This window comes from Gobio gobio (assembly GCF_949357685.1).
Source record: "Gobio gobio genome assembly, chromosome: 1".
Taxonomy (NCBI): Eukaryota; Metazoa; Chordata; class Actinopteri; order Cypriniformes; family Gobionidae; genus Gobio; species Gobio gobio.
The window spans coordinates 4131258-4203346 of NC_137097.1; the positions used below are offsets into that span (position 1 = coordinate 4131258).

The following is a 72089-nucleotide window of genomic DNA, read 5'->3' on the forward strand; positions in this document are numbered from 1 at the left end:
GTTGAGTGGGCAGGTTGGTCTAGAGGTCGGGTAGGTTGATTTTGGGAACAGGGAGACGTTTATTGAGATTATGTTAGATTGCTTTGTGTTTTTTTTGGCATGTTCTCATGCGTGTTGGGTGTTTGAGAGTTTACTTCTGGGACGTCTATCATTACTGAAGTCAGTTCCTCATCAGTCGCAGATGTCTGGTGTACTTTGTTTGGTGTGTGTAGATCTATTATCTGATTATCTGATTACTGTTTGTGAATGTGGGTGTGAGCGGACTGTTTGAAATGAAGTCCTCCTCAATGTCCTGACTGTCCATAGTGCTTATGTCGTTTTCTTTGTTGATAAAGTTTGTCAGAAGTGAATTTGTTATAGATAGAGATACTTCTTCATTTTCTTGTTCAATTGTAACAAATCCACTACATTTTGTTACATAGGTGGTACCTTTACGCAGGATTTTGCAAGTAGTGCAACGATGGAAACTGTCATTTTTGGGCAAGGCATGTTGGGGGGTATGACCCTTGGGGCATTGTTTGTTCATTGTGATTGATGCAGCGGTGATGTCTGCTGTTATTGTGTGTAGTGTGAGTTTCAGGGGGATCAGTAGTGGTAGGCATTGCAATTTTTTTGTGAATTTGTGTTATGGTTGTTGAACGTGTTGTGGTGAATGTGATCTTGTCATTGAAGTTTCTGGTGGATAAATTGGTAAAGTTGTAAGACTTGTCAACATCAACAAGGTTTATTTGTGCATCCCATAAGGACAGTGTGATAGTGCCAGTCGTGTCCGCGTTGCGTGTTGTAACGTTGGGCCTATGCATTTCCAAACTTGAGGATGTTTACGTCTCATATCGTCCGCCTGCTGAAATCTTCCCATCCAAATGTGCATTCTGAATAACAAATACATTTAACCTGCCGCAGTCCAGTCCTACCTGTTGAATTTACATTTTGAAATTAATTTGACTGATAATCACCCTTACGAAAGTTAACCATGGTTTTATTATAGTAAGAATGTATTCTTTTTTTTTTCGTGGATTGACTACCATTTGTATTAGTTTTACTACAAATACCATGTTTTTTTTGTTTTTTTTTTGTAATGAAACCATGGTTAAATATGAAACTACTAAAAATAAATATAAAACCGCCAGTAGATGGCAGCAATGAACTCTTCTATTGAGATTACTGGAAAAAGTTCTACCTATTCTTTCAAAAACACAAATATATATTTAATAATACCCACACAACTTCTCCTTTTAGACAAGGGCAAGTGTTCTGCTGTGGTGCTGTTTGGAACTATATTTTCATTGACTATTGTGTGAAACACCAGTCATTAACATATTGTTTAATTACAGGCATTCTGGTTTTCTAATGATTGTTTTTTATAAGCTAAAAACTGCTCATTACAGAAATATTAAACAAATATTTACAAATTTGTGTTTTACTTGGTATTTTTCCTCAACTTTTTGTCTCAATTGGCAGTTAATTTTCATTATATATTTTTTTTACAACACCGGCAAAGATCGTTTGCACTCATCTTCATCTTCTACTTCCTCCAGTGTGTGTGCTGTTGAGTTCTGTCGACAACTAATGTTATGCGTCGCTCCGTTGCTCTGATTGGTTGTAGGTTTATCCAATTGAGGTCTTTCCTGGTTCGGTTGAAACGCGTCCCATAATCACAGCCCAACAGAGCAGATCAGACTCATATTCTGACTAGAATTGAGTATGACGACATCAGGCTAAAATTGTTGCGGATTAGAATGCCATTGGATAGTTAATATATTCCCACCCCTGCGCCAAGACATGCGTAATGAAAAGACTAGATGTTATGGGACATGTTATTAATATGGGGGATTAATGTTTTTGATTAAAGATTGCAAGTGCACATAAATAAAAAAAATGAAAAAGAGAGAAATAGGCCTAATGAGGAGCATGGATAAATCATTCGCAATAAACACTGAAATATTATGTAGAAAATAAGATTTAAAAATTTGGATTTCATAGTGACGAAATACTCACAAATAGATTAAAATATTTTTAGAAAAAAAAAAAAAAATGTTTTTGTTAAAAATTTGTGCATGTATTGCCAAACATTTACTTTTCAATTTTATAAAAAATTTGACTTTTGAAACAATTACATTACAAATAAATGCAAATTCTTACACCCACATTTTCTCTACTAAATATTATTTTAATTAATATGTTGTGTTGTAAAGCGTGGGGACACTTTTCCTAGTGAGAGGGTTCAACACCTGCACTTTTTATGCAGTTTTCTCGCAGTTTTGCACAAACGCCTTGCAGCAGTCGCTCCTCTGCTTCTCTGGCCGCTCTGTGTCTGCGCTCGCTGCGGCTGCCTCTCCATTTCAAAAATGTATTTTTCTTGGTAAATGCAAAGTTTTTAATTTCAAAAGCATTTCTAAATTAAGTTCATATTTCCAACAAACAAAATTCTGAGTCAAAATAATAAAGTGGTGCTCAAGTAAGCTATAGGCGCTTTCCTTGCCATTAATGCTTAATAACACTCCTGTGTCTCCGAAGCGGTGGCCGGGACATAAACCTTCCAACATCCGTGGCATAATTTTTGGAATGACTTATGGAATATTTCTGAACTACTGCACAATGTTTCAAACGAATGTAAAAGACTTCGTTTTGGCGAGTGATTGGTTAAATGTCTCATGAGTGTTGCAGCTCGGCAGGTTCTCATGTGAGATGTTATGCACTGAATTTGGCTTCTCAGCGAGTGCTAAAGTTGTTTTTCTTCTGCATTAGCCAAAGTTTTAAAGATTTTTTTGTGGCTCTAACCAAAGTAAACTTTTTTTGCTTTAAATAAATTTTTTGTTAAAATGTTCTAAAGAAACGAAAAAATTGTCACACTTAGTTGTAAATTGAGAACTGTTTAGTCTTAATGGTTGTTCTTTGCAATTGTATGGCTTACTATGTTTCATTAGAGCTTGTTAATCTTGAATATAACTTTGTTAATAAAATAAAAGTATTGAAAGAAATCTTCATAATCATTTTTAATATGGCAATACTGTCAAACAGATATTCTAACTAAAAAAAAAAAAACACATATTAGATCCAATTTTGGTTAAAATGTAAAGTTCATGTACTTGCACAGCAGGATAATTAGTTACCAAAAATGTATGTTAAGAATCATTTTGGGAATCGAATCGTTAAGTGCCTTAAGATTCCCACCCCTAGTACATAGGCCTATAAAAATCACGCAATCTGCGTTTTAAATTTCAGCTTATTTAACTATTCGCAAGATGAATTACTGGTAACTCATAGGGTTACTGAAAAAACTGAATAGCTAGGGTTTGCACTAGGCTTGCTATGATAGTCGGTGTTCAGACTGAACATCACAACTGTCACGAACTCCCTTCATCCACATGCAGCGGTACTGATCTTGACAAAGGTACTACAAGTGTCCTATTGTCTGACGACCCAGCGAAATGGCCAAGGATTTTTAAGGATCATGAGCAGGTGGAGTTGATGGCACAATTCGATCCCATTCTAAATGAACACATCAGGAGGATTCAAAACAAAGAGGCAAAGGTCCATTACCTTAGCAGTACCAAACAGAATGAGATCATTACATTAATTGGAGACAAAATACTGGAGGAGATAGTTAACAGGGTGACCAAAGCGAAATACTATTCTGTACTATACTATTCTAACTTGAGAGATTTAGATTTCAGATTGTCAACTTAAAGATTTCAGATTACTGTGGCCAATCCTAAAACAATGGAAGTAATATGATGTTCGATTACATCTACAAGGAGCAACTCCTAGATTTGTGTGGAAACTTGAGCATTGCTCTTGGTCTGCTTCTAACACTTCCCGTCACCGTTGCCTCTGGTGAGAGAAGTTTTTCAGCTTTAAAGTTGATTAAAACATACCTGAGGTCAACAATGAACCAAGAGAGGCTCTCAGCACTGGCATTCATTTCCATTGTACGAAGGTCTATGGATATGGAGGACATTGTGGCAGCATTTGCTGTAGCTAAGGCTCGTAAGCACCGTTTCTAAGGTCACAATCCACTGTAAAGATGTCTCTTGAAAATTGTACTGTATTGTATCTTGATGAAGATTGACATTTTATAAATTAAAAATAAGAACTTTAATGTTGTAAGCAATAAACGATTTATGTTCTGTTATATATGTTTTGACGACTTTTTGTATGTTGAATAATTATATCCCTAGGTAACGAAGATATTAACACATTTCATTGCTGGGAAGACCAGCACGAGTCAAGCTGTAGCAAGGGTCACCGCAAACACACGGCCAAAAGCAAAAGCAAGAAGCAAAGCCCCACCGTTGATCCTGAGATTTTAAGACCAATGGACAACAGGATGTTGTTTGGACCATTTGGGCCCAGGGCTTAGTTTTATGACTCGCTAATGAGATTAGGAAAGGGGCCACAGAGTCACTGGGAGGTGAGGCCTCTATGAATCAACGCTTGTTCATGTATTTTCCTACAGGACATACTAATTCTATTTTCGAGTACTACTTAGTATGGATAATATGCGAATTGGGACGCAGCGGCAGTTTCGACAGGCACCACCTTATGAAACACTTGAAGCTTTGTTTAGCCGTAGTCACGTGACATGGGTGTTTCGAATCACAGTTCGGAGCAGCGTTTCGAAACATTTGCGCTTCGGGATCTCGACAAAGTGCTGAAACGTCAGTTTCGCGTCAGCCATCCCTAGTTGGTCTGTGTTTTTGTTTGTTTGTTTAAGATTATTTGTCAGTGAGTTGATTTTGATTCATTTCACCAGTTGCCTAAACGGTGACACGTGAGTGCTGTGATATCAATAAATAGTTAAATTGCCTTTTTAAGTTACCTAGCTGGGGACTATTTTCAGGTGCTGCGTAATATCATCGCACCGCTACACTCATGGTACGGCTCAAAGTTCCTTGATTATTACGCAGGAATGAGAGTCAATAGCCATCCGTCGGTCTTAGTACATGATGTAACTACAGAAGAGTCAAGTTTTAAATTGGAAAAATATAGAAACACTTTGATCATTTTTGAGCAAGATGCTAACGGTCTAATCAGATTCAATGAATTATGCTAAGCTATGCTAAAAGTGCTACCGCAGATACAGAGATCGGCTGAATGGATTCGAAAATGGTCAAACTCAACTGTTTAACTCTAGGGGAGACGGAAAATGAGCCTATTTTCAAAAAAAGTGGAGGTAGATATTCTACTAGAATAAGGCGGGTAATATAGCCCTTTTCATACAACGAGACACAATAATTTGCCACCGTTAATTTTTAAACATTTAGGAAGCAATAACTAATAATTAATTATATTAATTATATAATAATTATATTTATAACACTTGTCTAGGCTGCGATTCTACCAGAAATGCGAGTCTATAAGGCCTTGTTAATTACATTCTTTGTTATCTTTTGTAAATTCCTAAATTTAATCAATAATGTAGTATAGCACAGCTGCTCTCAAATAAAATGAAATTAGTATCGTTTTTATCTCGGTATGATTTGTGTATTTTTGGCATAGTCTTTAAATATGTACATTTATGAATATTATATTTTATGAAGGGGTGTTTTTATTTTTAAATGTGGACGATTTAAAAGACCGCGCTCATAAAGACTTATCCATAGCAACAAGGTCAGGCCTGTCCTAAACCTATATTAAGATTTCTTAGTAAAACTTGCCGTTTAGAGTTTTGGGATTAGGTTTTAAGCTAAAACTCCTCGCTAGAAAGGATGACCCTATAGAGGATAAGATAAAATACTTTGTGAATAGCCTACTCGCTCTAGTTTACAGTAGCCTATTATTAGCCACACAATTTTACACAAAGTTAGTTAAAAGTAATCATTTTTAACAGTTATTTTTAGCGTTAAGTAGTGCCTCTTTTCTAACCTTGAATAATTATTTTTTTTAATTACGCACTTGCATAACTACATATTTATTTTAAAAAGACTTAGGTGGTAATCAGTATGCAGTGAATATAGCCTACTCTCGATTGATCTGAACTTTAGTCCGGAATATTCCTTTAAATTCATCTCTATAAAGTTGCGATCACTTCCCAGTTCCCGCGCGGTTTAAAATCTGGCAGGCAGACCTCAAGAAGCTCAAGAATGTCAGCTGAAGATTCAAGGTATTTGACTTTTAATTCATATATCAGTAATAGTCTATTGTGTTATAATCAATTAAACTGTTAATTTCTTGCTAGATAATACTTTTTGTAATTTTGTTAACATTATCATTCATGAACAACATAATTTTGGCTGTACCTGTAAGTTAACTACTTGTACCTATTATTTTAGTTTGGTTTAACAAAATCTTATTTTTTGCAACGAGCAGCTAGGTTCCTAGAAATGGCCAAAAATTTGCTGCAAAACCCTCCCTATACATCTGCCATCTACTGCACAACCACTGGCTTCCAGCCCAGAAACAACCAGATGTTTAACATCGTCCCCATCTCCCACGTCCAGCTCTTCAAGATCAAACCTTTGCACACCCTCATTCTTCAGCCCCTCTTCTGTGCACACAGCATCAGCTCTCCAGTCAGCATCTCTATTACAAACTGGCACACCTGTAAACTTGCGCACTGGGCGAGCCCTTAGCAGACTCTTCCAGCCATATGGAAACATAAGGCCCTCAAGGGCTCGTCACAGGCTAGGCCCACCTGCATGGGAGCACAAGTCCATCATGCAATGCTGTACCCACACCAGAGGAAAACAGTATTTTAAAATTAAGTGTGCTAGGGGGGAAAAAAGTGAGATTTCAGGATATGAACGGATACTTTGCAGATTTTCCCAAAACAATTGGAGAGGTGTTCCCTGCAAGAAAGAGAGCAGGTCCATTTAAAACAATGCGTACAGCCAGGGGTCACCAATTGGTTGACATACCAATGCCACCAGAAGAGTACAGTATCCCATATCTTAGACTGGAGAGTTGCCAAAATCATTTTACAAGTATGATTTAGCAATAAAGATAGGTGGATGTTGTATTGGTTGGCTTGTTGGCTGTAGAACGGTGACTTATAGCGGTAATTTAGACTATGATTTTAGTGTGACCCCCCCCCCCCCCCCCTTTTATTTGATTAATATTATTTTATTTTTGCGTCAGTTGGAATTTATACCGGGTATAGTGCCAATAAGCATGTAAAACATATTCTAGTGTCTTATTTATACGTAATAAGCAAGGATATATGTTGTGTAGAGCATTTATAGTTGTTTAAAATGCAAAGTCCCATGTACTGTTTTATTAGGAAAGCAATTGTGTGTGCCATTGCCGGAGACAATCTTGGCTCACATGCTATTGGTGGTTTTGTAGAAAATTTCAGCACCAGTTCCTTCTTTTGCAGATTCTGTGAGATCGATCGACCAACATTTGTGGCAGACCCACTGGCCAAGCAGGACTGTGCAGTCTTATATAGGTAATGTCCAAGCTGATGATTTGCACCTGAAAAAAGGGGTCAAATTTGACCCACTTTTCAATGACTTGTCACATTACCATGTCTGCCAGCCTGGCTTGCCTCCATGCATTGGGCATGATCTGTTTGAAGGTGTTGTGTCCTATGATTTGGCTCTATGCATTAAACATCTGGTCAGGGTTGAGAAACTGTTTACATATGTGGAACTAAATAGAAGGGTAAATCAATGGAGATACCTAGGTAATGATGCACATGATAAGCCATGTGACGTAAATGCTGGGAGTGATAAACTTGGAGGGCATGCGGTTCAGAACTGGTGTCTCCTGAGATTACTACCAGTGTTTATATGAGATACAATAAGGGATCCAGCTGTGGCAACTTGTTTTTCAGCTCTGACTGATTTAGGCACCTGCCATTTCTTCAGGACAGATCGCCTACTTGAAGGTAATGATTGAGGACTACATGTATTTTCGAAAGAAACTATTTCCTAACCATCCTGAGGCCAAAACACCATTATGTTACTCATTATCCAGAACTAACAGTCCAGTTAGGGCCACTCATTTGTCTCTGGACCCTCAGATTTGAAAGCAAACACACATATTGCACAATTTCAAGAACATTTGCTCTAGTCTCGCTGAAAGGCATCCGCTACTTCAAGCTTATTTAAGTGCTGGTAGTCTATTTTACCCAATTAGAACTAAAGGGCCTAAAGTGTGCCAAGAAAACATCCCCCACACCATTACACCACCACCACCAGCCTGCACAGTGGTAACATGGCATGATGGATCCATGTTCTCATTCTGTTTATGCCAAATTCTGACTCTACCATCTGAATGTCTCAACAGAAATCCAGACTCATCAGACCAGGCAACATTTTTCCAGTCTTCAACTGTCCAATTTTGGTGAGCTTGTGCAAATTGTCGCCTCTTTTTCCTATTTGTAGTGGAGATGAGTGGTACCCGGTGGGGTCTTCTGCTGTTGTAGCCCATCCGCCTCAAGGTTGTGTGTGTTGTGGCTTCACAAATGATTTGCTGCAGACCTCGGTTGTAACGAGTGGTTATTTCAGTCAAAGTTGCTCTTCTATCAGCTTGAATCAGTCGGCCCATTCTCCTCTGACCTCTAGCATCAACAAGGCATTTTCGCCCACAGGACTGCCGCATACTGGATGTTTTTCCCTTTTCACACCATTCTTTGTAAACCCTAGAAATGGTTGTGCGTGAAAATCCCAGTAACTGAGCAGATTGTGAAATACTCAGACCGGCCCGTCTGGCACCAACAACCATGCCACGCTCAAAATTGTTTAAATCACCTTTCTTTCCCATTCTGACATTCAGTTTTGGAGTTCAGGAGATTGTCTTGACCAGGACCACACCCCTAAATGCATTGAAGCAACTGCCATGTGATTGGTTGATTAGATAATTGCATTAATGAGAAATTGAACAGGTGTTCCTAATAATCCTTTAGGTGAGTGTATAACTCTTCAACTCTCATTGAGAAACCTGCAAAAAGGCTGTGTTGTGTCAGCCAGGAAAAACTTTTGGACTACTATCCCTAGCCCATGTACAGTAGGGCTGAACGATATGGACAAAATTTCATATCTCGATTTTCATGCCAGATATCTCTATCGATACAATACGATATGACTACGTGTTCGGTGAAAACCAGAATCTGAATTAAAATGTGTTTGATTTAAGCCTACATTTCAAAAATTTGTGTCAGAAAATGTATTGTTTTTAAGCCTTTCGCACGTACGATCACAGGTGTAATCAGTCTAGGCTGGTCTCTGGAGCGGATGATCAAGTGCATCACATGATCAAATGTTGAATTTAGCCAGAGACAGGCGCGCTCAGAGCTGTCATATATCACAACTTTTCAGTGTTTTCAACCACATACTGTTTATTTTAGGTTTCAAACATATAAATTCACATAAGTACTAAAAAAACAATACATTTAGAGTTTGTAAAATACACACTGATGTCTATGGAAGAGGTAATAATAATCCTTTCCATTATAATTCGACACGTTTTATTCATATCAGATACACATTGTAAGTAACTTCAATGTTTACTTTATTCTATTCCCAGTTCACCAGCCACTTACTTTTAAGTATTTCGGGAGAAGTGGATGAATTCACGTGTTGTAAACATAGAGGTTGTAAATCCAACAGATCCGATTCTCTGAACTGCGTCTGCGGCACAAACTAATGCTGCCTTCACGTGCTATCGGAAATGTGATGATTCCGACTTCTGAAATCGTGATTACGAGCGCATTGCATTCAAGTTTCAAAATGTGAGGGCGTTCATGTGCAATGTTTACCTAGGAAACTCGTATTTACGATAATTCCGAGAGCACGTGAAGGCAGCATTACACGGCGGCGCCCATCGCGCATACAGCTCAACTAACGCCATCGTTATAAAGGTGTTTAAACAACAATATACTTCCACTTGCATGTGTTTGACAATCGGAATATCAGATATTTCATGCCATAGCCAACACATTTGTGAATATTCTGAATAAAAAAGGAATAAATGACAAAAGCAGATCATCATTCATTCAGCGCTGTTGCTGCTGCGGTGTGTCACGTGACAAGCAATGACGTGTCACCATGGAAACGCCGCCCCCCCTCTCACAATATAGTTCCCAAGTCCCTGTAGTGTGTGTGCGCTGGCTTTAGCGGGGCATTCAAGGGCACTCGAAATACTGGTGTTTGTTGTGACGGCCAGAGTTGTATGCAGGACGAGCGCGGAGAGGGGAAATCTATATTGTCTATATCGTTGCTTTTTTCGATAGTAATATCTTGAAAGTTCATATCTAGATATAGATACGATAATGATATATCGTTCAGCCCTAATGTACAGGTTGTGTGGCCTGTCAGTGCTTGGTCTTCACCACTCTTTTCCTTCTCTAGAATGATGTCTACAACTTTGGGGGAGGAAGTACAAAATGTCATTTCCAAAGCGCTGCCTGGTGTTCTTGAAGAAAAGAAGGAACAGTTGCTGCAGAGACTTCTTAGCTGGGGTGTGGAGAGCACAGATGATCTTAAGTATGTTAAGGGAGCTCCTGGAGTGGACCTGTCTGATTTACTCCCGCCCATCCAGATTTGCAAACTGCTAGACAGCTTTAAGAGAGGTTATTTTTACGTTTTTTTACGTCTAGCGTCTCCTGTTCCCCGTGATCCTGTTGATATGTTTTCAAGTATGGTATGTTTTAGAGTTGTTGTTTTCTTGATATTATGTTTTCCCCCTCGTGTATTCTTGATTACAGTAAAATTCTGTAAATTAAATGACAGGACCGCTACTGTAAAAATTACCCTACTGCCCGTGTTTTACTGTAATATTTACAGGTCATTTTTAACACTGTAAGTAAATCTAAAGATTACTACTTAAAAGGAACTGATCAAGTAAACTGCATTTTTGTGAGGTAATTTGTATTGTACAGTAAAACGAGTGCATCTGTCCTTTGAAGACCTGCTTGCTTTTGTGACTGCAGCAGATGCGGTGCGGTGCCACCCCTTGGGTTCCCACAGCAGCCTGAAATCCAGTTCTACCACCAAGAGACTGCATCTAAACATTTTCCCTATGCCTCCACCTGTTCAACAGTGCTGTACCTACCAAGAGGTACTTCTTCTGAGGATGACCTTCTGAGATCCTAATAGAGGCAGTTCATGGATCGGCTGGTTTTGGGAAAATATAACATGAACCTGTGTTAAATTCTACATGCAATGCATTGCCAAATTTCTCTGTTCAGTCTCAGTTGCCACAATGAGAAAAAGTTAACATTTATGAATTATGTGTATAAAAAATAAAGTAATTCAACATTTCTCTGGTTATCCTCAGTCTCAATGAGACAAGTTTAACATTTATGAAGTTTCTCAATATATTCTGATTAATCTTGGCATTAATTGCTCTTTGGTCAGCCACACCATCAGCACCAGATCACTCTCCACCCATTCGTTCCCAATCACCAGAGTTCTGATAGCAGCACATACAAGTTTTATCACTGAGATGGCATGCAAACGTCCACATGAGAAACAATTACCGTACGGATAGGGATTAAATGTGGATATTATGTAAACAAGAGATTCAGCTTCACTGATTAATAACGAAACTGTGTGAGATCTCGGTCATTGAATGAGCTACAGCTTTTAGTGATTATAAAGGGAGCGCTCTTTGCACGCTGTCTAGGCGATATAAAAAAATAAGTACTAGGCCTAAAATATATTCAGAATTTCCCTTCTTGACAAGTGGCCACATAGGCTACACGCTTCAATACACAGACCCATCCGCATGCGGGATTCACTCTCGAAATGACTGACGGGGATAAATATTAATGTATCGAAATCAAGCTCATATAAATGTCAGGAAAACACGATTCCTGGCTATCCATGGATCTTTGGCCCCAAAACTTTACGTTTGATAAGAGTCCTGTCCTGAGCACATTTACATGACAATATTCAGTGACAATCATAATGCCACCTGCGGGCAACAGGAAGTGTGGCACATCAAAATTACTCTGTGGCCATATTTCTCTGTTTAAGCCTCTGGGGTTCTTCATTTATGGGTCACACTCAGGACCTTCAGGTCAAAAATGAGTAAAATCAATGAAATATATTTTTGTTCAATAATATTTTTTCTTTTCTTTTTTGGTGTTTTGAGATAATTTTATGATTTATAATTCATATTTATGCAATAATTATGACCCATTTTTCCCCAATGAATATAATAAAAAATGTATATATATATATTATTATTTTTTTATTAAAGCTGTATTTCATTTTAGAGTCAAGCCTAGGCCTCATGAAAGCAATTTTTTAAATGAGATCGGTGCCATCCGGTGGACACATTGAGCATTTTTATTACACAATAGCACATTTTTACCACTATAGTGGATCTTGCGTTTTATAAAATTTTTTAAAAAATCGTAGCTTCATCGGAATGGTCTGAAACTTGGTGACTTTATTGGTACTTGGTATATGAACACCCCAAAAATTGGGGTCAAATTGACCCCCAAAGGAAATTAATGGGAAATTAGTTTTATGCATACAATCTAAAAATCAGCCAGGATGCAGATAAAAAGGACTCAACAGTGAAGGGGTGAATCTCTAAAACATCAAGTGTGCAAAACAGACAAAAAAAATCTGTGTGTGAAAGTTTTTTTGTCTGGGTTAGGTTTTTTTGCCAATTTCCCATTCATTTCATTTTTGACCCGAAGGTCCTGAGTGTGACTATTTTTTTTACGACCACTTAGACTTTTCAAATCCTATCCCCAATTACCAAGTACCAATAAAGTCACCAAGTTTCGGACCATTCCGATAAAGCTACGATTTTTAAACATTTTTCTTTTAAAAAATTTGGGTCAGAAATGACAGAAGAGCCCCAAGAGGGTTAAATGCATATTGCCCACTGTTCACTGTTTTCCTAAGACAACCAGATGGGCCTTTCAACACGGATTGCAGCTTTCATTTTTTTTATATAATTCATTGATAGTAGACGTTTGTGTTTACTTTTGTTTAATTCCTTTTAGTAAATCAGCAGTTGTTCCTGTTGCTTGTCTTCATTAAGAGACCAAACACAGAGGGAATGTTGAGGAATTTGGCACAAAGATCTCGGATCATCACCAAACAATCTGTGACCAAGGTGTCCCATGATTTCCTTTAGTTGGTGTTGGTTACTACTCACATTTTTCATCAATTCATTCGTTTGTTTGTAGAAACAGCATGCTCCATTTGTAGTTTGTTTCATGTTTATTAAAGAAGCATTTTACATAAAAAAATTGTCACATTATTTGTAAATTATGCTCAATGTCAGGATTAATTCAATAACAATTAAGAATAGTCAAGTGATACAGTAAAATAAATCATTGTATTATTAATGTTTTTTTTTTTTTCATATATTTTGAAGTTCATACATTTACCCACACATCACTAAAACACACCAGAAATGAATGCTTAAGCTAATCCATAAAAACTAAACCATAAACAAACTGTTATAGAAAACATTGGGTCTTAAACATTGGTTGCACAGTACACAAGAATCACTGTGTAAGTTTTTCCAGAAATTATTATGCAGCCTGCGAATCTGCACACAGAAGATAAGAGAAAGTAGTAAGCACTGTGTATTCTAATTTACTTCATACATTGTATTTGATTTAATTTTCAGTGCTATTAGCCAACCATAAAAATTAGTTCATGTTTTACAGTACCCATAAATTCAGCCCCAATCTGGCACATGCAGCATGGGATGATGGTTAGAATTAAACAATAATTGAATTTGTTGAGACCAGCTTTTGGAAACACTAATCACATTTATGATGACCTCAATTGAAACAGAGTTAAATCCCTGTTCATTTTCAATAAAAACTTTGACGTCTGACAGAAATAAAGTCAATCTGGTTAGTAATAAGTGAAGCTGGTGATCAGATCTTGTGAGATTAAATGTATTTTATCTTCAGTTGATTTCATGTAAGGTTGTGGCTGTAAGTCAGTTGTAGTTCTTGTGTTTTTTTTTTTTTTTCTCATGTTCTCTTCTTTCCTTCAGTGATTCAACTTGTTAACCCTTAATCGTCCCTTGGGGTCCAGCTCAGAGTCCTGCAACGGGTCGGGTACCCGCAAAAAAGTGGCTAAAACGTGTGGATTGTGACATTCCTAAAATTCACAGGCGGGGATGCGGGCGGATAATTAACTCCTCGCGGGCGGGTAGTAGCGCGGTTGAAAAATATGTGCAATATTTGTCTAAATTACCATTACACATACGCAACAAAGACATGACATTTGACCCATCACGTCACCACCACTGCGACAGTGCGACTTTTGTTGATGCTTCTCGTAGTTGAAGCGAGCGTTGCAGGAGTATGGATGAAGTAAAAGTAAAGTTGGCGAGTGGAGTATATAAAATTGTTGACAACGAGTCTTTAAAGGCAAAATCGGATGTGTGGAGAAAGTGTGGTTTAATAAGAGATCAGGAAAATAACATCATAAGCGGCTTGCAAACTTCGAGGAGAAACGCGAACATCAGCGAGCAGGCTGCAGCATGTCGGCGGCCCCAGCTGCGAAGAGAGTTTGTTTGGTTTCAACAGTTTTTGCTTGTCAGACGTAGAGGACTCCAGCGAAGACGCTGTGCTGCCCGAGGACGAGGTCTCTGCATACATCGAGTTCAAGCCACCCAAGGGGGATCCTTTCTTTGTTTTGTTGTGGTGGAAGGAGCATGCGAAAACATTTCCCAACCTGGCAATGATAGCGCGGAATGTTCTTTTCATCCCAGCATCGAGCGCTGCGAGTGAGAGAGACTTTTCCACAGCTGGATTTGTAATCCAAGAACGGAGAACGCAACTTCAACCTGGGACTGTGGACGATATCCTTTTCCTGCACAGTAACCTTAAGGGAAAGTAAATGCACAGGCATAGGCTAGCCTATAATATATTGTTTGTGAGCGACAGGCTCCGGTTCTTTTTTTTTTTCTTCCTTTAACAGGTCTATTTTCGTAGGCTATAGTTATCAGGTTCCATAGCCTATTTAGGTTCGTAGGCTACTTGAATGGCGCAAAACAAAGCGCACTTTAGACTGTTTCATCAGCCCATTCATGACGCTGTTGTGAGAGGTGCAAGATAAAAAATAAAGCACTTTAATTGGAATGGTTTTAGCGTGTGTGATTTTATCGCGGGCACGGATCGGGTAACGGGACAAATATTAACGGGTCTGGGCGGGTGCGGATTTCATTTTGATATTATCACGGGTGACGGGTCGGATCCGGTGCTGAACTTTGCGGGTACGGGCGGGGGCGGGTATCCAAAAATGGACCCGTGCAGGACTCTGGTCCAGCTTACCCCACTGGACTTTTCCTCCATTTTTTAAAAGTGTTCCCTTCATCTCAGGACCATGAGACTCGGTGACTTTTCCTAAATAATCTATCTAAACATGCACAAAAAATCTGGGCTTGATTTGGTTGTTCTAAAGGTGTGTAAAAAAAAAATTACCGTTTAAGTCCCTCGGGGTCAGATTGACCCCACATTGAGAATGAATTTTTTTCACTTTTTTTGTCAAAATTTGTATCCAGTATAAATCTGAAAATTTCCACATTTATATCAAGGTCTGGTCCTAGAGCATAAACACAAAGTGGAACGAACTTTCTGTCTCACACACACACACACACACACACACACACACACACACACACACACACACACACACACACACACGTGTGTGACTGCAACAGAGAGCATTTTTATAGAATCTGACAAATAAAATCAACAAAACTGGCATAGATCTGAAAAAAATCCATACATAAATGAAGGACAAATACTTGAGCACAAATGCAACATGGAACAATCATGAGAAAGAGAGGGAAAAGGGCAAATAAAAGAAAGATGAAAGGCAGCTTAACTTTTGCATAACTTCCCTATGGATCTCTAGTGGATAATGCGGTCATTGCACTCTCTTTCTCTTTAACTATAATTCCTAAAGTTTTTCCACAAACCTGCAGATGGCGGTATTCTATCCCTAACACACAGAGCAATGTCCAAAAACTATTTATATTTATTTAAGATCATCATTCAAGTGATTTTTTCATAAAAAAATATTTTTAATGAGCCAATTTATGACATAGTTAAGTATTTGTGCAGTAAATAGGTTAAAAAACTACCAAATACCCACAAAAACACAGCATAAATGTATAGTTGAGAAGTAAATTAAAAAAATTATATATAGTTTTCCATGTAAAAAAATTATATTTCCTTATGCAATCGCTCTGTAAAAGTTTGGGGTCTATCTGAGCACAAGGGACTCAAACGTAAACCCTACTTGAGGGACGATTAAGGGTTAACAGGTTTAACTGTCACCCCCTTTTTTGAGTTCACGCTTAAAAAGGTGATGTCCAAATTAAAATGGGTGTAATTCTGGAACGCTTTTTAATAAATGCTTGATTCTGGTCTTGTTTTCAAGAAAACCCTTGGAGGTTTATGGTACAAGTGTCTGCAGTTGAAAAAATAATAATAAATGAAAATATACTAACAGTCCAATTTATAGCAATTTAAGTTTATTATAATAAAAAAATGACTATAGTAAAATATTTTTTTATTTAAAAAATAAAAAAAACATAATCCAAAAGAGGTTTTACCCTAAAATTGTTAGGAAATTAAAGCAAAAGTTCCAAATTTGGAATTGATATCACAAACCTTGTCTTTTAGCTGCTGTAACAACAAAGGTCACTAGGTGTCATTTTTTCCTCCATTGGGGATTCATATGCTCCATTGGTGACACTTGTTTACTACTTGATCTCAACACCACAACACACAAAATTAGTTTTTTTAAAAATTCAAAACATTCTCAGAATATATATATATTTTTAAATACTTAAACGGTATATAAATTGTTTAATAATAATTTGAGGTCCAGGGGCCCGTTCTTCGTACGTCGCTAACCCAGTTAGCTGGATTTGATTGTTGACGATTTGACATGATCTTGGATTGTTTGGTTCTTCGAAGCTCATCCTGGACTTGCTGTCATAGTAACAGGTCCGTAAGCTTAAACCTGCTCGAGCGGCTTATTTCATGTAAACAGGATTAGATTAGCATCTTGAGGGGATACTTAAAATCTGTCCCAGCCACTGCTACTTTATTACAAGAGTTCATTACTGAACCAGGGGCAATAATAATAATTTTAAATAATAATAATATAAAAATTTTATATTGTTTATGTATATGAGAATGTATATAATATTATAATGTTGTATATAATAATAAAGACACAGCCACTTGATTGAGCGATTTTATTTGTGACGGAATAATTACTTTATAATTTTATTGGAGGTTTACACACATGTTGTACAGTTAATCTGAGCCGTGCATTAATTTAAGTGATCACAGATATTATGGGATGGCTTGATGCAGCGCAAGAGATTCAGAGAATTTGATCTTGACCCTTAAGAAACTTTAATACTGTCACGTTACAAATCAGCTCCAAATTAATTAAAAATTAAATTACAACATTGAAATAAAAATGTAAAGAGTGTACAAATACTGTATAAAATCGTGAATATAAATAATTGGTAATCATGTTAAAAAAACATTTATCGTTTATCTATAATAACTTTTATGTTGGTTTGGTGGTTTGGCTGTTTCCTTATAAAGGTCCAGAAATTCGTGGGGTTTTTATTGTATAATTTGTCAAGTTTTTTGCCAGGTGGCTTTTTTAATTATATGATGTCATTACGTTGCTGTCTTGACGCCAGCCAATCGCTGCATTGCTGATCGTGGTTTCGAGTATCGATGCATCTGCCCTCTTCAGGGAACACAAGAACGCTCAGTGATCTTAGATCATTTAATCCAGATATTTTAATCCAATCCGCAAATTCGTTTGAAGAACCAAATTAGCCTGAGATCAGTTATCACGATTAAAAGATCTGGGATCTGTCAAATCATCTTAGATGTAATAAGCAACGTGCGAAGAACGGGCCCCAGATGTTCAAGCTGGTCTGAATCTTATCTCTGGTGGTGAAAAATCAGGCTCTTCTTGGGTGTACCATCGATCATCAGTGCTAGCGGAAAAGCCACTAGAGCCAGATGAAGATCTTTCTTCCTGTCTTCCTCTGCCATGACCTTTGTCTCTCCCTCTCCCGCTTCTTCTCCCTCTTCCTCGGTTTCTTTTTTGTGTACAGTCACAATAAAAACAAAATGTTTTGCTTTTTGCAAAATAAAGAAAACAAACATGATGCGCGATCTGCAGCCTCTCTCTCAAAGACGTTCTTTCAGATCAAAGCGGTTCGTTCTGTGCTTTAGAATGTAACCAATTATCACGTGATGTCAAGTTCAATATAATTATAGTAGGCTACAAATGACTCCCATAGTTTACAGCATTAGTTGAGAGATGTGTGTACCTCATATATATATATATATATATATATATATATATATATATATATATATATATATATATATATATATATATATATATATATCCAAAATAATCAATATTGAATCAAGCCATTCCAAGCTTTTTTTGTGACAATTTATTTATTTAACCCTTGGGCACTGTTCGATTTCTGGTTCCACCCCTTATGGTCTGGGTCAAATTGACCCTAATTGGATTCAATACAATTCCCCAAAAATCACACTATGAAAAAACGCATACAATCAGGTACAAACAATTCACTTTTAATATCAATACTTTTCACACATTACAAAGAATAAATATCTGAATTTACGATTTATAAAAATACTTTTAAAGCTGTAGTCTACGATGTTGAAAATCAGTCGAGAAAGCCTGAATTTTTTAAAAACTCATCCCGCCCCTCCACACGCCCACCCCTCCCCTCTGTGCTCCCACCGGGAAACGACCTGAACAACGTCACTCAGTCAAGCAGGAGTAAACATCGGAACAGAGATGTACCATGTGCGATGTGCCATGTGCTTAGTCGCTTCAATCTAATGACCTCGCTAATGACACATCGTATGTAAAGTTGACTTTCGACACTTGAACTTACAGGGAGTGCAGAATTATTAGGCACGTTGATTTTCTGATCATATTTTTTTTTCCAGGCACATTTGACCAATTCCAAACCACAGTAATCCTAATAACTACTATTGATTTAGTATTTAATAATGTATAAGTGATATATAATTGTTCATGAAGGCTGGAAATGAAAATCACCTTATATTCAGGTGTGCAGAATTATTAGGCATGTTTTCTTTTACAGATAAATTGAGCCAAAAAAGAGATTTAACTCTTGTGATTGAAAAGTCAAAAATTATTAAATGCCCATGAGAAGGATGCAATACTAATGCAATACTAGACATTGCAGTTAAGGCATGACCATTGGACAGTGAAATGCTCGTTGGGTCAGCAGGATCTGACAAAAACAGGTGGTGAAGAAAAGACACCTGTTAACTGCAAAAGAATTAAGAATTAAGGTGAAGAATTAAGGGTGAAACCATCAGGAACCCTTTAGTCTCCAGCGCCACCATTTTCCAAAGCTGCAACCTACCTGGAGTCTCCAGAAGTGCAAGGTGTCAGGATCTCAGAGACTCTTGAAGGACCAGCACCACATCCTCTAGTACCACTGTTTGAAGAATTCATCTTCCAGAATCTGGCAGTACGTTTTGGGAGTTCATTTTAGTCCATCCTGAAGTCCGTTTTGCAGAGATGGACTAAAAATGAACTCCCAAAACGTACTGCCAGATTCTGGAAGATGAATTCTTCAAACAGTGGTACTAGAGGATGTGGTGCTGGTCCTTCAAGAGTCACTCTCAACCTATCTGTCCATAAAGCCTATAAAAAAACCTTCTTCATGTATTTTACAACACTTCAGCTTGTGATTATTATCTAGTGGGGGTAATTTTTTAGGATTCTTTACCAAACTGAAGCATGGTAACTCGGCCATATAAACAACTCCTTCTTTCACTTTGCTGTTTCTGTTCTACAAGTGGCTCTTATAAAGTCCAGCATAAAGGTTCTCTATAAAACTATCTATCTATCTATCTATCTATCTATCTATCTATCTATCTATCTATCTATCTATCTATCTATCTATCTATCTATCTATCTATCTATCTATCTGTGTGTCTATCTATCTATCTATCTATCTATCTATCTATCTATCTATCTATCTATCTATCTATCTATCTATCTATCTATCTATCTATCTGTGTGTCTATCTATCTATCTATCTATCTATCTATCTGTGTGTCTGTCTGTCTGTCTGTCTGTCTATCTATCTGTCTGTCTGTCTATCCATCCATCCATCCATCCATCCATCCATCCATCTATCTATCCGTGTGTCTGCCTGTCTGTCTATCTATCTATCTATCTATCTATCTATCTATCTATCTATCTATCTATCTATCTATCTATCTATCTATCTATCTATCTATCTATCTATCTATCTATCTATCTATCTATCTATCTATCTATCTATATGTTTTAACTGCTTACAAATTCAACATATAGAGCCTACAAATATGAAAGAGACAACATTTAGACATTTATTTTAAGATTTTTACATTCCACCTTAAAGGTCCCATGGCATCAAATTATAATTTTATGAGGTTTTTCAACATTAATATGAGTTCCCCTAGCCTGAATATTGTCCCCAAGTGGATAGAAATGTTGATCGGTGTAAAACCGAGTTCTGGCTGTCTCTCTCTGCCTTTGAGAAAATGACAGGCCAGACGAGCCAATCCTGAAGTCTCCTGGTTTGACATCCAAGCAGGAACGGTTTCCTCCCTTTCCTCCACCCAGAGAATCTGGCACGCCCATGCAAACGCTCGAGAGATCATTGCTTGTGAACGAGTGAATGCTGGCAGTTTCTCAGTGTTTGGATGTACAAATGAAAACAGAAGTCTTTTTTCAGTTCCTTCTGATCTGTGATCAGTGATTTCTGATGTGTAGCTAATTATTTATTATTCCTGCACACGCAGCGGCTTCTCTCTCTCCAGACAGAACGGTGTTTTCTATCTTGTGAGTCAGTGTTTTTGTACGTCCTCGTCGCGTCTATCGGTTCTACAATGTGCATATAGTCATCAGTTTCTGCTCAACATCGGCAGAGTCAGATCTTTAGAGATAAACTTCACACACGCCGAAGCTCGGGCTGCACTGACTCGGCCTTCAACATCCCCGACCCCCAGTACTGCATCTGGCCCACAGCGGAGGCACCAAACGCGGCGTGAGATTAAGCAGAAGGGGGGTAAGCGTGAGCATATCCGGGCTAGCCAGCCTAGCCCCACAATAAACTAGATTACATTCGATTACTGCTGTCGTGTCTTTGTTTGCGCTGTGTACTCAACGCATCACGCTGACGCTTTTATTTTATTTTAAAAATAATGCTATTATCAACACTTACTTTTAACTCGTTCATTTCGACAGCTGTAATGGTACTTTGCATGTGTTACAAAGTTGGTAATAATGATGAAGACGGACTCGGCGTGACTGGAACTCGTGTTTATTCAGAACTCTCAAATACAAACACAATAAACTCGCGCTGACAGACAGCACAGCTCTCATAACTCAGTAGTTACTATAAATAACTTTGTTAGCAATCGCTCCGTCTGAATCGTTCTAAACGGTTCGCGTCTCCAGTCAGCGCTGATCCATAATTTACTAAAGTTACTAACTTTCTGACATGAGTGACAGTCCCTCCGACTAGAAATAGACTAATAACCTGAAGTATATGCTGTAACTTCAACAGTTCAGACATGCTGAGAACGGATGTGAAGTGAACTCAGGTCCATCCGTCTCTCTGGCAGCAGCTCGTGCCTCGTAGACCTCGTTAAACCACGCCCCCTCCGCTCATTTAAAATGCAAAGATGTCAGCCAATCACAACAGTGGGCGTTTTTACTGAAGTCTCACCGCAGACACGCCTCTTGTAACAGGGCATTCAGCCACATGGCAAACAGCAGTATAGAAAAAGTGCCTTTTATTTCTAAATTATGACATTTTATGATGTAAAAGTCATACTAACAATATAAGTACACCTCAGGAAACATTATAAAATAATAGAAAAATGCCATGCCATGGGACCTTTAATGCATTTTAATTTTTTAAAGGAAAACACATGGGCTCTTGAACAACTGTAAATCATTGATAATTACAGACACTATTGAAGAATGAACTAGAAAAACAGACGACTGCTTTGGTAACTTGTTATACTGATAGTTATATCTAAATACATTGCAATGGATTAGCTAGCTAAAATATATGTGGTGTGTTCTTAGCTATTACGCAATATTCTCATACCTCATTCTCAGTATGTTTTTTTATCCCTCTCTGACCAGCAGTAAAATATAGTCCGCTGTGCAGCGCTTCTCTTCATGTTTGGCGCTAATGTTACCCGTGTGCTCTCCCATTCAAACACCACTCGCGTTGTTTTGGTGAAAGTGCGACTCATTGGTTGGGCGTTACCAATCGGTTCAATGGAGGGCGAGTATTTTTTGTCTGATTTATTATGACAAACTCATATTTGATTAGGAACAAAATTATTGTTACAAAATAAACAAATTCTACATATTTTTCATTTGATCTATATATAGATCTAATATTGGGAAAGGTTCGCCCACTGGACTGAGGAGGCAAGATGCCTGACTGAAGGGACATTACGACCTCTTTACAGGGGCTCTTTTCCAGGACTAACACACGACGCGCCTCAACATGTTGTTGCAGCGAGAGACCGAATGTTGGCCAACCAAGTGCTGGTGGACTTCATTGTGGCTTCACATGTATCAAGAATGTATTTTTATTATTTATTTTACTGCATTTCATACCAATAGCTTGTCTAGTGACTAACGGACTTACAGAGATATACATGGAAATGTTTTAATGTCATTCTCAATTTTCTCTGCAGTCCATCATCAGTGGGCAAAAGAAATCTAAGTGGCTTGATACTTTTTCCACCAAGCGTTCTGTAGCTGTATGACAACCAATGATGAATACTACAGCAGAAATTTCATCGTTGGTCCATATGACCACTGAAGGGCTAAATATGGTAGATATCTGAATTTAGTCAACGTCTATGGGGATGGTTATTGTTTAAGTTTCTAGCGTAGATTTAATGTTATTTCACCGTATATCCTTTTCCCCCTACTGGACGTGTCAGGAACAGCGCATTTTGTTGGGCAATGTAATTATATATCCTCCTGAAACCTACCATTTTTTTAGTAATTGTTGCATGTCATTACATTGTTTAGAGCATAATAGACAAATTGATAAAAAAAAAGAAAAATATTTATTTTTGAAAAAAAGATACATTTTTCCAAAAGGATTTTATTCATATGTTCATATGTCCACTGTAGTGGACACCAGGACTTATACAAACATTTAAAAAAGTAAAAAGAAAGTATTGGTAGTTTTAATGTGATGTTTGTTGTAAATATACAGTAACCACAACACTTACCATGCTTTAAATGCCCTTTAATGTTAAATCCAAATATTGTAATGTAAATAGTACTTTTTCCTGTATATAATGTATGTATTATATATTATGACTTTCTTTCTCTCTTTCTTTTTTTTACCTGAAGCGAAGGTAAAAAAAGCGAAGTCTGTGACGGGAGAGAGAGTCACATAAGTGACTCAAGGCTAAATGACAAACACCCGTCTCTTGTTTCAGTGATTGGTGTGGAGAGACAGGATAAAAGCCACTCAGGAAAGGAGGACTGGAGAGAGAGGAGCTGGACATGCACTGGGACTGAGAAAGATGTGCAGAGAGGACCTGAGAGAGACTAAGTTTGATTACATTGTGTGATGTGCACATTTGTGTTGTGACCTGAGTTAAGACCAATAAAAATAATTGTTCTGAGTCCCAGCCAGCCAACCCCCTTGTCTTCTTCTGTATATAGATAAGAACTTTGTTACAATAGTGTATGTATTATATATTATGACTTTTTTTCCTCTTTCTTTTTTTTACCAGAAAAGACCAAAAGGGCCTTTCGGACTCAGTCAGCCCATTCTTGTTCGTGGAGAAGTAACGGAGAAGACCAAAAGCAGAACCAGCAGCAAATATTTGCAATGGTAAGCATGTGTTGGTTTGAACTCTTTAACAAGCATTTGTTTTTACTTAAACATATTCTTACAAACCCCATGGTAAGAACAACCCTCAATCAGAAAGAACATATTCTCAAAGTCTTAATAATTCACAAGATTTAACAAGCTGTCAAATTCATATGATACTCGTACATATTTGTACAGATACTCGTACACAATGCTGGTCAATGCAAAAATTATGCTTAAATTATTAGATAGGAATATTCGAAACATCGGAGTCATCACGCCGGAGACGGATTTATTGAGGATGCCGTGTCGGTGAGGCAATTATTAGATAGGAATATTCGAAAGATCAGAGTCATCACGCTGGAGACGGGTTTATTGAGGATGCCGTGTCGGTGAGGCAATTATTAGATAGGAATATTCGAAAGATCGGAGTCATCACGCCGGAGACGGATTTATTGAGGATGCTGTGTCGGTGAGGCAATTATTAGGTAGGAATATTCGAAAGATCAGAGTCATCACGCTGGAGACGGGTTTATTGAGGATGCCGTGTCGGTGAGGCAATTATTAAATAGGAATATTCGAAAGATCAGAGTCATCACGCCGGAGACGGGTTTATTGAGGATGCCGTGCTGATGAGGCAATTATTAAATAGGAATATTCGAAAGATCAGAGTCATCACGCCGGAGACGGGTTTATTGAGGATGCCGTGCTGATGAGGCAATTATTAAATAGGAATATTCGAAAGATCGGAGTCATCACGCTGGAGATGGGTTTATTAAGGATGCTGTGCCGATGAGGCAATTATTAGATAGGAATATTCAAAAGATCGGAGTCATCACGCTGGAGACGGGTTTATTGAGGATGTCGATTAGTGTCTGTGAGGCAACCGGGGGGAGACACTTCAGACTCTGAATGGCTACTCTCCAGTGTGAATTCTCATGTGGTAATTAAGGGTTAATTTACATCTAAAACTCTTTCAAAATTGATCACATGTAGATGGCTTTTCTCTAGAGTGAATATTCATGTGTCCCCTAAGGTTTACTTCCCGTGTGAAGCCATTCCCACACACAGTGCAGATGTAAGGCTTCTCTCCAGTGTGAACTCCCATGTGAATGACAAAGTTTCCTTTATGTTTGAAAATCTTTCCACACTGTTGGCAGATGTAAGGCTTCTTTCCAGTGTGAACTCTCATGTGACTGAAAAGGATTCTTTTATGTTTGAAACTCTTTCCACACTGTTGGCAGATGTAAGGCTTCTCTTCAGAGTGAACTCCCATGTGACTGTCAAAGTTTCTTTTATGTTTGAAACTCTTTCCACACTGTTGGCAGCTGTAAGGCTTCTTTCCAGTGTGAAATCCCATGTGACTGTCAAGGGCTCTTTTATGTTTGAAACTCTTTCCACACTGTTGGCAGATGTAAGGCTTCTCTTCAGAGTGAACTCTCATGTGCCTGTCAAGGTTTCTTTTATGTTTGAAACTCTTTCCACACTGTTGGCAGGTGTAAGGCTTCTCTCCAGTGTGAAATCCCATGTGACTGTCAAGGGCTCTTTTATGTTTGAAACTCTTTCCACACTGTTGGCAGGTGTAAGGCTTCCCTCCAGTGTGAACTCTCATGTGCCTGTTAAGGCATCCTTTATAAGTGAAACTCTTTCCACACTGTTGGCAGGTGTAAGGCTTCTCTCCAGAGTGAACTCTCATGTGAGTGTCAAAGTTTCCTTTTTGTCTGAACCTCTTTCCACACTGTTGGCAGGTGTAAGGCTTCTCTCCAGTGTGAATTCTCACATGAACTTGAAGGCTTTCTTTACGCCTGAAACTCTTTCCACACTGTTGGCAGGTGTAAGGCTTCTCTCCAGTGTGAATTCTCATATGAACTTGAAGGCTTCCTTTACGCCTGAAACTCTTTCCACACTGTTGACAGGTGTAAGGCTTCTCTCCAGTGTGAATTCTCATGTGAACTTTAAGGTTTCCTTCATATCTGTAATTCTTTCCACACTGTTTGCAGGTGAAATAACTTTGTGAGGGAGTCTTTTTAGCCTGTGTCGATCTTTCTCCAGTCATGAAGTCATGATGTTTATCATAATGGTCTTCCTCCTCTTCCCTTTCATTAAGTTCATGACTTGCCTCTTTCAATGCCATGTGATCTAGAGCAGAAACATACATAAAACAATTTAAACATTTGAAGCATCAATAGCAGGGTATAGGGTAGTATGATCTATAACCTATCCTATCCTAGGGACCAGGGGAGGGCAGCTTTGGTCCTGAAGGGCCACTGTCTTGCAGAGTTAAGCACGTTCTCCCGTCTGTCTCCCATGAAGTCCACTCTGAAATGCCCCGTATTATATACTATATTATATAAAGAAATACTGTCCTGTATTAGCTCGGGCGTCCTGTATATTGGACCTAAAAGTCCTCTATGTGACTTTCTTTGACCCATTTATTGACTGCTACGCTGATCTAACCACTGACAAAGGGGTTGTTTACTCAAGTTTGTTATTTAAAATGTAGATACTCTCACAAAATAGAAAAATGCCGTTGTGATGCCAATGTGTTTGCGGGTTAATTTAAAGTCCTTAATGCATTAAAATAATTTAATGCAAATTGTCACAGCCAGCTCGTTCTCTGTGGTCACAAAGTGGATCACACACATGAATGGTTTGACTTGCAAGGTTATTTATTAAATAAAGATAGTGAGTGATCTGTTAGCGAAACATAACATGTCTAGGGATTTAAACAATAAAGGGAAGATAATAATCCAAAAGGTGAGGAATGTTGATAAATAATAAACTAGAAAACAACAAAATGGAGCAAAATGACTTCTCTGGAGATGTTCCACCAGAGGAAGTGCTGATTAGCAGGTGAATACCGCTTTTATACTCCTTATACGCCCATAAATTAAACATTTAGGAGTGGTTGTCTGCAATCCCAATCACACCCTCAGAAAACAATAGAAGACAGGGTTGTAACAAAATAAATTACAGAAGTATGTGAAGCTGCTTCAATAATGTAATTTTCATCACGCAGTTAGATGATCCTAGAAGTCGGGAGTTTATCACAAATCACACTGTAGTAGTTCGCACATTCCAGGGCCCAGTTTATGGCCGGGCCACTCTCTGTCCATAACAGTGGACAAAGGTTTGCTACATTTTGATTGGATCTTGGTTGACTTACACAAACAAACTGTCCAACGCCATCAGATAAAGATGCTAGGACAACAGCCAGACACCTCTTAGAGGCCAAGAAGACCACCTCTGGTAAAGCCCAGGAAGGACAGGACATCTCATTGGTCCATTTGCAGTTTCTGCCCTTAACCCACCTAGAGACGAATCCCTAATGTCCTGGTCTGTGACTGCCATATATATTCCACAGGACCTTAGAAGTAGTGGGTGAAAGAAAGACCACAATGACCCATCCAAATCCATTCATAACTATGTTTGGAAACCTTAAGACTGATGTAAACCACACACATCCATTTCATACTTATTCAGAGAAACAAGTATTCTCAGTGACAGCTATTTGTAATGCATAATCTTATGCAGATTCAGCTGTTAATGAACAAATGAATGAACTGTTCAATCTTTTCCCATCATGTTTGGTTTCTATTTGTTTAGAATATTGCCAAGTGTATTCTGATGGTGGTTTCGAAAGTGAGAAATGCATTGGTAAACTTTAAGACACTGTGCACAGTATGCAAATGAGTTCCACAGGGGAAAGAAGGGTGGACCACACTGTGCACCCTCTGATGCCAACAGCCAATCGCAACACTGAAATGGAGAAGCGCCAAATTGCAATCTCCTCCAATTCGGAAAAGGATAAAGGTACCCTTTCAACTGACACACCTTGTTCTGAGTCTGTCCAGCGAGGATTAGACTGTGACAGAGCAACCAGTTCTGGGTTTCTCCTTGAGAGAGACAAACAGTTCACCAAGTTCTGAGCCTCTGGTTAATCCAGAGACAACACAAGATCTGAGGATCTAAGTCTACAGCTTGTGAGGCAGCAACAGATACGACCACGTTCTGAGCCTCCAGCCTGTGAGGAAAGAGACATTATCAACCACTACGTTCAGAGTTTTAGTCCAGCGAGACGACTACAGCACGTCCCGAGCAGAGCTGAAACAACTAATCGATTTAATCGATTGTTAAAATAGTTTTCAACTAATTTAGTCATCGATTAGTTGGTAAATAACTTTTATTTGCCGCAAGCGGCTCATTCCGTGCATATTTTAAATCTGCGGTGACCAAAGTGTGGCAGTAATGAGCCACCGGAGGTTTTACTCAGCCAGTACAGCAGGAGAAGTAGCGAATAGCCAATAGCTGGCCTCGTTTTATGTCACGTGCTTCCCGCACAGCATCTCTGCAGCATTCAGCGAGATGGCGGAGGTAGGCGGCAGTGGAGTAAGCTCGAGAAAGAAAAAGAAAAAAGCGGAAGATAAAACTAATTGAACAAAGTCATTCAAAGTGTGGGAGCACTTTACTTTGAGCCTTCAAACAAAAAAGAGTAACCTGTAAACTCTGCACTACTTAACTGGCCTGGCACGGGAGATCTCATTATCGATTAGTCGGGTCTGCTCTCTGTACGCAAAGCTTCCACCAGTCGTGTCAAATTATAGCGCTGAATAACACATTTTTATGGACAAAATGTGCATCTAGAAATAGTGGAGTGGAAACAGAGTGAGCTGATGCAGGAAAGGGACGTGATCCAAGTGCCCAAAACCTCAGAATTGTTTATTTTAAGCTTCAAGCGAATGTATTAGCGTTTAACATACCCTGTCATGACAGATTTGTGTATGCGTCTGCAGCCTCAGCACAAAATGTTAATTTTACTGGTTATATCCACTGATCTATATAGAGGACTGCAATTACATCCTCATCTGTAAATGTTACTAATTCACGTATTTCCATTTTGCATGAAGGAGCGTCCTGGTCCTGACAGTAACTTCACTGAACGATCGCCGGCGCGGTGTGTCAAACAGACAGAACGCTTTAGAGAGGGAGACAATTAATATTCAGTGCAAAAACGTTCATGAAGCTGAAATATCTGCTTTAGGCGCTAAATTTAGTTTTAAAAGTGTGTCCATAGAGAGAGTGTGTGTTCTGCAGAACAGTCCTCTTATGCAGTAACACTGAGTTTGTAATTTGTTTTCTTTAATATCATTTTAATGTAGGGATTTGCTTAGTAACTTTTTTTGTACATAAAGTATAGCACAAACATACCCTTACAAAAATTATGCAGTATTGATAACCATTTGTATAACCACACAAATTCCATATAGTTAAACTATGGATTTGAAGCAAAACAATTTGAAGTTAATTTGTGGTTACCATTGAATAACTAAAATAAACCTGTTTTTTATTTATTATTATTATTGTTTGTTTTGTTCATTGTAAAATCAAGGGTAATTTATGTAATAGTAGATATATTCACTATGTGTGTTTTCATAGCACGTTTGTTTGAAGGACAGCGTTGGACAGGAAATAGAAAAAATAATCGACCAACTAATCGATTATCAAAATAATCATTAGTTGCAGCCCTAGTCCCGAGTCTCCATGCCAGAGAGACAAAAGCGGATTGACCAAGTCCTGAGTGTCTGACCCACAGAGGCAGAAGACACACTGAGACATTTGCAACAAGGTTAAGCTCAGGAGAGCAAACCTTCACTTCAAGGTTCCTCGTCTGCGTGTTCCAGATTAAGGACCTTCTGCACCTACTTCAGGGCCTCGTCTCCGTGTTCCAGATTAAGGACCTTCTGCCCCTACTTCAGGGCCTCATCTGCGTGTTCCAGATTAAGCACCTTCTGCACCTACTTCAGGGTCTCGTCTGCGTGTTCCAGATCAAGGACCTTCTGCCCCTACTTCAGGGCCTCATCTGCGTGTTCCAGATTAAGGACCTTCTCCACCTACTTCAGGGTCTCGTCTGCGTGTTCCAGATCAAGGACCTTCTGCACCTACTTCAGGGCCTCATCTGCGTGTTCCAGATTAAGGACCTTCTGCACCTACTTCAGGGCCTCATCTGCGTGTTCCAGATTAAAGACCTTCTGGACCTACTTCAGGGCCTCATCTGCGTGTTCCAGATCAAGGACCTTCTGTACCTACTTCAAGGCCTCGTCTGCGTGTTCCAGATTAAGGACCTTCTGCACCTACTTCAGGGCCTCGTCTGCGTGTTCCAGATTAAGGACCTTCTGGACCTACTTCAGGGCCTCATCTGCGTGTTCCAGATTAAGGACCTTCTGGACCTACTTCAGGGACTCATCTGCGTGTTCCAGATTAACGACCTTCTGCACCTACTTCAGGTCCTCGTCTGCGTGTTCCAGATTAAGGACCGTCTGCACCTACTTCAGGGCCTCGTCTGCGTGTTCCAGATTAAAGACCTTCTGCACCTACTTCAGGGCCTCGTCTGCGTGTTCCAGATTAAGGACCTTCTGCACCTACTTCAGGGCCTCGTCTGCGTGTTCCAGATTAAGGACCTTCTGCACCTACTTCAGGGCCTCGTCTGCGTGTTCCAGATTAAGGACCTTCTGCACCTACTTCAGGGCCTCATCTGCGTGTTCCAAATTAAGGACCTTCTACATCTACTTCCGGGCCTCATCTGCATGTTCCAGATTAAGGACCTTCTGCACCTACTTCAGGGCCTCATCTGCGTGTTCCAGATTAAGGACCGTCTACATCTACTTCAGGGCCTCATCTGCGTGTTCCAGATTAAGGACCTTCTACATCTACTTCAGGGCCTCATCTGCGTGTTCCAGATTAAGGACCTTCTACATCTACTTCAGGGCCTCATCTGCGTGTTCCAGATTAAGCACCTTCTGCACCTACTTCAGGGTCTCGTCTGCGTGTTCCAGATCAAGGACCTTCTGCCCCTACTTCAGGGCCTCATCTGCGTGTTCCAGATTAAGGACCTTCTCCACCTACTTCAGGGTCTCGTCTGCGTGTTCCAGATCAAGGACCTTCTGCACCTACTTCAGGGCCTCATCTGCGTGTTCCAGATTAAGGACCTTCTGCACCTACTTCAGGGCCTCATCTGCGTGTTCCAGATTAAAGACCTTCTGGACCTACTTCAGGGCCTCATCTGCGTGTTCCAGATCAAGGACCTTCTGTACCTACTTCAAGGCCTCGTCTGCGTGTTCCAGATTAAGGACCTTCTGCACCTACTTCAGGGCCTCGTCTGCGTGTTCCAGATTAAGGACCTTCTGGACCTACTTCAGGGCCTCATCTGCGTGTTCCAGATTAAGGACCTTCTGGACCTACTTCAGGGACTCATCTGCGTGTTCCAGATTAACGACCTTCTGCACCTACTTCAGGTCCTCGTCTGCGTGTTCCAGATTAAGGACCGTCTGCACCTACTTCAGGGCCTCGTCTGCGTGTTCCAGATTAAAGACCTTCTGCACCTACTTCAGGGCCTCGTCTGCGTGTTCCAGATTAAGGACCTTCTGCACCTACTTCAGGGCCTCGTCTGCGTGTTCCAGATTAAGGACCTTCTGCACCTACTTCAGGGCCTCATCTGCGTGTTCCAAATTAAGGACCTTCTACATCTACTTCCGGGCCTCATCTGCATGTTCCAGATTAAGGACCTTCTGCACCTACTTCAGGGCCTCATCTGCGTGTTCCAGATTAAGGACCGTCTACATCTACTTCAGGGCCTCATCTGCGTGTTCCAGATTAAGGACCTTCTACATCTACTTCAGGGCCTCATCTGCGTGTTCCAGATTAAGGACCTTCTACATCTACTTCAGGGCCTCATCTACATATTCCAGATTAAGGACCTTCTGGACCTACTTCAGGGCCTCATCTGCGTGTTCCAGATTAAGGACCGTCTGCACCTACTTCAGGGCCTCGTCTGCGTGTTCCAGATTAAGGACCTTCTGCACCTACTTCAGGGCCTCGTCTGCGTGTTCCAGATTAAGGACCTTCTGCACCTACTTCAGGGCCTCATCTGCGTGTTCCAGATTAAGGACCTTCTGCACCTACTTCAGGGCCTCGTCTGCCTGTTCCAGATTAAGGACCTTCTGCACCTACTTCAGGGCCTCGTCTGCGTGTTCCAGAATAAGGACCTTCTGCATCTACTTCAGGACCTCATCTGCGTGTTCCAGATTAAGGACCTTCTGCACCTACTTCAGGACCTCATCTGCGTGTTCCAGATTAAGGACCTTCTGCACCTACTTCAGGGCCTCATCTGCGTGTTCCAAATTAAGGACCTTCTACATCTACTTCCGGGCCTCATCTGCATGTTCCAGATTAAGGACCTTCTGCACCTACTTCAGGGCCTCATCTGCGTGTTCCAGATTAAGGACCGTCTACATCTACTTCAGGGCCTCATCTGCGTGTTCCAGATTAAGGACCTTCTACATCTACTTCAGGGCCTCATCTGCGTGTTCCAGATTAAGGACCTTCTACATCTACTTCAGGGCCTCATCTACATATTCCAGATTAAGGACCTTCTGGACCTACTTCAGGGCCTCATCTGCGTGTTCCAGATTAAGGACCTTCTACACCTACTTCAGGGCCTCATCTGCGTGTTCCAGATTAAGGACCTTCTACATCTACTTCAGGGCCTCATCTACATGTTCCAGATTAAGGACCTTCTGGACCTACTTCAGGGCCTCGTCTGTGTTCCAGATTAAGCACCTTCTGCACCTACTTCAGGGCCTCATCTGCGTGTTCCAGATTAAGGACCTTCTGCACCTACTTCAGGGCCTCGTCTGCGTGTTCCAGATTAAGGACCTTCTGCACCTACTTCAGGGCCTCGTCTGCGTGTTCCAGATTAAGGACCTTCTACATCTACTTCAGGGCCTCATCTACATGTTCCAGATTAAGGACCTTCTGGACCTACTTCAGGGCCTCATCTGCGTGTTCCAGATTAAGGACCTTCTGCACCTACTTCAGGGCCTCATCTGCGTGTTCCAGATTAAGGACCTTCTACATCTACTTCAGGGCCTCATCTGCGTGTTCCAGATTAAGGACCTTCTACATCTACTTCAGGGCCTCATCTACATGTTCCAGATTAAGGACCTTCTGGACCTACTCAGGGCCTCATCTGCGTGTTCCAGATTAAGGACCTTCTACATCTACTTCAGGGCCTCATCTGCGTGTTCCAGATTAAGGACCTTCTACATCTACTTCAGGGCCTCATCTACATGTTCCAGATTAAGGACCTTCTGGACCTACTCAGGGCCTCATCTGCGTGTTCCAGATTAAGGACCTTCTACATCTACTTTAGGGCCCTCTCTGCGTGTTCCAGATTAAGGACCTTCTGGACCTACTTTAGGGCCCTCTCTGCGTGTTCCAGATTAAGGACCTTCTGGACCTACTTCAGGGCCTCATCTGCGTGTTCCAGATTAAGGACCTTCTACATCTACTTCAGGGCCTCATCAACATGTTCCAGATTAAGGACCTTCTGGACCTACTCAGGGCCTCATCTGCGTGTTCCAGATTAAGGACCTTCTACATCTACTTTAGGGCCCTCTCTGCGTGTTCCAGATTAAGGACCTTCTGGACCTACTTCAGGGTCTCATCTGCGTGTTCCAGATTAAGGACCTTCTGCACCTACTTCAGGGCCTCATCTGCGTGTTCCAGATTAAGGACCTTCTGCACCTACTTCAGGGCCTCGTCTGCGTGTTCCAGATTAAGGACCTTCTGCACCTACTTCAGGGCCTCATCTGCGTGTTCCAGATTAAGGACCTTCTGCACCTACTTCAGGGCCTCGTCTGCGTGTTCCAGATTAAAGACCTTCTGCACCTACTTCAGGGCCTCATCTGCGTGTTCCAGATTAAGGACCTTCTGCACCTACTTCAGGGCCTTCTGGACCTAAAACTGCTGAAAGACGTGACTTTGGCGCTCCAAAACCGATGAATCGACTCACTGATTCATAACGTTCCGAACCGCTGAATCGACTCGCTGATTCATAACGCTTCAAACCACTGAATCGACTCACTGATTCATAACGCTTCAAACCGCTGAATCGAGTCACTGATTCATAACGCTTCAAACCGCTGAATCGACTCACTGATTCATAACGCTCTGAACCGCTGAATCGACTCACTGATTCATAACGCTTCAAACCGCTGAATCGACTCACTGATTCATAACGCTCTGAACCGCTGAATCGACTCACTGATTCATAACGCTTCAAACCGCTGAATCGACTCACTGATTCATAACACTTCAAACCGCTGAATCGACTCGCTGATTCATAATGCTTCAAACCGCTTTCAAGATGGAGGGGCAACATGGCGACTCCCAATCGAACCCCTTACCCGTATGTATTTTCAATGGCATATTATAAACTTACGAGAATACTTTATTACTTGAAAGAAGTAAATATACATTAATGAGCACATATATTTTTGAAAGAACTAAGAGTTTTTAGCTAAGAATAAACTAAAAAAGTTACACAGTGTAGCTTTAAAGGGTTAGTTCACCCAAAAATGAAAATTATGTAATTAATTGTTCACCCAAAAATGAAAATTATGTAATTAATTACTCACCCTCATGTCGTTCGACACCCGTAAGACATTCGTTCATCTTCGGAACACAAATGAAGATATTTTTGTTGAAAGCTGATGCTGAGGAAGGCTTCAGACAGGCCTCCATAGGGATTCAGTGCATTTACACTCACAAGACCCATAAAAGGCACTAAAAACGTTGTTACAAAGTCCATCTCACTACAGTGGCTCTACAATCATTTTATGAAGCGATGACAATAGTTTTTGTGCGAAAAAAATATCAAAATAACGACTTTATTCCACAAGTTCTTGTCTTCCTTGTCTGCCTCGGCTGTGAACTCACGAAGCACCACGACGCATGCGCGAGAATATGACGCAGCACCGGCGTTCGGACACGTGACCCTGAAGCGAGGAGGAGATTTGTATACAACGAGCAGAGGAAGACGCGCCGTATCTAAGCCGTTGAATTCTACATTGATCGTGCTTTAGGTCTCGGTGCAGGGCTCAAAATGGGACTAAAGTGTGGATTTAATAGATTCCCGAATGCCGGTGCCGGTCATATTTTCGCGCATGCGTCGTGGTGCTTCGTGAGTTCACGCCGAGAACAACAAGGAAGACAAGAACTTGTGGAATAAAGTCGTTATTTTGATTATTTTTTCCGCACAAAAACTATTGCCATCGCTTCGTAAAATGATTGTAGAGCCACTGTAGTGAGATGGACTTTGTAACGACGTTTTTAGTGCCTTTTATGGGTCTTGTGAGTGTAAATGTACTGAATGCCAATGGAGGCCTATCTGAAGCCTTTCTCAGCCATCAGCTTTCAACTAAAATATCTTCATTTGTGTTCCGAAGATGAACGAATGTCTTACGGGTGTCGAACGACATGAGGGTGAGTAATAAATGACAATTTTCATTTTTGGGTGAACTAACCGTTTAAGCTAAAACTCACTTAATTTAGATTTTTTCCCCCAGAAAACAAGGAAAAAATTATCTAATGTCATTATACTAGTAAATCCATCTTGATTTAAGAATTTTTTGATGTTTGGACTGGACACAAGAAAAAATTACTTAATACGAAGAGCATTTTTTGCAGTGTAAAGACAGAGGTAAAGTGGTTTAATGAATGAACAGTTTATTTAATTGCATAGTAGTAAAATACTAATGTACGCTAATTAATTCCAGTTTTACCTTAAACTATATGCAAGCAGCTGTTCTGGGTTCTCCAGTGGATTTTGGCAAAAAGAATCATATCTGTTTTTTTAAACGCATGTAATATCACTTTTTTAATAGCCTAATGTTTTTACTCTACAGTTGTGCAGGTTTAAGGGGACATATGGACATTTTAAAATGTATTTGCCAAAATTAGTAATGATATTTATATACAGGTTTATTTAAAATAGCAACATTTTATGTAAATCTCACATTAAATATCAAAATTTCTCAGTTTAATTCATGGTGAAAACATGAATGTGCATATTAGTGGAAGTTTGCTGCCATCTACTGGAAAACAAACACTTTTGCAGATTTGTGCGATTGAGGCGGCGAGATTTGTGCGATTGAGGCGGCGCGAATTATGCGAATTTAGCTTTTTGAACGCGTGAATCTCGCGAATCGCTCAAGTTCAAGAATCCGCAAATTCGTTTGAAGAACCAGACATCAGCCAGACATCAGTTATTAGGATTAAAAGATCTGGGATCTGTCAAATCATCTCAGATGTGTTAAGAGCGAGGTATGAAGAACCCGAGAAACTGCTTTGCTCTTTTGCTGTTATTTTTGTTGGCCAATGGGAGTTTGCGCTTCATCATGGTTTCACTGGTATCTATGGTTTCTCCACGGGGTTTGCAGCTTTTCGATGACGTTCACGTCGGGTAATTACGTCACTTCAAAGCGTTCCCATGGCAACAGGGGGAAATGGCGGCTCTTGTGAGAAGTAAACGAACATTTGTTAACTTTCTGCTAATATATATGTGACTTTTTTGCAGTGAAAATGCGGGGATTATGCTAGCTCCGCATATTTTGCACGTGGAAATAGGCAATTTACGCTGCGAAATTGCGGCCCCCGCATAAATATGTGGACTTTTTTTCGTGTGCATTTCCCTCATCTAAAATATAAAACCTGTTTATGAACTGATATTAGTGTGATCAGCAGAAACTCCCTCTATAATCAATGACTCTAACGGCACAACACATCTCTTATTTACATCGAGTATAAGCATTGCTTGTTATAATGAGAGGATATGAGCACATTCACAAGACATTCTTCACAAATATCCTTCATTTCTTTAGAGATGGATATTTTAATAAAGATCAAATGAGTTCAGCTTTGAGAATGAAACCAACCTGTGTGTTCCTCAGTTTCTTCATCTTTCACTCTCAATGTTTCTTCAATCTTCACGTCTTCATTCTCCTCTTTAATAAACGCAATCTTCAGCTCTTCTCTCTCCTCTTTAATGAACTCCATCTTTATAATAACAGTGTGTGATCTCAGTCGCTTCTCCAGGAGTTTCTCTGTGTGTTTGTCCTGTTTAAGAGGAGAATGAGACAAGAGTGAGTCTCTATCAGCTCTAGTTCAGTCTCAGTGACACTCAACACTAGCACTACACACTAATAATGAACACTAGAGAGTGTGATAAAGCTCAGTTTCTCTCATCATCTCTACTCTCCAGAGACTGAACTCATGTTTATATGATGAACTGAGTCTCTATCAGCTCTAGTTCAGTCTCAGTAACACTCAACACTAGCACTACACACTAATAATGAACACTAGAGAGTGTGATAAAGCTCAGTTTCTCTCATCATCTCTACTCTCCAGAGACTGAACTCATGTTTATATGATGAACTGAGTCTCTATCAGCTCTAGTTCAGTCTCAGTAACACTCAACACTAGCACTACACACTAATAATGAACACTAGAGAGTGTGATAAAGCTCAGTTTCTCCATCATCTCTACTCTCCAGAGACTGAACTCATGTTTATATGATGAACTGAGTCTCTATCAGCTCTAGTTCAGTCTCAGTAACACTCAACACTAGCACTACACACTAATAATGAACACTAGAGAGTGTGATAAAGCTCAGTTTCTCCATCATCTCTACTCTCCAGAGACTGAACTCATGTTTATATGATGAACTGAGTCTCTATCAGCTCTAGTTCAGTCTCAGTCACACTCAACACTAGCACTACACACTAATAATGAACACTAGAGAGTGTGATAAAGCTCAGTTTCTCTCATCATCTCTACTCTCCAGAGACTGAACTCATGTTTATATGAACTAGAGAGTGTGATAAAGCTCAGTTAGCAGTCGCTGCTTCTGTTACTCGTTTATTCTGTTACTTTACTCACACAGCGCTAATAAATGTTAGATAAATCAATGCAGTGTTACGATTAATAATACACAATTCAATCTGCCTGAAAAACGTTGAAGTTTCTATCGTTTTAAACACTTTAAACGCTTAAAACACACAAACCTTTCTTCAGCAGAAGCACAACCGATGCGGGAGCGCGGCGCCGGCTTATGACGTCATACACAAAACCAAAATAAAAGTCCCGTTCACACACACACACACACACACACACACACACACACACACACACACACACACACACACACACACACACACACACACACACACACACACACACACACACACACATACTCTCTCTCTCTCTCTCTCTCTCTCTCTCTCTCTCTCTCTCTCTCTCTCTCTCTCTCTCTCTCTCTCTCTCTCTCTCTCTCTCTCTCTCTCTCCAGTCTACATTCACAGAAGTGTCCATATACAAATAATACAAGAGATGACATAAATTCAGGGTTGAATGCATTGGTGAAATACATATTTAAATACATGTTGTTCAGTGATGTGCTGAAAATATTAGGAAACTAGTAAAGACTGAGAGACTTGTTTAGGGGAATGCATTATTTATACAGTAAAAATGATCGTTGTGTGTGTCAGCACTGAAATGCATGTCTGATATTAAAATATGTATATAGCTATAAAGTTAATTTGAGTGTAAATAAGTGACAATGTCTAACCAGAGTAAACAAACGCTGAACAAAGCATTCTTGAATTACAGCCCTATATTTATATAAAGTTTGATATTAAATTGAAAAAATAAGATTAGGCTATAATATTTAAACATCAATATGAAGCAAAATACGTTTGACTGGTACTATATTTAAAGCATCTGAGCAGACATTTGCGAATAAAAGCTTTATTGTCATTGGCAACAATGTCACGATACAATACGCATCTCGATACTAAAGTCACGATACGATACGCATCTCGATACTAAAGTCACGATACGATACGCATCACGATACTAAAGTCATGATACGCATCACGATACTAAAGTCACGATACGCATCACGATACTAAATTCATGATATGCATCACGATACTAAAGTCACGATATGCATCACGATACTAAAGTCACGATACGTTACGCATATCACGATACTAAAGTCATGATACGCATCATGATACTAAAGTCACGATACGCATCACGATACTAAAGTCACGATACGCATCACGATACTAAAGTCACGATACGCATCACGATACTAAAGTCACGATACGCATCACGATGCTAAAGTCACGATACACATCACGATACTAAAGTCACGATACGCATCACGATACTAAAGTCACAATACGCATCACGATGCTAAAGTCACGATACGCATCACGATACTAAAGTCACAATACACATCACGATGCTAAAGTCACGATACGCATCACGATGCTAAAGTCACGATACGCATCACGATGCAAAAGTCACGATACGCATCACGATGCTAAAGTCACGATACGCATCACGATACTAAAGTCACGATACGATACACATCACGATACTAAAGTCACGATACGCATCACGATACTAAAGTCACGATACGCATCACGATGCTAAAGTCACGATACGCATCACGATACTAAAGTCACGATACGCATCACGATACTGAAGTCACGATACACATCACGATGCTAAAGTCACGATACGCATCACGATGCTAAAGTCACGATACGAATCACGATACTAAAGTCACGATACGATACGCATCACGATACTAAAGTCACGATACGCATCACGATACTAAAGTCACGATACGCATCACGATGCTAAAGTCACGATACGCATCACGATACTAAAGTCACGATACGCATCACGATACTAAAGTCACGATACGCATCACGATACTAAAGTCACAATACGCATCACGATACTAAAGTCACGATACGCATCACGATGCTAAAGTCACGATACGCATCACGATACTAAAGTCACGATACGCATCACGATACTAAAGTCACGATACGCATCACGATGCTAAAGTCACGATACGCATCACGATACTAAAGTCACGATACGATACGCATCACGATACTAAAGTCACGATACACATCACGATGCTAAAGTCACGATACGCATCACGATACTAAAGTCACGATACACATCACGATGCTAAAGTCACGATACGCATCACGATACTAAAGTCACGATACGCATCACAATGCTAAAGTCACGATACACATCACGATACTAAAGTCACGATACGCATCACGATACTAAAGTCACGATATGCATCACGATACTAAAGTCACGATACGAATCACGATACTAAAGTCACGATATGCATCACGATACTAAAGTCACGATACGCATCACGATACTAAAGTCACGATACGCATCACGATACTAAAGTCACGATACACATCACGATACTAAAGTCACGATACGATACGCATCACGATATGGATCAATTAGTAACAGTTAATATCTGTTTATTGAATATCACCTTTATTACAGTCTGAATGCCTTGTAAATTTTAAAACAGCACTAACTGTGGCTTAAAACCTTTAGCATTAAAAAACCTTCAATAAAGTTATAGCATATATACTACACGTGTTGCTGGAGTCTCGATCTTTGAACTTCTTTTTCCTTTTCCACACTTTAAAAAGAGGGAGAAGTTGGACCAGTACTTTCACTGCTTCCTTCTAAAGTGATTTAAACATATTCTTCTATTGATGTATCAAAGAGATAAAAAAGATTCTAGTTTGAGTTGGTATTTATTTTTTATTTATTCCAACAAAAACACTACTTCAGTGAATCATTAGCAAAATGTTTAGTTATAAAATGTATACATAAATCTAATAAAAACTCTAGGTAACACTTTTTACATTTTACAGTGGCATTTTTACACGTTGCATGTAGTTACTATAGTAATAACAGTATATTATGCATAATTACATGTAAGTTAACGTGAGATGGTGTGAGATGGTGGTCCAGTGGGTTAAACCATGGAACTGATACACAGAAGGTTGCTGGTTCGATCCCAGCGGCCTCCACCAGTGTGTCCTTGAGCAAGGAGATGGTGGTCCAGTGGGTTAAACCATGGAACTGATATGCAGAAGGTTGCTGGTTCGATCCCAGCACTCACCACCAGTGTGTCCTTGAGCAAGGAGATGGTGTGATTCCCTAACCACCTGGTGCACGTTTGTCGGAAACGTTACGCCCCTTCACCGGTAGCCTGTGCTTTGGCACAATGAAACAATGGCGTCAATAAAACCATACCAATTTGAGCCTGAATCGGACCCAGAACATTTTAGTGAAGATGATCGAGCAGAACCTGTTCAAGAACGGCTGTTAAACGACGTTTCAGAATGGTTAGTTTTTTTGTTGTTGTTGTTGCCTTATACTTTTTAGATATGTTATTTAATTGTACTAATTATAATAGTTGATGTTTAGTTTATAACAATAATAAGTGTCTAACAAAAGTGTATTCAAGAACCTTTTTTTATTATTTTATTAGGTGTACATAAATGCAAAAATGCCAACTAAAGTGGAAAACATCTGCTGCAAAGAAATACAGAAGGTAGTTTAATAAGCTAGTACCAAAATTATGCAAAATGTGTTTTTAGTTATGTATTAATCCTTTTTCATATTTAAAAGATGACCATAGGTTAATTGAACAGTATATACTCATTGTCTTACATTACTGTTTAGGTTGTAAAACGAATGATGGAGGTTCCAGACCCTGCTACATGTATGGTTGAGCATGCAGGTTTCGAACCAAACTGCTTAAATCCGTATACTTTACAAAATATCAATAATATTTACAGAGCCGACTATGGACCAGTGAGGCGCAGAAATGAAGAGGAGTAAGTATTTATTACATTTTATGAAATTAGGTAGTGTAAAATATTACAAAAAGAAAATATATACAAAAAATATATATATACAAGTATAGACATGTTATTTATGAATATTTTTCTATCTGTAGCAAAGACAAAAACTATAAAAATATCAATTTGTATCAACATGTATCAAATATACCACTGGTTTTATATACAATATTGAGGTTTTCTTTTCCTGCCATAGGCGTTTCCGTTATCTGGCCTATCGCAGCTTTGTCAGCTGGTGCTGGGGCTATCTAGGACGTAGTGTGAGGGTTGTCATCCTTTGGGCGGATCCACCTACAGTTTCCTAATCCAGCTGGACAGTATGTTGGGTTCCGGCCACCCCTCGACTAAATCGTGACACATGGTGGGCAATCACCTCTTCTTTGGAGGGCTTTTCAAAGTGTGATGACAGAGAAGGTGGAATGGGGATTGTCTGCAGCTCTTCCGCATATGGCGTGGGGTCCACAAAGACTTTATGTAACAGAAGGCTCATAAGGTCATCAACATAGTCTGTAATAAGACAGAATATTGAGTCAGTATGGTTTTACATAATTACTGATAAACAATCTACACTCACCTAAAGGATTATTAGGAACAGCATACTAATACTGTGTTTGACCCCCTTTGGCCTTCAGAACTGCCTTAATTCTACGTGGCATTGATTCAACAAGGTACTGAAGGCCAAAATGCCTTGTTGATGCTAGAGGTCAGAGGAGAATGGGCCGACTGATTCAAGCTGATAGAAGAGCAACTTTGACTGAAATAATCACTCGTTACAACCGAGGTATGCAGCAAAGCATTTGTGAAGCCACAACACGCACAACCTTGAGGCGGATGGGCTAAAACAGCAGAAGACCCCACAGGGTACCACTCATCTCCACTACAAATAGGAAAAAGAGGCGACAATTTGCACGAGCTCACCAAAATTGGACAGTTGAAGACTGGAAAAATGTTGCCTGGTCTGATGTGTCTGGATTTCTGTTGAGACATTCAGATGGTAGAGTCAGAATTTGGCGTAAACAGAATGAGAACATGGATCCATCATGCCTTGTTACCACTGTGCAGGCTGGTGGTGGTGGTGTAATGGTGTGGGGGATGTTTTCTTGGCACACTTTAGGCCCCTTAGTGCCAATTGGGCATGGTTTAAATGCCAGGGCCTACCTGAGCATTGTTTCTGTCCATGTCCATCCCTTTATGACCACTATGTCCCCATCCTCTGATGGCTACTTCCAGCAGGATAATGCCCCATATCACAAAGCTCCAATCATTTCAAATTGGTTTCTTGAACATGACAATGAGTTCACTGGACTAAAATGGCCCCCACAGTCCCCAGATCTCAACCCAATAGAGCATCTTTGGGATGTGGTGGAACGGGAGCTTCGTGCCCTGGATGTGCATCCCACAAATCTCCATCAACTGCAAGATGCTCTCCTATCAATATGGGCCAACATTTCTAAAGAATGCTTTCACCATACTAATACAATTTTGTTTTACAGTGAGACACATAAGCCACTTTTTAATACACATCATTTTCATTAGCCAGTATAACAATTATAATTAAAAAACAATATGTACTAGTACTGCATATGATAAAGTATCACACAAACACATTTAATGTCTGTATTTCATACCTTTGCTCCTAAAGTGGAAATTGCTCAATGTACCCATTGAAAGTTGTGTGCCCACTGATCGCATCTTTGGCTTTACCTCTGTGGCTACAGTTTCAGTCTCTATAGGGTCTGACTGACATCCAACTTCATGAAGTGTAGATGTAGTGGGGAACTCTTGGGAACTCGAACCCTGCTGAGATGTTGTCTGTAAGAAATAATGACAATATGCAATCAATGATCAAATAAGAGGAAAAACATACATTTGACATGTAAAAGAGTAGAAAAAATGAATTACTGTATAATAATACAATTAGAGAGGAAGAATTGTGCGCACAACCAATTAAACTTTTACAGGTGCAAGATTCAATAAAGAATAAATCAAAGTAAACAAAAATCTGCACACTGTTAATACTGCTCCCAAAGATTTATTAAAACATGCAACGTTTCAACGCAAAAGGGTCTTCGTCAGGAAATCTTTGGGAGCAGTATTAACAGTGTGCAGATTTTTGTTTACTTTAATAATACAATTAGACCACAAAAAATAAGCTTCATAAACAAGAATTTCATATAATCGTTCTAACAAATTATAGCCTACTACAGTCGTGAAATGGATTTTTATGAGCAAAGACTGCGGATCTATAATGATCGTTACTGAATGTCACCTTTGTATTTTTAGAACGATTATAGCCAAATATCTGTCGCAAGAACTATTAACCCAAAACGAACACTAAACATTGGCTTTACTAGTAGCCAAATCAAACACAGAACCATGTTTAGCATGCCTGTAGATAAACAATACATCAAAAGCTCTAATCAAAGAATAATTTACACTAATTCCAAGTATGCTGTGTAGAGATTTTTAAAAAAGTTTGTTACGTTAGGTGTTTGTCGGATAACGTTAAGTATGAATGAGCATTTAACAAACTGGTTTGCAGAGCCAAACAGCGTTGTCATCTGTGTACGTCCTTTCGACAACATACAATTAACAATATGAACTATTACAGGAAAACACATCGACGAAAAATAAATCATACTTACAGGTTGTGGCCCGTAAACAGCTTCTGTTTTTAAAGTTGGAACTGCTCCATCTTTCAGGACAAGCCGTTGTGCAAATCCTGCATTAAACTCGCAAAAATTGTGGAAGCTTTCCTCCGTGAAATGTGCAGCACAGAGAGCGAGAATTGGATAATAATTATGAGGGACCAAGTTAAAAATAAATGTTAACCATTGATCCCTAACTCCCCCTTCCCTAGGAAGGCTGAACAAAGTGGTCCTGCAATCGGGATGAAAATAGCAGGGTTTTGTCGGCATTGCGGCAAAAACACTCCAGCCTACTAACCGCAACAACTCTTCTCCACAGCAATAAAAAAATGGCCTCTACCCCCTTATTCTCGGAGGAGGGGTTTATGTAAATATTGGGTCTGGTGATGTCAGAGACCCTGGAGGAATGTCTAGTAGTCCCTAGCGGCCGTTTGCTGTAGTCCTTAGAAACTGATTTCTTTAAAAGCAAATATCTCCCTTTGCTTTAAACTTTGAACGTTGTAACTTTGCAGATGTTGTTTATGCTTAAACAGCAACATTTCACACTAGCTAAAGTTAGAAAAGTGAAATCGTGGTTTACCACCCCTTTAATGTAAACATCGCCCTAGTGTTCATTAACCAAGGTCAACAGATACAAATTAAATTCAAACTCAATTTAATGTTGAAATATGTTAATAAAGGAAAAAATACTGCAAATTTCTGGTGTAATTGTTGTGATTTTTTGGAGCATTCTACAGACCTGCATAAAACCTTTCAACACAGAGCCCACCTCAGATGGTTTTTGGTGCACAAATCGTACAAAGTATCTGTTCCTAAATTCTGATTGGGTGGGCAAGGCAGACGTTTGGGCCCTGCAACTGAGACGATAAAAGTAAGTGGGTCCAATATCATTGGTCGTAAAAAGCATACAGCATACAGTCACATACAGTACAATGGTTCCGACGCCCATGATTTTATTATAGTTAACCCCTAGGAGTCTGAGCAGTTTTGGGGCCGTTTAGAAGTTTTGACATGCTCTTACATTTGTGTTTTTTTCAGTTGCTTATAAACACATTAATGGCAAAAGCGTAATTACACTGTATTCAGCACAAACTGGGCTACCATAATATCTGAACAACATGTATGTACATGCTTGTATTTTTGAGAGAAAAATCTTTATGCATGATTTTTGAAAAAACAAAAAAGCAATTGTTTTAAAAATAAGGCCTCAAATCACACAATAGATACGTGTCCACAAGACTTTTGACTAATGGGTGTTGTTGCCTAGAGTTCTTTCTTTAAACTGATGTGAGAATCATTGAGCCTACACATTCACATAAAACAATACACTGATTTAAAATTTGTAAGACAGTTTTTCTTCACAAAGTAAGTATGCGAGGAGGCATGATATCTAATGAATAATGATGAGTATCACCTGAGAGGACAAAAGAACATAATAGCCTGCATAATGAGCTGCATAATGAATGAGCTTCAGGTACTTATGTGACTGAGAGCAGCAGGACAAATTACATTATATTGTACTTATCTAGTAAATGCGTCTTGATTTAAGAATGTTTAAATATTTAGACTAGAAACAAGACAAAAATTACTAAGAAGAGCATTTTTTTACTTTTTTTTTTTTTTAGATACAATTAATACAAAACAAAATTAAAGAATAAAGAAAGCAATTCACTTTCTACAAAACAAAACTCCAGAATAATTTATTTAAAATGTAGTCATAAAAAGGCCAATTATATTTTAAATGATCAAAAGATTTGACTACACTTAAAAAAAGCTCTTTTTTTGTAGTTGAAAATTGTACTTATCTAGTAAATGCATCTTGATTTAAGAATGTTTAAATATTTAGACTAGAAACAAGACAAAAATGACTTAGAAGAGCATTTTATTCTACATTTTTTCATTCTATTTTAATTTTTTTTAAAGTAGTCTCATGCAAAAAAATAAAATAAAAAATAATTAAAATTAAGATACAATTTATACAAAACGAAATTCACTTTAAATAAAGGCTTTCTCCAAAACAAAACTCCAGAATCATTTCTGACAAACTTTGATATTAAATTTAAAAAATACCATTAGGCTATGGGCAATTCCAGCGTTATGGATGTGACATTTGAACTCATAATGACAGCTGAAATGTCTCAGTAAAAATCAATTTCTTACCATATTTAATTTGGCATTGCATATTCTCAGAGCACCAAATCTGGGGAATTGACAGCAAAAATATTTTTTTCTAAAATATACTTAAGATCCCCCAAAAAAGGAAAATAGCTATGCGTTATGGATGTGACAGGAGTTTTCAGTAGATCGTTTTCTTTAAAGTCTGTGAACTTTTAAGTCTAATGTTTAACCCTTGTGCATGCAAAAAAAAAAGTTACACATAGACGCAAAATGGACAAAAATGTCCATGCCCAGAAACTGTCATAGAAATATGATTTATTAACATTTTTTTCCACTTTCACTGATGTCATTTTTTTAACCAGCTTCTGTTCTATCCATAGATACCAAACATTCATTAATTTTAAGAACTTTAACCCTTTAAATGCTGGTTTGTTTACATAATGCCATATGTGTTTTTTTATGAAAAAATTAAAAATAGTAGTTTATTTTCATAAACTAAAAGCTAAGAAGAATTTTTTTTCTTTGCTTATTAGATTCTTGGGTGGGTCAATGAAGAACAACAACATTAATTTTGAGGCATTTTTATTTTTTATGTAGTGTCAGATTTTTTAAAAAACTAACACTTAGGTCCATAATGGACAAAAATGTCCATGCCCAAAAACTGTCATAGAAATACGATTTATTAAAAAAAATTCCACTTTCACTGATGCCATTTTTTTAACCAGAATCTGTTCTATCCATAGATACCAAACATTCATTCATTTTAAGAACTTTAACCCTTTAAATGCTGGTTTGTTTACATAATGCCATAGGTGTTTTTTATGAAAAAAATTAAAATAGTAGTTTATTTTCATAAACTAAAAGCTAAGAATAATTTTTTTTCTTTGCTTATTAGATTCTTGGGTGGGTCAATGAAGAACAACAACATTAATTTTGAGGCATTTTTATTTTTTATGTAGTGTCAGATTTTTTTTTAAAAACTAACACTTGTCCATGCCAAAAAACTTTCATAGAAGTATTATATATTAATATTTTTTTCCACTTTTACTGACTCTTTTTTTATCAGCACCTCTTCTATTCATAATTACCAAACATTCATTCATTTTCAGAATTTTAAAGCTTTACAAATTGGTTTCTTTACATAACGCCACTGTTGTTTTTGTCACAATGAGTCTCGGAGCCAAATGCAAGTTCACAATGTTTATTAGAAGGAGGCAAGAGAGGGTCAGATGAAGCACAAAAGTCACAGTTCACAGAACAGAGACCACACGCGGCATTCCACGAGGTAATCCACTGGACAGAAGGGAAAACAACGCCCGACAGAAAAGGACGCTCACCGGAACCTGGACGATACTGGATCTCGCCTAAAAACAAAGCGCACCAGTAATACCAGGAAAACAGAACACAGTTCACTCGAGGTCAAGTTCACGATATCCACAGGCATGTGAACTCTGGGCAAAGACGAGCCTCCAGATGCCTGCGACCGAACCTGAGGAACTGGAGAGAGACAGCAAGATGAACCGACTGGACAAGGACAGCATGACTGAGACCAACCAAGACAATGAGCACGCGACGAGAGACAGGACAGAGTGCTATAAAAAGAGAACAGCTGATGAGACACGACAGGTGAACAATTACTGAACGAGCGGGAGGAGCCAGTGAACCCGTGAGGAACCACCACCAACAGGTAAGACAACACACACACACACATGATCACCCAGGAGTCCTGACAGTATCCCCCCCCCATGACTGGCACCGGACGGGCATGGAGGAGACTCACCCTGTCGCCGACGGAGATCCTCGATCAGACCAGGATCCAGTATATCCCGGGCCGGAACCCAGGACCTCTCCTCCGGACCGTAACCCTCCCAGTCCACTAAATACTGAAAACCTCTGCCCCTGCGACGAGAATCTAGTAATCTCCTAACAGTATAGGCAGGAGCACCATCCACTAGACGAGGGGGGGGGGGGGTTTAGGGGCAGAGACAGGGGGGTTGTTCTGGGCAAAAATCACAGGTTTAACCCTGGATACATGAAAAACTGGGTGAACCAGACCAAGAATAGGAGGTAACTTAAGCTTGACCGCTACCGGATTAATGACCTTAGATATACTGTATGGCCCAATGAAACAAGGAGCCAGCTTACGAGAAGGCTCACGGAGAGGCAGATCCTTGGTGGAAAGCCATACCTTTTGTCCACACACATAACGGGGTGGAGGTCGCCGGTGACGGTCAGCCGCAGCTTTGGTTCGTCTGGAGTTTTGTAACAAGAGTGATCTAGCTTTCTTCCAAGTGCGTCTGCACCTGCGCACGAAAGCTAAAGCAGACGGAACCGCTGCGTCGGGCTCCTGTGATGAGAAAAGGGGAGGTTGATATCCGACAGATAATTCGAACGGAGACAAATTAGTGGATGCGACGGGAAGAGAATTATGAGAATACTCAACCCAAGGAAGCTGTTGGCACCAAGAATTCGGATATTTAGACGACAGACAGCGAAGCGTTCGACCGAGATCCTGATTAGCCCGTTCGCATTGCCCATTGGTCTGCGGATGATAACCAGAAGACAGGCTGGCTGTAGCGCCGATCTGTCTACAAAACTCCTGCCAAAAACGAGAGATGAACTGAGGACCCCTATCTGAAACTACATCAGTCGGAATGCCGTGTAACCGAAAGACGTGATTAATCAAAACCTGAGCCATCTCCTTGGCAGAAGGAAGTTTAGGCAGGGGAATAAAATGAACCGCTTTAGAAAAACGATCCACCACAGTCAATACGACAGTGTTACCATTCGACGCCGGTAAGCCGGTGACAAAATCAAGGGCTATATGAGACCAGGGGCGGGAGGGGACGGGCAAAGATTTAAGCAGACCAGCGGGAGGTTGATTAGATGCTTTATTACAAGCACAGACTGAACAGGCTAATACGAACTGTCTGACGTCCGAAGTCATAGAAGACCACCAAAAACGTTGACGGATGGCAGCCAACGTTCTCCGAATTCCTGGATGGCTGACAAACTTGGATTCGTGACCCCACCGGATGACATCGGAACGTAGACGCTCAGGAACCCATAGACGACCCACCGGACATCCCTCCGGGACCTCCCCCTCTCGGCCGGCCTCTCTCACCCGCTGTTCGATTCCCCACACGAGGGCACCGACCACCCTCCCCTCCGGGAGAATGGTCTCTGTCCGCTCCGAGCCGGAACCCTCGAACAGACGGGAGAGAGCGTCAGGTTTAGTGTTTTTAGACCCCGGACGGTACGAGAGGGTGAAGTTAAAAAGCTCGAAGAAAAGTGCCCAGCGAGCCTGTCTAGATGTTAATCTTCTGGCTGAACGGATATATTCCAAATTCTTATGATCCGTCCAGACCAGAAAGGGTTCCGAGGTTCCCTCCAACCAGTGACGCCACTCACCCAGAGCGAGTCTAACCGCCAGCAGCTCCCGATTACCTATGTCGTAATTTCGCTCCGCTGGGTCTAACCGATGAGAGAAAAAAGCGCACGGATGCACTTTCCCGTCAACAGAGGATCGCTGAGATAAAACGGCGCCAACCCCGACATCAGATGCATCCACCTCCACTATAAATTGTTTCGCCGCATCGGGAATAGAAAGAACAGGTGCAGAGATGAAACGGGACTTTAATTCATCAAAGGCCTCCTGAGCCTCAGTATTCCAACGGAAACACACTTTAGAGGAAGTAAGAGCGGTAAGAGGTTTAGCGATCTGACCAAAGTTTCTGATGAAACGCCGATAAAAGTTGGCGAAGCCCAGAAATCGCTGAAGCTCTTTACGAGTGTCGGGCACTGGCCATTCGGCGACCGCTTTAACTTTAGCAGGATCGGGACGAATCTCTCCCTCGGCTATGACAAAACCCAGAAACGAAACCGACTCCTTGTGGAACTCACACTTCTCCGCCTTAACAAAGAGCTGATTCTCTAACAGCCGTTGTAAAACCTGGCGAACATGCTGGGTGTGTACGACCGGTGAGGAGGCAGGGAAGTAGCCCGGGCTCTACTGAACACCCGACACAGATCAGAGTACTCCGCCGGAACTCCCGAGAGATCAACATCCGGAACCTGAAAAGTAGAACACACAACAGGAGAAGGAGCAGGACCGAGACATGAAACATGACACGCAGACTTCCAAGATAACACAACACCGTTCTGCCAATCAACGTGAGGATTATGTTTGGTCAACCAATCATGCCCTAAAATGACCGGCGATTGGGAATGTTCTAATAGATAGAATTCGATCTCCTCACGATGATTGCCAGAAACAAACAAACTCACAGGGGGAGTGCGATGGGTGATAACAGCCATATGCTGTCCCTTTAAAGTCCATGCGGAGAGGGAAGACGACAGAGGAATAAAAGGAATATTCCATGATTCGGCCACACCGGCATCCAGAAAACTCGCCTCCGCACCAGAATCCAGCAACGCCTGTGAATGAAAAGACTGTTTATAGTTTATGATTACTGGGAGTGTAGTACAGCTCACAGGAGACTTCAATGACGACACGCCCACCGAAACTCTCAAAGTCATTGGCGGGCAGTCTCTCTTTATCGGACACGCGACGGCAATATGCCCCGCCTTACCGCAATACAGACACAAACCACAGGCCAGACGACGATGTCTTTCGGTGGCGGTCAGACAGAGCTTTCCCAGTTCTTTGGGTTCCTCCGTTTGGAGAGAAGATGCGGTGAATTCCTCCGGTTCAGAGACGGCGAGATGACGAAACGACCGGCGGATGTCACGTTGACGGTGGCGGGTCTCGATCCTCAACGCCAGGTCGATCGCCGTCTCTAGCGATGTCGGCGGATCCCGTGCAGCGATCTCATCCTGAATCTCAGGGTTGAGACCCTCGAGAAACTGAGCCCGTAATGCGGCGTCATTCCAGCCGCAGGTGATGGCTAGCGTCTTGAACGCGATGGCATAATCCGTGACGGAAGAGGTCCGTTGCAGTAGTCTCACTAGCTCGGCTGCTGCCATGTCCCCACGAACCGAGCGATCAAACAAACTCAACATCTCCGTTTCAAGAGCCTCAAACGAAGCCGTGCACGGAGCCCTGGCTCCCCATACAGCCATTCCCCACTGTCTCGCCTTTCCGGTGAGTAGTGTCAAAACATACGCCACCTTGGATGATGAAGCGGCGAACCGCCGTGGTTGAAGTGCAAAGACAAGGGAACACTGCTGCAAGAAGGCCAGGCATGAGTTGGGATCGCCGTCGAAGGACGGAGGTGTCGCCGCGTGTGGCTCACGGTCTGCAGGTGCATTATCAACAGGTGCAGACGGAAAACACTCATCGACCTGGGAACCAATCTGGTCTACCCGGGTGCTGAGCTCCGTGAATCGTTCAGACAGGACACGAAAATCTCTGGAAGCTTTACTCAACAGAGATGTATGCTGTTCAATGGCTTCCTGCTGATGAAGTACGGCGTACACCGAATCCGAACCCTCCGAACTCGCTGACTCCATTGTTGGCGTGCTCATTCTGTCACAATGAGTCTCGGAGCCAAATGCAAGTTCACAATGTTTATTAGAAGGAGGCAAGAGAGGGTCAGATGAAGCACAAAAGTCACAGTCCACAGAACAGAGACCACACGCGGCGTTCCACGAGGTAATCCACTCTGGTCGGTTGACCGGGAAGAAATCCTCATACAGCAGGAGACTGACGATAATGTCTGAACACTGGACAGAAGGGAAAACAACGCCCGACAGAAAAGGACGCTCACCGGAACCTGGACGATACTGGATCTCGCCTAAAAACAAAGCGCACCAGTAATACCAGGAAAACAGAACACAGTTCACTCGAGGTCAAGTTCACGATATCCACAGGCGTGTGAACTCTGGGCTAAGACGAGCCTCCAGATGCCTGCGACCGAACCTGAGGAACTGGAGAGAGACAGCAAGATGAACCGACTGGACAAGGACAGCATGACTGAGACCAACCAAGACAATGAGCACGCGACGAGAGACAGGACAGAGTGCTATAAAAAGAGAACAGCTGATGAGACACGACAGGTGAACAATTACTGAACGAGCGGGAGGAGCCAGTGAACCCGTGAGGAACCACCACCAACAGGTAAGACAACATACACACACACATGATCACCCAGGAGTCCTGACAGTTTTCTATAAAAAGAATTATTACAATAATTTTCCATATACTAAATGCTAAACAATTTTTTTTTTTTCAAAATTTCTTTGATTAGTAGATTCTTGGGTATGTCAGTGAAGAACAACAACATTAATTTTGAGGCATTTTAATATATATTAAAAAATGTATTAATATTTCTTTCCACTTCCACTGACTGTTTTTTATCAGCATCTCTTCTATTCATAATTACCAAACATTCATTCATTTTCAAAATTGTAATGCTTTAAAATCATTAAAATTATTATTTCTTTACATAATGCCGTTGTTCTTTTCAATAAAAATGTAATAAATAAGATAATAAATATAATAATAGAATAGTAGCCATCTTTGCTCCAGAAATAAAACAAATACAAGATCACTTTGAAGCTTCCTCTGCTGAGTACCTTCTCTTCATCTTTGCTAATTACTAATTACACACATTACATTTTCAGTAAACACATGCAAACTACACTCTGACATCCTTACCAATATACCCACACAATTATAGCTGCATTATTTTTCCAATTGACTCTATAATAGACTATAATATGCATAAGTAGAAAATACAAATAAAGCAAGTATTTCTTTTATATGCCAAATTTGAAAATATAGCACAATCTAGTAAAAAATTGTAAAAATGTAAAATTTGAAGCCTTGTCAATAGAATAAATGCCTATTTGCAAATATTGTATCATTTTATAGTCAAATGGCCCTGGGTTAAAAAATTCCAGTTTCAATGGGTTTCAATGTGGACATTTTTGTCCATAAGGTGCTGAGTGTGAGTATTTTTTGTATGGAGGGTAAAATTGATTTTTTTTAAGGAAATGAGGATAGAATATTAAAATTCCAATAAAAATAAACACCTGAGCTAAAATTAATGTAGTTGGCATTAACAAAGGCACACTTTTAACAAAAAACAAAACTGAAATGGACAAAAATGTCCATAAGGTTGCACAAGGGTTAAATATTGTTATCCACATGATGAAGGGGTCTTAACTGAACATAAAAATATGAATGTTTAAATTGTTAAATGTTTTATGAAGTGTATCATGAGGAAAAACCAACGTTATGGATGTGACAAAACCCTGTTATGGATGTGACGAGTCTGAAATACACATAGAATCTGTTTTGAAAATCAACAAACAAACTATAATGGCACTTTCGACGACACATAAAATTACTCTAAATGCCAGTTTTGACATTAAGAAATATGATTGTAATATGATATATAAAATAATTGACAATAAGAGAAGATGAGGGTGAAGGAATTTATTTACTTATATCAGGTAGCCTGACCTGATAGTTTAGTTGAGATAGCCCATTCTTTCATTACCTCGGGTAAGATGGGTCTTAATCAACATGTAAATATACCGTATATATATATATATATATATATATATATATATATATATATATATATATATATATATATATATATATATATATATATATATATATATATATATATATATATATATATAAATATATATATAAAATGTTGATTAAAACCCATCTTACCTGAGGTAATGAAAGAACACACACACACACACACACACACATTATATGTATATATCAAATATGTCTTTAGCCTACATTTTTATTTTTTTAAAACCCATCTTACCTGAGGTAATGAAAGAATGGCTATCTCAACTGAATTATCAGGTCAAGCTACTTGATATAACTAGATTTCTATTCAAATTATTTTCCCTCATTGTGTGCTGTTAGTATCTTACCATTTTATCAATCTGTTGTGGTAGGCGTTCAGCTTTAAGAAAATGCTATCTTCAAGCTGTCAAAACCTCCTGAAGGACAGGAAGAGCAAGCAAATTAGAGGTGGCTGTTTCGCGCCTAAACCAATCAGGTTGCTCGTACACTTTCAATACGCCTCTCTACTTGGAAGTGAATACTATAAACACACGGAACATTACAGCAGAGTCGATTACGGAACATAGTCATATTTTCATTATTGTTTGAGATGTCGATCACAATCCAATTTATTTATCACATCATAAATATGTCCAGAGACATGGCACTTTTGTCCTGTTCCATTTGTTTTGCTAAAGTTTACTTATGATTGTACTTATAGCCTAATGACCTAAGGCTATGTTAAAGATTACATAAACACAGAATATTTGTTTTTGATTTGGTTTGCATTGTTTAAAACCTGACATTTCATCGTTTCTTTAGACATATGTCATGTTTGTGAGACAAGTATTCACTAAGCTAGAGGTCCTTTTCTGAAGAATGAATCTGAATGAACGTCTTTGACAGAGAGGCTGCAGATCGCGCATCATGTTTGATTTCTTTATTTTGCAAAAATCAAAACATTTTGTTTTTATTGTGACTGTACACAAAAAACTTAACAGATTATAATGATGTATAACACTTGCCTGAATGATAAAAAAACAGAGTTATTCGAGTCTCTTTGGCACTGATAAGAAAAAAGAGAGCCGATCACTGACTCGAGGGGGTTAAAGGGATAGTTCACCCAAAAATGAAAATTAGCCCATAATTTACTAACTCCCAAGTCATCCTAGGTGTATATGGCTGTGTTCACACTGCAGGGCTTAATGCTCAATTCCGATTTTTCGAAAAAATGCGATTTTTTTGCAAGGCCGTTCACATTTCCAATTAAATGCGACCTTTTGTGATCTCCTGTGTGAACGTGAAATGACCCAGAAGTGACCCGCATGCGCAGAAGAGTACTCAACGGTCAACGACGTCACTTGTTGTTTACGGTGTAGCCAAATATGGGTGTCAGCATTGGAGTTCGTTTAGCTTTATTAAAGTTATTTTCGCAACGGAGCCAGCACCATTACAACCTTCTCATGTTAAGAAGAAAATTAAAAAAGAGGAGGAGAGCAAGGTTTTTTGCCATGGCGTTTTGTGGAGCAGTGATAGCAACGTCGGTACAGAGAAACGTGTGAGTCGCAGCCAGGAGTGGTGGGATACTGATGTGAGTGGCTTTACTGATACCGAATTCGTCAGTAACTTCAGAATGACCAGATCCACCTTCAATTATGTTCAACTAACTTTGTCACGGGAAGAGACACGTCTGCGGCGGCCCATAACAGTGCAGAAACGCGTTGGAGTTGGAGTGTATTGCTAGCAACAGGTGCGTACTTCTTTTATTTATAGTTGTTTATCTTCTCATTCCCGCCTACTTCAGCGTACAATGATGACGTTTGTCGCGTATCAACGACGTGCGGGTCGGATACATGTGACCTGGCAGTTCAGACTGAAGACGCATTTCAAAAGATCGGATATGTATCGGATTTGGACCACATACCCAAGTGGCCTGGGTCGCATTTGAAAAGATCGGATCTGTGTCGTTCAGACTGTCATGAAAAGATCAGATACAGGTCGCATAAGGGCAAAAAAATCGGAATTGGGTCGTTTCAGCCTGCAGTGTGAACGCAGCCTATGACATTCTTCTTTCAGACGAATAAAATCTGAGGTATATTACAAAAGTCCAGGCTAATCCAAACATTAGAATTGGATTCATAGTCGCAAGGAAGATGTGTTCGGAGTTTTGCCGACCGGATTCAGCGAAAGATTCATCAAAACACAGATGAGTAGATCAAGTTATTTCAAGATTTCTTTCCAGAATGAGTTTGTAAATGTCGTTTCATCTCTGAGTGATATGTGAAATTCTTCTCACAGTGAGGACACTTGTAAGGTTTCTCTCCAGTGTGAACTCTCATGTGGATCTTAAGGTTTGCTTTAATCGTGAAGCTCTTTCCACACTGAGGGCAGATGTAAGGCTTCTCTCCAGTGTGAATTCTCATGTGAATCTTTAGGTTTACTTTAATTGTGAAGCTCTTTCCACACTGAGGGCAGATGTAAGGCTTCTCTCCAGTGTGAACTCTCATGTGATACTCAAGGTTTACTCTGTTTGTGAAACTCTTTCCACACTGACGACATACAACACAATTCTCTCCAGTGTGAATCCTCATGTGAGACGTAAGATTTCCTTTTAATGAGAAAACCTTCCCACACAGTTTGCAGGTGTGAGGCTTCTCTCCAGTGTGAACTCTCATGTGAGTCTTGAGATTTCCTTTCAGTGTGAAGCTCTTCCCACACAGATGGCAAGTGTGAGGCTTCTCTCCAGTGTGAACGCTCAAGTGGGCATTAAGGGTGATATTCTGTGTAAATCTCTTTCCACACTGAGGGCATATGAAAGGCTTCTCTCCACTGTGGACTTTCAAGTGGACTTTAAGGCTTCCTTTTCGGCTGAAACTCTTTCCACATTGTTGGCAGGTGAAAGGCTTCTCTCCAGTGTGAATTCTCATGTGGATTATAAGGTTTCCTTTATTAGTGAAACTCTTTCCACACTGTTGGCAGGTGAAAGGCTTCTCTCCAGTGTGAACTCTCATCTGGAGGTTTCTAGCTTCAGTTTTAGGAGTCTGTGAGTAACTAAAAGATTTTCCCCCAGTCGTGAAATCATGACGCGTCTCATACTGATCTTTCTCTTCCATTTCATTCAGTTCTTGTCCCTCCTCTTTCAGCGGCATCAGGTCTAGGGTGAAAACAAGTTAAAACCATTTAGGCGTGTAAAACATCAAATCCAACAACATGTATCCTAGATCCTATACCCACCAAACAACTGAAAAAGGTGTAACCTGTAATCTCAGAACTTCTTGTCAAAATTTGACAAGTTGATTCTTAGATCTCTTTAGGACACGTCCCAAATAGTCCCAAAAAGAGGACTGGATTAGGATCCCGCGGTTACCAACACAAATCCATCGGGAGCAGGCGGTTTTACCGGGTGGGAGTGGGTTGGGAATTTAACGAGAAGAATGGAATCAAAAAATTTTGTAATACGAAACCTAAACAAGTACAACTTTCTCAGTTGTGTCCAACTAAGTACACCTGGGACTTCTGGTTATGAGGTCTGCAGAGTACTGTTTCTTTTTTATCTTTCTTGTTAAACCTTTCTATTTTCATTTATAGTGTTAACAAAAGTTTCATAAACTGGTGACAGATCACTCGATCATGTCTAAGGCTAAAGCTTGGTACATACGCTGCAAGAACAAAGAAATTAGTTCGTTTTCTCGAGGAGGCAAGAACAAGAACCAAGTTCGTTCTGTCCAGGACATTCCATACTTCACGAGAAAAGTGAACATTTCTGTTTCTCTGCATTAACCCAGCCCACTTTACATTTCTGACCAATCACACAATAGTTCTCGGACCAGGGGCTGTGAGAAAAGAATGACGCAGCCCCGGGAGCGAGAACTTTTTTCTCTGTTCTTGCGGAGTATGTAATGCCCTTAAAGGAAAAGATAAGGAGTGTTTCAGTCCTCGAGTCTGTGAGCAATCGACTGAAACCTGTAGCAGACTTGTCTAATGTTTTGTCGGGAGAATCTTTCGTTACTGTTTTGTTTGTAACTCTAGTGCTACAACACACGCCATGCTTTAACGGATACCAATGAGGGCACAGAGTAAAACTAAATTAAAACTGGCATCTTGGAGGAATTAGACAACAATGCAACCCAAAAACTTCTCCGAAACAGCAATCTGCTTGATCACCCGCTACAGAGTAGGGATGGCTCGATACCACAGATACTCAATACTAGTAGTAGCTCGATACTACTACAGAGTGGCTTTAATTTGAAGGAATTAGAGCAAATTAAAAAGTGCTTGATGCCATCACAAAAAAAATAAAAATAAATAAAAATCACAAGAATGTGAGATGGTGGTCCAGTGGGTTAAACCATGGAACTGATATGCAGAAGGTTGCTGGTTTGATCCCAGCGGTCTCCACCAGTGTGTCCTTGAGCAAGGCACTTTACTCCATGTTGCTCCAGGGGGATTGTCCCTGTAATAAGGGCACTGTAAGTCGCTTTGGATAAAAGCGTCTGCCAAATGCATAAATATAAATGTAAATACAGAAGAACAAGCAAACACGAGCACTCAAGAGGTGCCGTTGAAGAAGAAAACCACACTGAGTGATCTCCTCGGAAAGACCAAAAAAAAACACCCACGAGTGAGCCACCCGGCTGAGCTCGCAGCCTATCTTTTGGAGGATGTGATGATGGCGAGCAGAGCCCACTTCACGAGTTTGTGTGCCCATATAATCTTAGTGAAAGTGGTAAACAGATTTGGCTTGCTGTCTGCTATAGAGGGGCTCGGAGAGGATATTCTACACGAGCTCCGATTGCCCCCCTATAACAGGCAAAATTGTACAAAATGGAGGAAAAGGCGAGGATTACCCCTTTTCCACCAAAGCAGTGCTAGAGCTAGATCGGAGCCAGAGCCTAGTTTCAAATCGGTTCTTTGTGTTTCCACACCCAAAGCCCCAGCTCCAAACCAGGAAAAGTGGTTCTTAAGTAGCACCAAAACATTGCTGGGCTAGAACAGGGCTAGAAGTAAGAACCGATTACGTAAGGCGCTGGGGGCGGGGTCAACAAGACCAACACAGACTTTAGATCCGCCATTGTTGAAATAGCAGCTAATGGAGCTAACAGCTGCTGCTCGTTTGTAATCTCCGTCTATACAAATTACGGCGAGCTGCATGAATGCGTTGGATTCGCTGTGTTTTCATTGTGTTTTGATGCCGATGTAGGATCGTAAAGCCATGTGAATCAATAGTAACGCAACGTTTGCAGTGTTGATGGAAGACTTGTTGGCAGCGGTGCTGTGCAGAGACCGATCGCCGTATGATAACGAGTCCAGCGAGAGCACACGTCTCCTTATGCTTTTGATTCACTCATGCGTTTTTTTAAATATTATACGTGGATCGGTCTGTGCAGCGCCGATGCATCTTGAACAAGCCTGGTGTGTTTGTGTTTCCCGCTAGTGTTGCTGAGAAAGATGTGACGTATACAGTGACGTAAGACCTGGCTCTGTTGTGGCTCTAGCCTGTGGAAAAGCAAACGGTTCTTAGCAGGCTCCTCAGTTGAACCAACTATGAACTAGGACTAGCTCTAGCTCCGATCTAGCTCTAGCACTGCCTTGGTGGAAAAGGGGTAGATGAGGCATGCTGAAAGAACTAACAACGGGAAGAGGTAAGATTCTGGTTTTACACCTTGGTATTAATTGGAAGATTAGATGGGCATTCTCCTTACGAAATTAAGTTTGATAACTTCACTTGCGCAGTGGAAAAATAATCACTTGTAACGCAAAATTTTGTGTGTGTGCCTGCAACAAGCAGTCCTTCGGAAAGGGATTTAAGCAGAGCAGGTCAAATTGTCACCCCATTCTATAACGCTTTAACCCCGGAGAAGGTGAATATGCTCGTTTTCCTGTGAGTTTATGTTTTAGACAGTTTATGTTCAATTAAGGTAATGTTCTTATGGTTTTGTATTTTATTTTTTAAGAATATTGCGTCTCAAAAATACAATTCATATTGTTTTAATTTTGATTTCGCGCCTGATTCTGTAGCCAGCCCACCGACTCGCTGGCATGTTAGATAAATAACAGGCCTACGTGGAGCTAAACCGGATCGAATTTCCAAGCAATAAAGCTTATGGCATGTTTCGAACATGAATTCATTTACATTTATGCATTTACATTTATGCATTTGGCAGATGCTTTTATCCAAAGCGACTTACAGTGCCCTTATTACAGGGACAATCCCCCTGGAGCAACATGGAGTAAAGTGCCTTGCTTAAGGACACACTGGTGGAGACCGCTGGGATCAAACCAGCAACCTTCTGCATATCAGTTACATGGTTTAACCCACTGGACCACCATCTCCTTAATCAAGGACACACTGGTGGTGACCGCTGGGATTGAACCAGCAACCTTCTGCATATCAGTTCCATGGTTTAACCCACTGGACCACCATCTCCTGGCTCAAGGACACACTGGTGGTGACCGCTGGGATCGAACCAGCAACCTTCTGCATATCAGTTCCATGGTTTAACCCACTGGACCACCATCTCTACTTATTCAGCTTCCTTCGGATTCCAAAATGCATGGTTGAACTTTATTTTTAATGAATATCCAGCTCACGTGCGGAAGACGTTGCATTTGTTCGCTTCATTTTACCGCGGATTCGTTTGTAAACAAGAGACTTGATTTGCAGACAGGATGAGATAAAAAATAAAAAACGATGCTGTGGCTTCTGAATCTGACAGGAATGATGCAACACAATTGTGTGAGTAAAAAATGTAGATTTTTTTTTATATATGCGATAGTACTGCACAGTGTTGCATTTGATATCTATTATGTACGCGTCTAACTAAACATAACTTACCACACTGTCACAGGCTTTTGTTATTTGAGTTGGTTCATTGACTCCTGCGATTCCTGATCAGACTTGAACATGTATGGGCCAGGGCTCACTGTCTGTCTGTCTGTCTCTGTGTGTGTCTGTCTGTGTGTGTGTGTGTGTGTGTGTGTGTGTGTGTGTGTGTGTGTGTGTGTGTGTGTGTGTGTGTGTGTGTGTGTGTGTGTGTGTGTGTGTGTGTGTGTGTGTGTGTGTGTGTGTGTGTGTGTGTGTGTGTGTTGCCTCTGGCTTGGCGTGCTCAGTTGGGGACACAAAAATTTTTCAACTAAACATCGAAATAAATCTAATTAATAAACTAAATGAACCATATAATAATGAACCATATATTACTGATCTAATTATTGATCTAAAGCCCACACTGTCACCGTATGGAAATTTAAACTGCTGACATCAAATGACTATACAGCTTAGTAAAATTATGCTGCATTATTTTCCTGTTTAACACTGTAAAGCTGCTTTGGAACAATCTACATTGTTAAAAGCGCTATATAAATAAAGTTGACTTGACTTGACTTGACTTGACTTTGTGTGTGTGTGTGTGTGTGTGTGTGTGTGTGTGTGTGTGTGTGTGTGTGTGTGTGTGTGTGTGTGTGTGTGTGTGTGTGTGTGTGTGTGTGTGTGTGTGTGTGTGTGTGTGTGTGTTGCACGGTTATATCCACCGATAAAATTAACATTCCAATCAATCGCGGGTGGATGAGAGATAAATCATTGTGTTTGTTTGATAAAGACATATTGTGAGCCCTGTGGGCGAATCATAACGGTTGCCGTTTTTCCACAAGTTTTCAAAACAATTCCCACATGTACTGGTTGGGGAGCCGAAGCTCATTATAATATGCAAACCTCTAATCCAATCATAGCTGTGGGCGTTTACTTGAAGGTCTTCAGTGTGACACGCCCATTAAAACAGAGCGTTCCAGGAGAGAGGCTGAAAACCAGGGCAGAAAATAGCCCATTACTTATTTATTATGATGTTTTTTTTTTATGTAAAACCCCCCGCAAATGTCATAAGTTGACCTCAGACAACAGTATACATTTAAAAATAAAACCCAGTTAACAGGCATGCATCAAAAACAATAAAAGGTAAGTGAATGGTCACTACTAGGCTATTTATAATGCCTTTGGTAACTTCCTAGGTTCATCAATTGTGTTCATGCGACGAACAACCGTATTAGTCCAAAAAAATAAATAAATTGAGATAACCATGTGACTTGAATGTATGTGTGCCACTTTGTATACAGAACCACAAAGGGGGGTGTTCGCGCGACCAAAACTCTGTATTTTAAAATTTAAAATAGTCTCACGCGGAAAAAACGTTTATGACCACTAACGAAAAATGGAGACGCTGGTTGCTTTCATGTCCGCTGCGGACATTAATAGGCAAAACCTCGGCAAAAAAAGGAGAGCGAACGAGAATGAATGGAAGGACAGAGCAAGGAAGTATTTGAGGAATGCTGGGAAACCCTATGTGAACCGGAGAGGAGAGCAAAAACAAGGAAAAAGTCCATTTCATATAGCTCACTCTGTTTAAAGGATCATTTCATGAATGGGTCGAAATGAAAGCTGAGAAAATTAGGATTCAGGGGACGTTTTAAACATGTCTGTACTCCTTATAACCACGGAGAAATGAATCGAAACGCTTTAGGTGCGTCTCTAACACCAGCTCAGCTGCGTCATTCATAGATTGTGTTATACGTAACGTTACTGCTGGCAGAATTGTATACATAAACAAACATAATATGTAAATATTATTATGTAAATTCATCCCCAATCTTTAAGATGTTTAGAGTAGAATTTGATTGCTTTATGTCTTCACTGAAATTGGTAAAAAAAAAAAAAAAAAGTAATTGACGTGTTTAAAATATTTTGATATAATTTTTGTATCCCGTTACCATTTAATGCAACACGTTGTTTTGTAATATTGTATGCTATGTTATGTTTGTTACTTGTTATTTAATAAATAATAAAAATAAATTAAAAAAAGGTAATAATAAAAAAAAATGCATTGATTGTGTAAGCTGATATTCTAGCAAGTAACCTTAATAGCTGCTAATAGCTCTAGTTTTTATAGCTAAAAAAAAAAAAAAACGCTAATGTGACTTTGTTTCTGTTAAGGGCAAGGTGTGCAAGGAGACGTGTCCCAGGCAGTGTTCAAGCCTAACAGATGAAAGAAAACTCCAGCTCTTCACAGAGTTTTATGCTGTCTCTTATGAGAGGCAGCAGGCTATCATTCTCTCTGGTTTGGAGCAGGTAGGCTAACTTAAGCAATTCATGACCATATCATGTCAACAGTATGCAATGCATTACAATGTAGGCCCATGAAATAACCAGTGAATTGAATACTACTGTATGCCTTCAATTCACTAAGACTGCACATGTGCTTGATCACTGTAAATGTTAAATTTTGTGAGGATGGATGAAGGATGACCAGCATCAAGTAGGCCACCAAGTGCATTAAAGACCACAGCGCTTTGATGCCCTAAAAGGCACACACATGGCTTATTCATTCTCCTAACCAAAGCCTACCCACATACTCAATGACCTTAACTTGACAGCATACGACGGCTAGCCTGCTACGCTATGGTAAATGTATTTTTTTTTCTTTTTACTTCTAGCACAAGGTGAGCCGCAGACGACCACGTGGGCCTGACACTGAGAATACTAAGAGGAAGTACACCTTCAAGTACAATGTGCAACAAGGAGGCCAAAGACTTGCTGTTTGTAAGCTTACATTTATGTCCGTCTTTCAACTGACCAACAGTCGCCTACAGGCAAGTTTTCTATAGCCTAGCGTTTTCCGTTTAACTTTTCATTACATGCATGATTTTAATTAGATACATTGTCCATAACATATTTATTTAAAGTTACATATCTTTGAAAAGGTTATTCAAGAAAAGTTAGGCAGTCAGTCTGAGGGAACAGAGCAGATAGCTAAAGTCAGGTCTCCATTAGAGGACTTCAGAGGAAAACATAAGAACAGGTAAGTAAAAAAAAAAAAAAAAAAACTTCACCTCAGGAAAGATTAATGTGTATTTAAAATGGGTCATTTATGTAGTAGAAATGTAAAATTATTTTTTAATTTGGAGCCTTCTAGACTGAGAAAAGTCAGAAAATTAATTTTTGATTTATGGGGATGAAAGACAACAACTCCCAGAATGCACTGGGACACAGAGACGCACTGGTCTCGTAGGCTATCTCTCACGGAGGAGAATGCACATCAACTGATCACTTGGTTAGCGTTCATGTAAACACTACATTCAGATTCACAAATCGTAATAAATTCAGTTAGATTTAAACAAAAGATGTGCATGTAAACAATGATGATTTTTGCGTCATCGCAGGATTTTTTCCAGACAAAAAATACATAAATCTCTCGTCTCAGGGGGACATGAGGGAGGAAAGCACGGTAATTCGAAAATACTACAGGTTTTCTACTGATACAAAGCTTAATGCTAAATCCTGAAGTATCCCTTTAATGACTGTATGTGAAAAACAAAATCCTATAATTTAATGTCAAAGAAACAATGCAATTTTGCAAAACAGACCAGCATAGTTTATTATATTTCCCGTGTTCATGAGTTGTGTTGTTTATTTTTTAGGCCTCATAGCATTCATCCTGCAGTGAGAGAGGGGATAAGAGAGCATATCCTGAGCTTCCCACGCCAACCGAACCACTACTCACGGTTGAAGGGAGATGTGGAGAGGGAGTACCTGAGCCCTGATTTAAACCTGCTCCGCATGTTCTGCCTGTACAAGGAAAACAATCCAGCATCCACTGCAAAGTTCTGGCTCTATAGGGACATCTTCAAGCAGCAGAACCTCAGTTTTGGGCAGCCAAGAAGTGACACTTGTGCGAAATGTGACGCCCTGTTCTCAAAATTAACAGCTGCTACAACAGATGGAGAAAGGTTGAAGATCGCAGCCGAGAGTGAGCTTCACCACCGGAAAGCTGAAAAAGCATACACCCAGTTGCAGGCTGACACAGATTGGGCCAAAGCCAATGATGACTGCCATGTCATTTGTATCGACATGCAGGGGGTAGTGTTCACGCCAAACCTGACACACTCCAACGTGTACTATCAACGGCAGCTGGCCAACTACAACCTCTGTATCCAGGAGATGGGCACTGACGATCCTCCTACAATGTGCCTCTGGCATGAGGGCATTGCTCACAGAGGTTCCATCGAGGTGGCAAGCTGTCTTTTGAAGTGGGCAGAAACATCTTTCGCTCCCCTAGTCCAGGCAAAGGAACGGAAGCTCATCATCTATAGTGACCGATGCTGTGGGCAGAACAACAACTGGCGAGTCCTAAACCTCATGGCCCTGCTCGTATCTAGAAGGTACTTCAGTCAGATAGAGCAGAAGTTCATGGTGTCTGGTCACTCCTTCCTTCCCTGTGACCGTTCATTTGCCACGCTGGACAAGAGGCGTAAGGTGTCCACACTCCACACCCCCAGCGATGTTGCCGAGATGATCCGTGGAGCCAGGCAGCAGCATCTATTTAAAGTAACTGAGATGAAATGTGCGGACTTCAGGCAGCTTCCTGATGCAACATTAAAGCGTCCACCTGGCCTCCTAATCACATCCATGATGTGGTTGAAAGTGACAGGTAAAAAACCGAAGAACTAAACTAAAACTAAACTGGTTTTCTGAGATTAAAGGTGTTAGGGATATGTGCGTGAAGGAAGAATCTTTATTGAAATTCTTGTTGAATCATGATTTCAGCTGCTGATCCATGGTGTGTCCACACAAAAGGGAGCCACAGCCTTTACGAGGGATGGAAGACCTGGCTGATCACCAAACAGAGGAAGAATCAACCACCTCCAGCTCCCTTGTTCTCCACCACGTATGCTCGTGCTTACGAGGACCCTCTGCCCGTCAAGAAGGAGAAGCACCGTGACCTGAAAATGCTAGCCTACATGCCAGCGGAGGCCCAAGCATTTTATGGGACATTAGAATGTGAAGAGTAGCCTGGTATGTGTAGGTCATGTGCAGGGTAAGGTGGGGTATATTGTGTATATTGTGTAAAAGTAATCATAAAAGTAGTTGTAGCTTATCTTGTATGCCTTATCTTATGTTGTATAATAGGAATATATAGGTATTTATTTATTTAGTAAATGAATGAATGGGGTGATTATTTATGAAATGTATTATAAAAGTTAAAGGAACAAAAAAGGAAGATGTATATGTAAACTAGCATATGGAACTATAGCATGGAATGATGATGATGTATGTATTGTAAATATGTATTGTTTACTGTTATTACTGTTGTTTATTGTTTGTATGTATTTATTGTATGTACGGTTTATTGTTTGTACTGATGTTTATTTTTTGTACTATAAGTAGGCCTATGTATTGTTCATTGTTCGTACCGTATTGTCCGTGTTTTTGTTCTGTGATTTACGTTGGCAAAAAATAAAAGAAATTAAAAGAAAGAAATGCTTAATATTTTCTTTAAGGTTCTGTTACTGTATTAAAACTAAGATAAAGCAATCAAATCTCCAGTGGCTTAAAATGATAGGATGAATTGGACTTATACTGTTATTCCACATTAAATGGACATATACTGTTCTTCCACATTCCAGAAATGTAAATTACTCTAACTTTTTATTTTTAAGATTGATACTAAAAAATTGTATCTCATTAGAATTGGGAAGCTTTTGTTGTCTATCTTCAAGTAAAAAAAAAAAAAAATACATATAATATTCAGAATCCAAATAAAAAAAAATGTATTATTCAAAATGTGCAAATATGGACTTATATGGTTCTTCGTCTCAAGCCCTCATATATTTGAGAGTTTTTTCAAAGTATTTTGAGAGAGATTTTTTTTCTCAGAAATAATTAAAAAAAATTCAAATGTATTTTTTTAATGTTCTATGAGAAAATACTTTCTCTCAAAACTTTTTTTTGTCTCAAATATTATTATTTTTTGCTATTGGTATGAAAACCTTTTCTCTCAAATATTTTTTTTTCTCTCATGAAATGCTTTTTTGCTATCATTGTGATAACTCATTCACGCTGTGAACATCACCCTACTCTCTGTCTCTACGGGGGTAGCACGACCGGAGCCAAGTAAGCACTCTCTTGAATAGCCATTGATACGTGCTTGTGTCGGAGGAAATTGTGTGTGCGTGTGCAGGGCCCGAGGAGAGGAGAGGGGAACGCTACACATGCCCGGAGCAAAGTCATATTTATCTGCACTTACCTGCGCGAAGCCATCTAGAGAAGCGCCCGATCCAGCACCACCGCCGTGGTCAAGCCCCCTTGAGCCACCACTATCACAGAGCCTGGAACAAGGAGAGAGAAACTGATGAATCGTGTCTACAGAGTCTGTGAGTGATATCCATTGAGAAAAGTCATACTTACCTGCACTTACCTATGTGAAGCCATCTAGAGAAGCGCCCGATCCAGCACCACCGCCGTGGTCAAGCCCCCTGAGCCACCGCTATCACAGAGCCTGGAACAAGGAGAGAGAAACTGATGAATCGTGTCTACGGAGTCTGCGAGTGATATCCATTGAGAAAAGTCATACTTACCTGCACTTACCTAGGTGAAGCCATTTAGAGAAGTGCCCGAATCCAGCACCACCGCCGTGGTCAAGCCCCCTGAGCCACCGCTATCACGGAGCCTGGAACAAGGGGAGAGAAACTGATGAACTGTGTTCGCGGAGTCTGTGAGTGATATCCTTTGAGCGAAGTTATACTTACCTGTATGCCAAACAAAAGTCCCAGTATTGACCCAGATCCAGCGGATGCCCCGGAGGTACCGACTTCTATGACACCGGCCCCTTGATCCATTCCTAAAGGAAGCCGTCGGAACACGCCCGAGGAGAGAGGTACCCCTGTCGCCCCCGTTCCCCAGCACTTACCCGTTATATCCCTGTGTTCAAGAGAAGGAGTGAGCCGTGGCGTAAATCCCCCGAAAGGTCCGACCTGGGAAAGAGAAAAAAAGAGTCGAGTGAGCAAATAGCAGGACATTGAAGCCAGACATTGAGTAAAGGGACGAGACGACTTATCTGAGGTTCTCCTGCGACAAGAGCCGGCGAGCTCTGAGGCGGTGTCCTCACCCTCCAGTCCTCTTGGATTTTAGCCCCTTCACTTCCCCTTCCCCCATTTTAAGTAAATTAATAAAGATTTGTAATTTTAAACCTTACTCCAGTGTCCTCGTTGTGTCCGGTCGTCTGGGGTATCCCTGGGAACCTCCCCGAGGTGGAAACTAGGGGAGGAGCGGGACTCACGCGGTCCGCTCCAACCTGTGACACCCGTCCCATCTCGGTCTCTGATTGGTGGTTTAGACCACGATATGATCCAACCATGAGAGTTCCATAGAAATAGATACATAGATGCCTCATTCGACCGTTCAACGTATAGCGGCCCTTAGAAACAGACGCTAATGAGGCATCTACGTATATATATCTATGGAGAGTTCAGTCAAAGGAGAACAAACGCTTCGTTCGTGGAGAGGCAGCGGATGCGAGGATGTTAGGTGCACCGGTCCGACCTGGGAAAAATTTTAGTCGCACCCTTACAAATATTGGGCGCATTTGCGACCAAATTGGTCGCACTCTAGAGCCCTGCCACTTCGGGCCGCTATGCCGTACGAGTCAGGTCCCTGCGTTCCACCTTGCTGCCCCACCGTGGGTACGTCTGTGGATCCGTTGGTCCTACTGGTCGCTGGGAGCCTGGCTAGCACTTTCCAGCCCGTCCGACTGGCTTATCCGCACCATCAGACTCGGCTATGTGATTCAGTTCGCCCGGTGTCCCCCCAAGTCCAAGGGCATTCAGTTCGCCTCTGTTTTGAACGAGGGTGCTCCTGTGTTAAAGGCGGAGATCGCAGTCCTACTGGCGAAGGACGCGATAGAGCTGGTTCCTCCAGCCGTAATGAGGATTATTATCTACAACATTTTAAATAGCATTAAATATGAGATCATCAAATCAGCACATAATTTACTTTTTAGAAGCATAATTACAACAACATAAATTTAATTAGCACTAAAGCCTAACAATTGTATTTACAATATGATTGCAAAAGGTTTGTTATTCATTCTCTATATTAAGATGATACTCAACCCCGTTATAGTGCCCTTTTGTTTGGTTTGGGCCACTGCCCCTCAAAATGCCTGTGCACGGCCCTGATTTAGGAGCGATATTGTTTCCGGGAATTTATCAGAGGAATTCAAATTTACTCGTTGGCCATTTAGGGCCAACTTGACACTAGACACTCTACAACTAGACACTAGACACTCTATTCGTGGCTTTCTTTCGTTTGAAAGCCACGTTTCTAGCATCTGTAAAATTGCATTCTACCATCTTAAAAATATATCTACATTACGACACATGCTCTCTGTGCAAAATGCTGAACAGTTAGTTCTGCCAGAAAGACTCGGGAGATTAAATACTGTGACAATAATCCATTTATTAACAACCCAGCAAGCAATAAAGTATATTGGCATAGGCCCCGTCCGTAGCTAGCAATCTGAGGGTCCGGACTCTGCATATCCTGCCTGAAGACGAAGGCAGAGGCGCAGCCGACCCCCCCGTGAGGTATGGAAGGGACCATCCTGGTGGTGGGGTGGATGTAGGGAAGGATTTAACTTGGAGGTGGTGGGGAGGATGGCGGTGAATTGGAGCGTCAGCATCTGCGAACTCAAACATGCGTAAGTACCGATCTTTTATACCCAGGTATTTAGCATGTGATTGGATAGATAAAATTAAAGTGACATGACAATTAAGTCTTCCCGGCAGAACTTATGCTAAAGCTTCCATTTCATGCGTTCATGACCTCAAGGTTAGATTATTGTAATGCTCTACTGGGTGGTTGCCCTGCTCGCTTAATAAATAAACTCCAGCTGGTCCAAAATGCAGCAGCGCGAGTTCTTACTAGAACCAGGAAGTATGACCATATTAGCCCAGTTCTGTCAACACTGCACTGGCTGCCTATTAAACATCGCATACATTTTAAAATCTTGCTTATTTCTTACAAAGCACTAAATGGTTTAGCTCCCCAATACTTCAGCGAGCTCTTAACACATTATACTCCATCACGTCCACTGCGCTCTCTAAACTCTGGCCAGTTGATCATACCGAGAATATCCAAATCAACTCCATCCTTTTCCTATTTAGCACCTAAACTCTGGAACTCTTCCTAACATTGTACGGGAAGCAGACACACTCTTGTCAGTTTAAATCTAGACTAAAAACACATCTCTTAACTATGGCATACACATAAAACACTTTTTCAATGAAATGATTGTTAGGCTGCATTAACTAGGTCAGCCGGAACCGGGAACACTTCCCATAACACCTGATGTACTCGTGACATCATCAGAAGAATGGCATCTACGCTAATGATAGTCTCTCTGTTAATCCCGAGGTTTACTGCAGTCAGCCGGATCCGGGCCGTATCCAGATCAGATGGTGGACCTGCACCCGGACATGACCAACACATGACCCTGAAGTGTCTGCAGAGACCGTGTCAATTAGCCTCCCCCTGAAACTGCCTCGTCGACACGGCATCCTCAATAAACCCGGCGTGATGACTCCGATTGTTAGAATATTCCGATCTAATATGACTTCTGACCTGTAAAGTTGTCAGAATAATAATCGTACGCTGTTTGTTAATTGGCCAGAGGAGAACTGTCACCCCTACTGAGCCTGGATTCTCCCAAGGTTCATTTTTCTCCATTATGCTCCTGATGGGGTTTTGGTTCATTGCCACTGTCGCCTTTGGCTTGGCTTGCTCAGTTGGGGACACTAAATTTTCAACTAAATATCCAAATAAATCTATTTAGTAAACAAAATTAACTATATAAACTAAATTACTGATCTAGGTAGACTAGTCGCCCCATCACTAGCATTAGATCATTGTTGACCTCGAAGGTTGCAGAAAGGCGTCTTCAGGTCTGGGGTCATGTCCATCTTCAATATTGGGCCTGCAACGATCATACAACGCACACACACAAAAGCTCCCTAGAATCACAGCTCTCCCAAGGTTGGAGAGTCTTAACTAACTATCAACAAAACACTGATAGCATGTACTTCTCTCTCAGTGAGAGGTACAGACAATAGTACAATTGTATTCATACAATTCTTTAGGGTTTCAGTAAAAGGAAATATAAAATAAAATAAAATAAAAGACAAATCCATATTTCATCTCTGGAAGCAGTCACCACTCAGAGACCAAATATAAACTTGAGAATCATTAAAGTCATAATAATTATATGGGAGAATGAATATTGATTGAGGTTTTGATTATGAATTTAAGGAGGATATATATATATACATAATTATATTGAAGCAGCGGTAGATTCCAGAATCTTTCAGTATCAAAGAGCACACCAAGGTTCCTCACTGACGACAAGGATTGACAGAGCAGCCATCAAGTGTTAGACAGTATTCTAGGTTACTACTTGTGGAGCTTTTTTGTCCAATAATTAAAAAAAAATTCTGAATTGAGTTGCAGGAAATTACTGGTCATCCAATTTTTTATATCAGCTATGCATTCTGTTAATCTTGTGAATTGGTAAGTTTCGTCAGGGCGTGAAGAAATATAGAGCTGAGTATCGTCAGCATAACAATGAAAACTAACGCCATGCTTCCTAATGATATCTCCCAGTGGTAGCATGTACAGGGTGAAAAGCAACGGTCCTAGCACTGAGCCTTGCGGTACTCCATACTGAACTTGTGATATCTTCATTTACTGCTACAAAAAACTGATAACAGTCAGATAAGTACGATTTAAACCATGCCAATGCAATTCCACTAATGCCAACATAGATTTTGAGTCTTTTCAGAAGAATGTTGTTGTGATGGCTGAGCCTGCAGCCACACATGGAAAAGGGTAACTTTCATTCGCCATGCACTCAGTCATTCGCAGCGTATTCATTCATCCATTCATTCGCCATGCACGCATGCATACATTCATCCACAGCGCATACACACCACTATATATTCATTCACACGGATAGTTATTTTCTCTCTCTCTTTATCCATCTTATAAAGTTATAAAGGCATTTAAGTTTGTTATATAGTTATTTATATAAGAAAGACACTACACAAGTTTTGTTGAATACATTTGCAATGCTTTATTTAGTACTTCGTTTGCTGGTTTGGAGTGCACACTTACTAGCTTGCGTTGTGCTATTTCTGTTTTCTGATATGTGTTTCTATTGAGTTTAAGTTACCGTGAGGTGGATTGGAGCTGAGAGGAACGGTGTTGGTTGCAGTGTGTCTGTCCATCCGTTGCAGCGGTTTTGACAGGCAAAAGGCTGGCGCTCAGGCAGCGGTAGAGATTTATGGCCAGACAGTTCCGCTCGGCGATACCAACTAGGAGTGACGTCATCAGGGGTGGTGAAGGAAGTTGAATTTGATTTGTTGAGTTTTTACTCATTTTTATTGTTAACATTTTTGTGTTGCAACATTTATTATTATTATCATTATTATGTTGTTTATATTTACTTCATTTTGTTGGATTATAAATAACCTGTTACTTTA

At 40.3% G+C, this 72089-nt stretch overlaps 1 protein-coding gene across 1 annotated transcript; it reads right to left on the reverse strand.

Annotated features, from left to right (window-relative positions):
• Nucleotides 1-23771: 23771 nt before the first annotated feature.
• On the reverse strand, nucleotides 23772-37812 carry LOC307127763 (uncharacterized protein). The gene is made up of 3 exons (XM_079819190.1): nucleotides 37758-37812; nucleotides 36630-36810; nucleotides 23772-25995 (listed from the first exon to the last, which is right to left on the reverse strand). The coding sequence occupies exons 2-3, from the start codon at nucleotides 36748-36750 to the stop codon at nucleotides 24833-24835; spliced, it is 1284 nt and encodes a 427-aa protein (XP_079675316.1). The 5' UTR covers nucleotides 36751-36810; nucleotides 37758-37812; the 3' UTR covers nucleotides 23772-24832.
• Nucleotides 37813-72089: the final 34277 nt, after the last annotated feature.

Bases quoted from the DNA above. Each gene is read 5' to 3' on its own strand.
- LOC307127763 (XM_079819190.1), bottom strand. From the start codon at position 36,750: ATGGAGTTCATTAAAGAGGAGAGAGAAGAGCTGAAGATTGCGTTTATT. The intron at 25,996-36,629 runs GTTGGTTTCATT...TTTCTGCTCTAG, and splicing joins AGAAACTGAGGAACACACAG to ATCACATGGCATTGAAAGAG.